This window comes from Benincasa hispida, chromosome 5, assembly GCF_027475165.1.
Source record: "Benincasa hispida cultivar pf3 chromosome 5, pf3_genome.v1.1, whole genome shotgun sequence".
NCBI classification, from domain to species: Eukaryota; Viridiplantae; Streptophyta; class Magnoliopsida; order Cucurbitales; family Cucurbitaceae; genus Benincasa; species Benincasa hispida.
This window is the reverse complement of record NC_143482.1, coordinates 51860889-51932977: the sequence shown is the minus strand read 5'-3', so window position 1 is coordinate 51932977 and position 72089 is coordinate 51860889. Positions and strand designations below refer to the sequence as shown.

The following is a 72089-nucleotide window of genomic DNA, read 5'->3' as shown; positions in this document are numbered from 1 at the left end:
TTTATGTCTTCTGTCCCCTTTTCCTGAAACTTTTAACTTGCTTCCCCCTCCCACAAATCCAAATGATTAATCTCCCTCTGATCCAAAAACTCTCTCTCTCTCGCCATAGAAATCTCCCTCCAATGAACCCAAAGAAAAATCTCCCTGTCGCATCTTTTGGACAAATCTGATGACCCATTCAATTTGGATGTTAGCCTATCCAACCAACACCAAACTGCAGCTTGTGAGGATTTGGACACTTACCGAACCAATCCCCTCACCGTTCCCCCTCTTCGCATCTTCCACCTGCATCATCCATCAACCTTGCTGAATTAAGGGACTTTATTCATATAGAGCTCACTTACCAATTGTTACCTCTTAGATAGTCCATTAATTCTCTGTTGCGAGATGTCTCTATCATCCACTAGTTTCTGACCCTCCAAATCTAACGAAACCATGAGTACTTCAACTTCCTAGTTTCTTATCTTCATGCCCAAACATTCCACCTCATCTTCGCTTCTACAATGAACAAGAACCTATGATCCTCTAGCGTAGACATAAATTTGGGGATGTAAGTTGAAATTTTTTTTTCTATCTTTTTGTTTGTGATTTATTTCGTAGTTCATCGCATTATGTTTCTAATGAAATAAATTCTAAGTTAGGTTGTACTCACTATTTTGCCTGTATCCTTCCTTTATTTGTTATCTTTCATGCCTTATCCTTTTGAAATTCATTTTTATTTTTTTTTATGCAATCTTGTACGTTAACAAGTTAGCAACCATGGTGATACTTATGTAAATTCACTAAGTTCACTCACTAAAAGTTGCATAAATCACTTAGGTTTAGTGGTTTCTTCATAGTTTGACAATTTAACTTTTATTGTGTGCAAACCTTTGCTCAAACCTCTTTTACAAAATTTTTTATTTTGTTTTTAGTTTATAGCAACGAGAACCTTGCCACTCTAAAAAAAATTGGGGGTGGGAGAGGTCTGAGTAGATGCATTTAACTTAAACATTGTGTTTACCATTATCATAAAAAGAAATTACAAGTTTATATTAACAATGAACTCCACAATGAACTCCACTGTTAGCACAAGGGAAAATCCAACCTAATAAGAGTTAACTTGTCAAAGGAACTTACCCATAGTCGGATACTTCGCATGACACCTGTGCAGGTAAGTCAAAATGAAGGTGGGTGATGAAGATCAGCGCATTGTAAGTAGCATAAAATAAAAACAACTCAACTGTCTAACAAAAGTTAAATTTAGCTAAGATAAGAGTTGACTTGAACTTGGCATGCAATCGTAGTTGGATGTTCGCATGACACTTGTGGACGCAAGCCAAAACGAATCTCGTAACCAAGTTCAACACCCTGCTACCAAATTGAATAAGTGACCGCAAGCTTTTAAAATCTTCTTGAACGAATGCATTATAGAAAAATAGGAAACAAAAGTGTTTGAAATGAGAAAAAGGTTTCTGAGTGGAGGCTTATCGGATTTAAACTTAGAAAATATTTCTTAGAAGAAGTGGCTAAGCTTAACTGAGTAGTGTTGCTTGAGAAATGAGTGCAAGTAAGCAACATTCTAATAATCTAGTCAGTGAAACTTAGAGGTGTAGAGTAAGTTTGAATTTCCTTAGTACAAGATATGTTTGAGGACAAATATTATTCTAAATTTGGAGGTGTGATAACTTGTAAGAATTCAAGTTATTGTAGCCTTTTACTTAGAATAATGAGGCTAGATAGGCTAAATATGTGTTGATAATACTAAGAATTCATGCTTAAAATTATACTTGCATTGAAGTACCCTTGAAATCCTTGTTGATCACATATCATGAGTTAACTTGTGTCGAAGTCTTATATTTGCTAGATGATCGTAGAATTTGCAGCTGATCGCAAAATCTGTCCGCATGCATCGATCTCTCACCCGATGAAGAAATATTTAATCGCATGCCTCGGGATCTTAGACTTAGTTCCTATGGGTCTTCTGCCACAACTCATAATGTTGACCATGATAGCAGTGCTGACATTCTCACCAACTACGTCATAGATGATGATTGATTAGAGCGGGAGACCTAAAGTTGTCAGCACACGACTCTATAAATAGATACTTGACGCCCATAAAGAGGAGATTCGAATTTTGTTTAAGTTCGCCCTTAGACAGAATACTTGGACCAAAATCAAGAGCACATTCAAGAATACTTCTGAGAATTTTCCACTTCCAAAATTCCCTCCGACTCACCGCCGAAAAACTCACTGGAGAAAGTGCTTGAAAGAGCCTTCTCCATTTCATACTATCATTAGTCACCGATAGCTTAAACACTTCATCTGTTTCAAGCAAGAGATTGTTGAAAATTGTACTTCCATTACTTACTTCTTGTTGTTATTGTTGTATTACATTTTAACATTATGATATTAAGTCATGTTGTAATCGACATTTCTATTTCTATATTTATATTATCATGACTACCTTCATCACTCTCGCTATCTTTATCATTTCTTCTTTCCTTATCATGAGAAACTAATTTCCATGGGGTAAGGGGAAAGTTTAATACCATGAGCTAAGTTTAGTCTTTTAGGGTTAATCTTGTTTTCCTAGTGTATGATTAAGTGAATGCTTGCCTATGATCACTCATAGAGCCAAGTAGCTATAACCAATTGCCCGAGAAGGTAAGTAGTTGTAGAACTCACCACGTAAAATAAGAAGTGTTTCTAGAGATAGAAATAACCTTATGCTCAATGCAACATCGTTCATGCATCATAGAGATATGACAAATGTGGCTGATCACCAAGAGGTGTGCGATGAACAGATGTAACGAGCCTGGATTACTCGTAACAATAAACTTAGGAACATGGTATTGACTTTCCCCAACCCTGCTTTCTCCATTCAATTTTACTCTAAATTGAACTTGTTTTTCTCTCAAAAGCTATCATGATTAGTCTTAAATTACTCGTCGCTTGTCGAGTTAGTTTCATTGCATAATGTATGATCACATGCTCTTATGTTATTCTTCTCCACTGTGATTTATTTAATTTTTGTCGCAAACACATTAGCTTTACAAACATTTTAGTTATAAGTCCCCGTGTTCGATCTCGGTTCTCACCAAGAAACCTATATTGTGGTTATACTAGACAATATATGGGGAAACTTGTGATCATCGCAAAGCATACATACAGCTTCGCACGTAGTTAGTCCTAGTGCAAAGTCATTCTAACATAAGTTCATGCACAAAAATTATGATAAATTTACCATGCAACAATTCTCTGCAATTACAATAGAGCTCTACACAACGTTCTACCAAACAAAACAAGAATCAAACTCCATGTACTTGTTGCAATATTTTTTATCATACTATTGATAAATGTAACACGCTTCATGGATATCCTCTAGGATATCGTCAGAAAGGTCGTTCGAATAATCAAGTTCATAAGACTCCAACTCTTAATCAGGCTTCTGTTAACAAAACTATTGAAATTGTCCAATGGGCATCTGAATCTGTATCTGAAACTACATTGAACAATGATACTCTTGCTTAATGTCATAGTATCCTCACGATGCTTCAATTTAAACTTGTTGCTATAAAGACTGGTGCTGATTCTATCATACATGTAGTCGGTATTGTTCTACATCTATTTCTAATGATGATTGGATTGTTGACTCGAGGGCCTGCACACACATATGTTTTTCAAAAGCATGTGTTTACTGATTTGAACATGTTGCTAATTCTATTATTCTTCCTAACAACACAAGAATCACTACAAGAAAAACGGGAACTCCCGACGCTGTTTTAAGGCGTCGGGAGAGACGGTCTCTCCCGACGAAGTAAAAGACCGTCGGGAGTTCCAGTTCCTGATGGTCTCCCGGGCGACGTCGGGAGAGGGGTATGGTTTAAACCAGACCCCTTCTTTTTGTCGTGCACATGTAATTATCTTGCAGTAACCCTAACCCTAACCATTTTCCTTCTTCCCTTCACGCCCCTGCCACTCCCCCCAATTGCCGCCCCTCTTCACGCCTGCACTGCCACCTGCTCTTCCCCCTTCGTGTCGCCGTCTTCCCTCTTCATTGCTTGCAAATTTGTTGTTTATTTTCGAGCTTTCATCAAGGTTCATGCACATTCATTTCATTTATTATCTCTTATTTTGTATCTTAATTTAAGCCATTGTTTTTAATTTCTAGCATATTGGTAATGTTGGTAATGTTTAATTTTTAGCATGTTACTAATGTTGGTAATTAATGTTGCTAATGTTAAGACATTTGAAAGCTTGGAGACGTACTAAATAAAACATTTGAAAGTTGTTAAGAGAATTTAGGCGGTCTAAGGACCTATATGTTTATTTTGCCTTAAGAAATGAAAATTATGGAACTCAATGCTTAATAATACTTTGTACTTTGTCCTCTAATCCAAGTTATTGTTTTGGATTACAAGTTGGTCAGAAAATATTTATTTTTAAAGATGAATAAAGAATGAATTAAACTAAGGAATAAGTTATCAGTGGAGTATAGAGAAGGAGTATCAAGTTCTTAGATATGGCAAGGTTTCATGAAATGATTCCGGACAAATAAGATGTCCATGCAAGAATTGTATGAATTCAATTTGGGAAAAGATAAATATCGTGGAACGACGTATATTAACATATAGAATATCTCCCTTATGTTGTCAATGGGTATATCATGGAGAGCCAGTAAACTTATCTAGAAGTCATACAAGTCATTCAATACAGGATGTTGAAGTAGATAGCATAGAGAGTAATGCTGTCGAAGAAAATGAGATGTTGAATCTTATAAACGATTTACAAGTTCCAATTGAAAACGAAAATGCAAATGAAGGAAGGATTGAGAATAATGAAATGTCCTTTAATGGTCAAGAAAGAGATACCACGAACTTATTCTAGGATTTAATGACCAAAGCACGTAATGAATTATACCCTGGGTGTTCACAATTTTCGTCCTTAAACTTTTTAGTGAAGTTGATGCATATCAAAGTTCTAAATGGCTGGAGTAACAAATCGTTTGACATGTTGCTAGAATTGTTAAAAGTAGCGTTTCCAGCTGGCACCTCTATACCTACTTCCTTTTATGAAGCCAAGCGAAAATTGCGTGATTTAGGCCTAGGTTATGAGTCTATTCATGCGTGCAAATATGATTGTGTATTGTATTGAAAAGAGTTTGCAGATTTGCAACAATGCCCTGTTTGTGGTGAGTCTCGATACAATGTTAATGATGGCAAGGGTAGAAAATTACAACATAAGGTATTGCGTCATTTCCATTGATACCGAGATTAAAACGATTGTTTGCATCAAAAGAACACGCTTCTGACATGAGATAGCATAAAGATAGGCGATTTGAAATGGATGATGTATTGTGACATCCAGCTGATGCAGAGGGGTGGAAACATTTTGATCGTGAATTCCCTCATTTTACTTTAGATCCTCGAAATGTTCGTTTGGGATTAGCTTCAGATGGCTTCAATTCGTTTGGAAATATGAACACTTCTTATAGTATGTCGCCTGTGGTGATAATTCCTTATAATTTGCCCCCTTGGAAATGCATGAAGGAAACAAACTTCTTCATGTCTTTGCTCATACCTGGTCCAAAATCTCCTGGAAAGGAAATTGATGTTTACTTGCAACCGTTGATTGAAGAGTTGAAAGAGTTGTGGACAATTGGTGTGCGAACTTATGATTCTATTGCTGGTGAGCTTTTTCAACTATATGTTACCTTATTATGGACGATTAATGACTTCCCTGCGTATGGTGACTTATCTGGGTGGAGTACAAAAGGTTATCAAGCATGTCCAATATGCAAAGAAGATAACTTGTGGGATAAGAGGAAAAATATCATTTATAGGACATCGATGTTATCTTCCAGAGAATCATAGTTGGCGTCGAAGTAGACAACATGATGGAAAAGTTGAATGTAGACCTCCACAAGTCGTAATGAATGGAGAAGAGATATTACGAATAATAAATATGCTAAACTTTTCTGTGCTTAGCAAACATCCATCGAAGCAAGATAAAAAAAGGAGCGAATTCTAAACTGGACTAAAAAAAGTATTTTTTTTTCCAACTTTCATATTGGTCCAAACTATTGTTACAACATAAATTGGATGTAATGCATATTGAAAAAAACATATGCGACAATTTGGTGGGCACATTGTTAAATATTGAAGGAAAAACAAAGGATTCAATGAATGCTCGATTGGACTTACAAGATTTGAAGATAAGAAAGGACCTACACTTGATATAGGTCGAGAACAGATTTGTAAAACCACACGCAGCATACACATTAACAAATGGTGAATGGATTTCGTTTTGTAAGTATTTGAAATCAGTGAAATTCCCTGATGGATTCGTATCTAACATACCATAATGTGTCAATGACAAAGATGGAAAAATATCGGGGCTGAAAACACACGACTATCATATGTTGCTTCACAGACTACTCCCTATTGGTATTCGAGCATACCTACCGAAGAATGTATCCACTTCTATTGTTTAGTTATGTACATTCTTTCGCGCCTTATGTGCAAAGACAATATGTGTAAGTGATTTGAACAAACTACAAGCAGACATCATAGTCATACTTTGTAAATTGAAGAGAATATTCCCATCTGCCTTTTTCGATGTAATGGTACACCTTGCAGTTCATCTACCATATGAAACCAAAGTGGTGGGTCCAGTTATTTACAGTTGGATGTATCCTATTGAAAGAAGTTTACGAACATTAAAACAATTTGTATGGAATAAAGCACGTCCCGAGGGGTCTATAGCGGAAGCATATGCAATGAATGAATCATAGAAGTTCTGCTTGCGATATCTAAGTGAGATTGAAACGAGATTCAATAGAGATGAACGAAATGATGATAAAATTTTCGATCACGAGATATTTGGTGAATTTGAATTATTTAGGCAGAGGGTACGACCATTAGGGGCGTCAACTTTACGGATGCTACTAGCGGAGGAAAAGTGTATTGCACATTGGTACATTCTCAACAATTGTAAAGAAATAACAGACTATCGTAAGTACGTTTCAAACTTTTTCCTTTTCTAAATTCTAAGGTATCTCATTTGATATAACATTTAAATGGTAAATATTATAGGCAGCATTTGAGGTTAATTCGTCGTGAAGCTCAAAGCGCCTCTGACTTATATATAAAACATCAACGCAAATTTCCCGATTGGTTCAGATCTCAGGTATATATAGTCATTTTGTAGGCAACGGTTGAGGGATGATTCATTTTTCGTATTCATTTTTAATGTATACGTAATTATCTGGTTCTACAACGATGCGAGAGAGAAGATATCTCCGATGATTTCTTTTCACTTGCAATAGGACCTTCGTCTAAGGTGCGCTCTTACAATAGATGCATTGTTAATGGGGTACGTTTTCATACTGTAGAGCGTGATAATCGTCGAGCTACACAAAATAGTGGAGTCCTAATGGCTGGGGAGATCAGTGAGAATACAAGTGTGGATAATAATTTCTACGGTATTGTAGATGAAGTATTAGATTTGCAATATGCGAACAGAAGACGCATTTTCTTATTGAAGTGTAGATGGTTTGACACAGATAACAACAAAAGTAATAGGACACATGTGGATTTAGGATACAAATCGATCAATACATCACACTTTTGGTATGTCGACAAGCCTTTCATCTTTGTTATCCAAGCACAACAAGTCTTTTACATCGATGACATAAAAAATGGTAGCAATTGGAAAGTTGTTCAAGAAGTCCAAAATAAACGAATATGGGATGTACCGGAAGTGGATGATGTTGAAAACGCACAACTAGATTTACTAGAAATTGTTGGTGGTGTCGGAGTGGATGAAACCATTGAGGAGGTTACTTTATGCAGAGTTGATGTTGATCATACAGTTGTAGAAAGACCAATTACTATACATGGTGATCATGACTTCATAAACGATGATGATGAAGAACAATTATCTCCCAATAACAGTTCAAGTGCTGATGAATAATTTGAATTAGATTACGATGATCATGAGTAATGATGTATCTACTAAATTCTCTTTTTCTCTAGCTTACACGTATTTATTGTTAATTTAATATTGTTTTCTCTCTTTTGTTTTTGTATAGATACGATGTCAACCCCTAATAATAATTTGGATTAGATTACGATGATGAATAATGATGTATCTACTAAATTCTCTTTTTCTCTAGCTTACACGTATTTATTGTTAATTTAATATTGTTTTCTCTCTTTTGTGTTTATATAGATACGATGTCAACCCCTAATAGGCAACGAGAGGCTGTTGAAGAATTCCAGGAGTTATATCTAGGCAACACGGTATCTTCTGTGGGTGATACTTCAGGTTAGTATATTTTGAAATATATTCTGTTTACTGAAATACATCATAAACTGTTTTAAATTTTTTGTTCTTCAGATAGTGGCTCAGCATCCAATCGGAAGAAGCGAGAGCATTTGCGGAACATCGAGTTGGAAAAATACGTACAAAAACATGGGAGAATCCCAATCTTCATAAATGAGGGGGAGACGAAACCGATATCTCAACATTTGGTTTGTTTTAGTAATGTGATCGGCGTCGCCGTGAGATCCGCATTTCCAGTATTGTGTCGTACTTTTTCTGAGGTTCCAAACGAGTTCATAGAATTAGTTAAAAGTCAATTATTTGTAAGTAATTATAAGTTTATTCTTTTACAGTCATGAACATCATCTATGCTAATTCTTCCCTCCCTCTTTTGTAGGCTCATTTCGATCTTGATCTGTCCAGTCAACGACTTAACCGTTTCATAGAACATCAAATGCAAAACTCGTTCAAAGAATTTAGATCAGACTTGCACAGACATTATAGAAAATGTGGAGATCCTCAGCAAGCACGTGCCAGTTTTCCTAGTTGGCTTAAAAATAGGCCAGAAGAATGGTACTTTTTGTGTGACCGCTTCGAGAGTGAAGCGTTTCAGGTACAATATTTATGGTGTGTATCATTTGCTGCATTTACTAATACATCACACTATTGACATTTTTTTTTCTTCAAATGTAGGAAATGTCTATGACGAATTGGAAGAATAGAGAGAAATTACCATTCAACCATGTTGGTGGATCAAAGTCATTCCTGCAAATTCAGGCAGAGTTGCAGGAAAAGGAGGATCGAGAAATAGGACATGTTGACCTATTTAGGGAAACACACTCTAAAGGTGGGAAGTTTGTGAACGAGGCTGTTGAAAGTGCACATGTAACAATTTTTTCTTTACTATCGTGTTTTTTTTTCACTTTTAACTTTAGTCGCTCGTTCTTACCCATTTAATTATTATGTCTAGCATCAAATGTTGGAATTACAATCCAGCCCCACTGTAGAAGGTTCTCAACCACTAACAGGGGATGAAATCTGTGAGACGATTTTGGATATATGACCCGGATATTCAAAAAGTCTAGGTTGGGGCTCTAAGCCTAAGTCAAGAAGGAGTACCATGTCATTAAGCTCGTCATCTACTCGAGGAACGGATGCGGGAATGGATGAATTGAGAGTCAATTTTCAACAAACTCAGTTGAGGATTAAGGAACTCGAAGACGTTCAGAGAAGAATGCAAGAGGATCATGCGAGACAAATGGAAGAAATAAAAAAGATGATTGAAGACATGGTACGATCACATAGAGGAGACCCATCAAATTAGGTATGATTACTACATTATTTAGTTGTGTAATATGTTGCTATCCTGCAGTTATGGTAGCAAAGTTTAGTTATGTCTTAAGTAGCTTTATGTAGTTATGGTAGCAAAGTTTAGTTATGTCTTTAGTTATGTCATTTAAAGCTTCAACACTCTCATACAAATTAAGCATCCCACCATGCCTTGATGTTTCAAAAGCCCAATCACAGTCCCTGAATGTCGCTCTCTCCATGAGTGTCGCTCTCTCCATGTATCTCGCTCTCTCCATGAGTGTCGCTCTCTCCATGAATGTCCCTCTCTCCATGAATGTCACAGCACATGTATAACTTCATTTGATCAGCTAAAGATTCAAATATTAGGCTTCTGTCTTTGCTCTGATTTGGTTGTAAATATGTGTCATTTAAAGCTTCAACACTCTCATACAAATTAGATAAGCATCCCACCATGCCTTGATGTTTTAAAAGCCCAATCACAGTCCCTGAATGTCGCTCTCACCATGTATCTCGCTCTCTCCATGAATGTTGCTCTCACCATGAGTGTCGCTCTCTCCATGTATCTTGCTTGCAAAGATGCCCTCAGCAGCTTCACACCCTGATTGCCCTCGCTTCACACCCTGATTGACATCCAAAGTAATGACATCCAAAGATACCCTCAACAGATTCAACACTCTCATACAAATTAGATAAGCATCCCACCATGCCATATCACTGAATTTTGTAATGTAAGCAACGAATAAGAAATTCTCAACTGTTATATTCATCCTAAACTCATAAGAAATTCTCAACTGTTATATTTAATTAAGATGTGTAATTGTGTTTTTCCTTTTCTTTTGATCTTATTTTTATTATTCAATTAGAGGGAGCCTTAACTTGTGATAACAAAGGAATTAAAAGGGAGACTTAAGCAAATTAAATAGCAAAGGGGTAGTTAGCCCAATGAGCCCCAACTATGGATTGGGCTAGAATCAAGGCCCATCCCTATCATCAAGAGAAATGAAATGCCTGCAACAATTGTTGTTTCAATATTCCTAAGGCCCAAACTTGCATAAATGGATATGGATTTGAATTGAAAGCTCTCCACTTCGATCCATTAGAATAAAAGAAGAAAGGGTAATTGCAATAAGTGGTACTTTTAGGGGTATTAATCAAGTGAACAACAATATATTTAAAGAATTGCAAAATAACAATATCTATCAGTAATAGGCCAACTTGTTTCCTTTTTGAACATGTTGCTTAGAAAGTCATTAATCAATTAAAAAGGTTGCCATGCCTTGTCATGTCAATAAACTAAAGTTAGGTCACTCAAATCTTATTATGGTTTTTGTTTTTGTTTCTTTCCCCCTTCCAACAATATTTCTTTACTAATATTCTACCCCATTATCCTATGCATGCACCAATATTATTTTGAGATAAACTAGCCCTTCTTACATACTTCTCGTGCAAATTTAATTTTTACTAGAATCCAATCTAAAAGATCATATAGGACTTTCAAAAATTGAAAAATAGAGGAAATTAAATTGTTTATCCATATAACATTTCAATGTTTTTGTTTTTTTGTAGAATGTTGTTCGAAGATGAGCTGGAAAAATTGTTGAAGACGTTGTGTTCGAGAAGTGTTCTAGATGTTGTTCTCATTTTACTTCTTTTATGTATTTCTGAATATAATGGATAAGTGCTTTAGAGTTGGGACAACAGTTGGATATTGTAATTTTTTTACTTGTTATAAAATGGACTTCATTTTCTTTTATGTGAATCTTTATTTGGTATAATACATTTCACAGGATTTTAGATCAAATTTTAAAAAATTACAAACGATATATTAAATTTTAATACTCCCCACGCATATAGGATCCCCCGACGCACTCTAAAACGGCGTCGGGAGTTAGGGGGAACTCTGGACGCCTATGTGGTGTCGGGAGTTAGGGGAACTCCGGACGCCGTTTTAAGGTGTCAGAGGTTAGGGGGAACTACCGACGCAGTGTAGCCCGTTGGGAGTTCCAAAAACTCCCGACACCTATACTAAGTGTCGGGAGTTCCCCCTAACTCCCGACGCCACATAAGCGTCTAGAGTTCCCCCTAACTCCCAACGTCGTTCAAAAGTTCATCGAGAGATCTTCTCCCGACGGATTTCTCCTGACCAAACTCCCGACGACCGTTTATGCGTCGGAAGATCCTCTCCCGACGAATTTTCCACACTTTTCCGATGAAATATGACGTCGGGATAAGCCATAATTCCTGTAGTGAATTTCAATGCATTTTGTTGGAACAATCATTTTTTTTGGGTTACTTCCATTCCATCATGTGCTATTTGTGCCTGAATTTCAGTATGATTTACTCTCCATCATTGTCTTGATTCTGATAATACTCTATATGTGAGTTTTTCTACTGATTACTGTGACATTAAGGCAAAAATCACTTTGAAGATGATCGGTAGAGGTAGACTGTGTGATGGTTTGTATATCCTTGAGCATCCATATGAAGTTGTTGGTTTTATACAGTTCGTTTCAGTTAATGTTGTCTCACACGTTTCATTTACCATTTAGCATTTCAGGCTTGATCATCCTTCCATTCCTCGTTTAACTGCTAGGATGTTTTATTGTTTGATTCTTCATTACTCAACAATGCATATCACTGTGACATATGTCCTATAGATAAACAAAAAAGAATATCTTTTAAATCTCATAACAATAGATCATCTGCTGTTTTTAACCTATTACATGCTGACATTTGATGTTCTTTTTCAACCTGTTCACATGTTGGTCATGACTAGTTTCTCACTATAGTAGATGATCATAGTAGGTAATTTGGGTCTTTATGTTGAAGAACAAATTTGATATACTGCGCATTATACCTCAGTTTTTTAAATACGTTGAGACTCAATACAGTATGAAAATAAAAATTTGTCGTTCTGGTAATGCACCTGAATTTTCATTTAATGATTTTTTTATACAAAAATGGGTTATACATTAATATTCATATGTGGGTAGACCAAAATAAACTTTTTTGTTGAGAGAAAGCATCCAAAACATTTTGAATGTTGTAAAAGCATTATTTTTTCAATCCCGAGTTCCTATTCATTTATGGAATGAGTGTATTTTGACATCCGTTCATCTCATCAACAAAATACCATCCCCTTTTCTTAACTGGAAAATCCTTTATGAATTCATACATGGTCAAATGGTCAACTACTCCATGCTAAGGACTTTTGATTGCTTATGTTTTACACCCACTTTATCCAATGGCCGTTCTAAATTTTCTCCAAGGGCTATACCTGCTATATTCATAGGTTGTCCTCCAGGAATAAAGAATTATAAGTTGTTTAATATTGACAACAATCGGTTTTCATTTCAGAGATGTCATTTTCCATGAAAGTGTTTTTCCATTTCTTAAAGTTACCTTGGAAACAAAACCTTCTAATTTTCTTTCCAATGTTGTACTACCAAAGCCTTTTAATATTGATATTTCAACTCATCCTTCTAGTCCTAACTATTATCCTTTTGATATTTCCCCTTCTTCCTCCACAAAATCTCCACATTTGAATGGTCCCATCAACATTAACAATACACCGATTATTTCCCCTTCTTCCACAAATTCTTATTCTACATACATGCCTCCCAATATCATACCTAATCCTACCAATCTTGATAACTCACATCTTTCTTCTCAAAATAATCCCATTTCTTCTCAACCTTTAGACTTTTTACCTAATCTTCCTACTATTCATGCTCCTTGCAAGTCTTCTCGAATCACCAACCTCCTTCTTACCTACAAAACTATCATTGTAGTCTAACCCTTGGCTCTCCCTTGCCTCCATCCTCAACTAGGTATCCTCTTCACTCTATCATTTCTTATGACTATTTCTCATCTCAATTTCGAGCCCTTTGCTCGATCGTTGGATCACATCATGAACCTCAATTTTATCACCTAGCTATCTCTTATGACTGTGGGAAAGGAGCCATGTGAATTTTGCCTCCAACAAAATATAAAATTAGTTGCAAATGGATTTATAAGATTAAATATCGTGCTGGTGATTCTATTGAGAGATATAAAACTTGATTTGTGGTAAAGGGTATACCAAACAGGAAGGGTTAGATTTCATTGTAATTTTTTCTTCAGTTGCAAAGTTAGTCATTGTTAAAGTACTTCTCATAATGGCAGTTTCCTATAATTGGCCTCTTATTCAACTTGATGTTAACAATATCTTTCTTCAAGGTGATTTTTTTGAAGAGATTTTTATGGATTTACCACATGGGTATAAGCCTTGTATATTTGCTTCTAAGACATGAAAACTTATTTGTACATTAAAGAAATCGATTTATGGCCTCAAGCAAGTTTCTCATCAATAGTTTGTTAAATTTTTTTATGCTTTAATCTCTCTTGGTATTCAACACTCTAAGAAAAATTATTCATTATTTGTTCGAGGATTTGGTAATACGTTTATAGCTTTATTGGCGTATGTTGATGACGTTGTTATCACTGGAGCTAATATGCAACTCATTGATCAACTTAAGCAATTATTAAATGAACGTTTTAAGCTAAAAGATCTTGGCCCTCTGAAATATTTCTTAGGTATGAAACTTGCCAGATCTTCTAAAAGTATTTCTATTTCTCAACAACATTATACTTTGCAACTTTTAGAAGATATTGGTCTTCTTGCTGCTAAGCATGATGCTATTGATGTGATTTCTTATCCAACTTCGTATAGAAGGTTAATTGGAAGATTGCTTTGTTTGACTATCTCAAGACCAAATATTGTATTTTTTTGTTAACAAACTTAGTGTGCATCCTTATAAATCTCACTTAGGAGTAACTCATTTTCTGTTAAGATACCTGAAATCATCTCTTGGTAAAAATATTGTTATTTCACCAACAAAGTTCTTTTAGTTGTGTGCCTTTGTTGATTCTGGTTGGGCATCTGGTCTGGACACAAGGAAATCTACTTCGGGTTTTTGTATTTTCATGGGCGATTCACTCATCTCTGTTGTTCAGCCATCTCTTTTGTATTGTGAGAATCAGGTTGTTATACATCTTGCTACAAATCTAATCTTCCATGAACGTACTAAACATATTGAGCTTGATTATATCTGGGATAAAATTGCTAATGGATCTTGCAAGCTTTTGTTTATTCATTCTCATCACCATTTCGCAAATGTCTTTACCAAGGCTCTTCAGGCTCTTGGTTTTGTTTCAATTCTGTTGAAGTTGGGGTGTTTTAAATTTGTATATTCCAACTTGAGGGGCATATTAGATGAAACATTATACTATTATAATATAATTTTGTTATTTACATTATTTTAGCTGATGTATATTATACTCGAAGAAGATTAATAAAATTACTTCACATTTTTTTAAAAAAAGTATTATAATTAAAGTATGAAGTGGGGGAATCGAACCTCAAACCTCGAGGTCTATAGTATGAATACTATGTTTGTTGAGCTACGCTCTTATTGGCAATTACTTCACATTTTGCTCTCTCGTCTTCTTTTCTAATAAATTTTCCTTTTATCCATTTTATTTGACGGTTATTGGTATCAATTAGGTAATTTAAGTTTTCAACATCTAACAATTTATTAATTTCAAAATTTGATTGAAGATGAAATTAAATAAAGATTTTACAGTGTCTTGAACAAATGTACACGTTTATAAAGAGTATTATGTATTAGTTTTTTATGTTTTATTTTTCTTTTTACGATATAATAAAAATATTGCTACAATTTTTATTATAGCATGTTCAAAAAGTATGGAGGGGGAGATTCGGATTTCAAATTTGAATACATCAAATTTGATTCGGAGTTGTGCCTACAATTTTTTAATTCAAAATATTAACTTGCAAATGGCAAGTTGGCAAGGCATTGGCGAATTTTTTTATTCATCTCGAAAATAAAAACCGAATTTTTAATTCCCATTTTGACTTCCTGAAATTGTGTTTATATCCTTTCGAAATTAACATTTTTTATATCTTCCCCCCGTTTTTTTTTTTTTTTTTAAATTCAAAATTCCCGGTGAAAATTTGTTGTTTCTTTTCCTTCTCGATTTTAAATCTAACTATTTAATTTCCAATATTATTTACTATTAAAACATGGTTTATAACTATAATTTTCTTTGCTTTGCTTTTTCTGTATGAAATAAAGGTATTCGACCACACAGTATAACAATGTCATATGTAATGTGTCTCCAGTTGCAAGAATAATCGAAAAGTAATAAGATAAACTAATATAGACATAACACAAGGTTTGGTAATCCAATTGAGTGAAATACCGCCTACGTCCAAAGGACAATGTGCCCGTGGAAAGACACTTTTACTAATACTAAATCAAACAATTACAACATTGTACTTATATGTAAACCAACGGCAAATACAGTAACACACAAATAACTTGACTCAATGAATGAACACTTAGAATCCCCTAAGTGTGAAACTTTCTCCCAAGAAAACTTAGGTTTCCTCTAAGTGTGAAATTTTCTCACAATCGTAATCTTTCTACCTTCTTGTGAAAACCTCTTCATGTGATGAACTTAGACTCCCCTAAGTTAAAGAATCTCTTCTCAAGAAATGATGAAATCTTAGGCTCGTCCTAAGATCAAGAATGGCCTACTTATGAAGCTCACGTCAATAACAATCACAGGACAACTTCAAAATCAACAATGATGCAAATTTACTATTCTCATATTCAACCCTCATAAAAACAAAATCCCTCAAGACAAAAATTCTCAAAAGCAACAACCCTAACAAGAAGCACCTTGCTCTAAAAGACATAGCAGAATAAGAAATAAGACTTATCCAATCAGCCAAGATGAAGAGAGAAAGAATCCTAAGGCAACTAAAGATCGTAGGGAAAAAAACATACAAGGAAAGAAAATATGCATAGACCCAGGTACCCAAAAGACATTATGTATGACATTTTCTGAGACAACCAACCATCCAGCAACCATCAATCATACTTAAACAAATATATAACCAATTTCGAACTCTAATACTCTGTAAATAGTTTGTTAATGAAGAACAATAAGATAAAACTAAAGCGAACCAAACCAAAAAGTTGAGTTAAAACCATAAATTTGGTAACAATTTGATTTTTTACTTTTTAATTTTGAAAATTTAAATTTGTTTTCTCTCATTCTCTTATGTAAAGGGATCGAATCCCGCACTAAAGCATATAAACACTTTTGTTTTTTATTTTGGGAAGAGGAAATTACAGAAAATAGTAGACCAAACATAAATTTAAGAGGGAAGATGAAAACATTACATATGAAGAAATGTTCTCCAATCTTTTCCAGATCTTTAAGAGTTTCACGAACTCTTTCTTCACGTACTGATCTCCCATGAACAGTATGAAAGGTGGCACCATCGGATCTTCCTCACTATTCTTTTGACAAGGACCAACTTCTGGGAACCGATTTTTGAAAGAAGAGAAATGGATTTTGGTCTTGGAGATCTATTTTGTGAAAATTGAGAGAGAGAGCGATGGATTGAAACGTCGGAGATGAGTCTAAGATCCTCATCTCTCTATTAACCAACCCTCTAAAGAATACGTGGAGTGGATACATAACCACCCACTTCACATCTTCTTTTTATTTAATTAAATCAAACAATTTAATTTAATTACATTTTAAATTAAATTGACTAATCAATTAATCAATTAATATACTAAATTAAATATCTAATATTTAATTAAATATATTTGAATTTTTTTTCAAATATTTATCTATCTTATAACCTATAGTTTTAATATGAATTTCATTCATATTAAATTTCAACATATAGTTTTAATATGAATCTAATTCATATTATTTTAATATTTGAATCATATTCAAATATATTAAATCTCCTTTTTATTATAAAGTGTAATTTTTTAGTCTTATTCACAACTAACTTTATTTTCTAAGGTATCTATATATATCTATATTATGTTAATTTTATCATATACAATTAATATCATTCCCTTATTTAATTTGAACAATTCAAATTCTTTGAAAGCTCTTGGTTCTTATTTACCCGTTGTGAGATAGTAGGAGGCCTAATGGACCTACAAATTAGTAGCTCCAATGATTTGACATTAACTAATTAAACTCTTTAATTATGTTAATGAACATTCATTGACTGTGAGTCAGTCCACTAAAGACCCACAGTTGCACTTGGAGGTGAGCAGCGGTCAGTCGGGGTCGGTTTTCCATAAAAACTGGTTTGAAACCGACCTAATTGTTTTTAAAAAAAATGAAAACTATAGTAAAATAAATGGAAGCCTTAAATCGCACGGTCGCTGGTCTGGCGGGCTGATCGGGTTTTCTGGCATGGCGTGCTGTGGATGGAATGGAAAAAAACGTGCGCGTGCGTGATAGTGGTAAGACTGGTAGTACAACATGCTTAGGAAGGAAGAGCGGATAAGCAATTGTTTCAACTTTTAGGTTTTACTTTATGCCCTAAAATTCGTAGATAGTGAATGTAATTAAATGATTGTCATTAATAAATAGTTATTAATGTTTTATCAATAATTGATTATTTATTTAATTTTGTCTTATTAACCCTAAAATTCGATAAACTAACATCCTAAGTTGTCTTATACATCTTGAATTGTATGTAGAGACATATAGGGATCAATGTTCAAGATACAGCCTAAAAGATCTATAGTATAAGGATAGGGTTGGGTACGTTATCCTAGTAACACTATGGATACGATCCACTTTGTATTTGATATAAATTCAATGATCTAATGTGTTTGTGTAGGAGACACGCGAGTGGGGGTATCCTATGCAATGAGTTTGCACAAGACCGGATCGCGAAATAGTAACCACTAAATGTAACTCCATCGACTAGTTAGGGTTCTATTTCAATAGGATGACCTAGGTAACTTAGTCTTACTTCTGAGTATATTATGAACTTCTGTTCATAAGGGTTTGTCCTTTGATTTGTATGGGTGAGAGTGGTCAGTTCGCCGACTCAACCTACCATTTTGGGAATAAGACCAACTAGGTAGTTGGGAACATAATCATACAATATGGATTTCACTTCTTCTCGACTTCAGGGTAAGTATATGAGTGTTATCTTAAGTGGTGTCTCCGAGACTTGAACAAAGGGCCCTACTCTCTCATTGGCCCGAGAAAAATTTATGTTTAATGGTTGGACCATAAACATGTTGTTCATTAGATAAGCACTGGTATTTAATAATGTAGAGGTAACCTAGGAGTAAAATGGTAATTTGACTCAATTGATGTAATGAACATTCGTGAAGCACTAGCTTGTTGTTATTGGTCTATATCTATGGACACAGAAACATATTTGTAGTGAGAAGAGTGCAGTTATGGGTCCTTAGTGGAGTGTATCCATAGTTAATGAATATTGATTAATTTGGTTAATGAGTTTAGCCAATTAATCTCACATCGTTGGAGCTTCTGATCTGCAAGTCCATTAGACCCCCTTCCTATCTTGTAAAGGGTATAGAAGTAATTTGTCATTAAATTGAGTTTGAAATGTTCAATGCAAAATTTGGAGTTTTTTAATGTATATTGATACATTTTAATATAAAGTTTAATTTTAGACTTTATTATTAATTTTGGATATGATTCAAAATTTATAAATGAGAAAACAAAATATTTGAAAGGAGTTCAAATATTAATTTAATATGAATAAGATTCATATTAAAAACTATAGATTAAAAATAATGTGCATTGGATGCGCATTAAAGCTATATGTTAAATGAGAGAAATATTTTTTAATATGATTCAAACGAGAAATTAAATTAAATATGTGATATTTAATTAGATGATTAATTAATTGAATAATTAATTGTTTATTTTATTTAATTTAATTATGAATTTAATTAAATTGATTAAATCAAAACTATAGATTAAATTTAATGTACATTAGATGCAGAATAAAACTATAGGTTATGTGGGAGAAAATCATTTAAATATGATTTCATTGATCATTTAATTAAATATGATTTAATTAATTAATTTAATTTAATTTAATTTAATTAAAACAAATTAACTTCTCATTTTAGGGAAGTTACGAGAAAACGTGAGATCAATGTCACGTTTTTCTCTCTCTCACCATCTCTCCCTCTCTAACAAAATGGTTTTGTTTTGCAGAGGGAGGATGAGACTCTTAAGCTCTCTGTATGTTTTCTTCTTCAGAAAAAGGAAAGAAAAAATCGTTTTTTGATATTTCCAAATCCCAAAAGAGAGAATCTCACAATTCTCCATAGTCTCAATTCCCTGCAAGAATAGGGAGGTTTCCAAGTGGTGGTACCCAATCCCAACTTAACAGAGAAATTCTACAAATTGTCAAAAGGTTTGCAAGTTAGGGTTCCGCTGTATAATTAGCCTTTTTTGGGAATATCATGCTTAATCGTTATTACATTTTATTCCAATGCAAAAATTGTTTTGATTTTGAATGCCAATTTGGAAAAACAAAAAACAAAATGGTTATGTATTTTGGCTTCCTATGCCTTAGGGTTTTCATCCCTTCATATAGTCGGTTGGAAACCGTCGGAGTCGGTTTATTTCTTAGTCGATGGATGTCAGCTTTTAAGTATTTTAAAAAAAAATCGACTCCGACCATTTTAATGGGAAAATCGATGGATTGCCTTCTCTTCGGTCGGTTTTGGTCATTCGGCTCGGTATTTCGGCTTTTCCTGCTTACCCCTAGCTGCACTTTTTGCACTATAGAATATTTTTGCATTCATGGATTTAACTATTGTAGTAAGTCAATCCTTCACGAGTAGTTCGTAATTACAATTGGGTCAAATTATCGTTTTACTCTTGTAATTACCTCTTGTTTCTTAAATACCACTGGTCCCTCTAATGAACGATCTGTTTATGGTCTTACCATAAACCAAGTCCTTTTCAGGAAAATGAGAGGACATGTATCATTTGTTCAAGACTCAAAATCAACTCTTAAAGGAACTATTCCTCTACTTATTTTAAAGGTAGGAATGAGTGAATTTCATATTGTGTAGTTATGTTCCCAGCTCTCTACTCGAACATGTCTCCAAAATAGTGGGTTTATTATGTCGGTGACATAGGCCACTCTCATCTATACAAATCAAAGGTAGCCTTCATAGACAGAATCAACAACTCACTCAAGATTGAGATCGAGTTACATGGTTATCCTATGAAATATTAATTTTTTCAGTTAATAGTGTTACAAAGAGAGGTTAAATATTTATCAGTTCGGTCTTATACAATTTTATTGTATAGGATACCTCCACTTGTATATCTCCACATGAAAAATTTGAATCACATCATTTATAATACTTACAAAGTAGGTCGTATCCATAGTATTATCTGGATAAGGACCCAACCTTAATTCATATACTATAGACCTTTTAGTATGTTACTTAAAATATGATCTAACTATATGTCCACTATATACCGTTCAAGTATCATGAAATAACCTTGGATTTTTCCTGCAAAGAATAACTAATTATTGCATATTTAAAATGGTCAATTATTATATCAAATAATTAATTAATTACGAGGCTTTAGGGCATAAATACCAACATTACGATGGTCTTCATATATGTTAAGTAAAAAAGTTTAATTCTAAGCTAAATTTCAAACACAAAACAAGTTTTTAAAGATTATTTCTTTAGTTTTCAAAATTTAAATTGGGTTTTGAAAACATTGGTAGGAAGTAAATAGTAAACAAGGAATTTAGAGGTAGAATTGATGTTTATATGCTTAATTTTCAAAAATTAAAAAAGAATAACAAAGTAGTTACCAAATGAGACCTTAATGACTTGCCTTCATGAGATGACCTTTGAACAAACTAATAATGTATTTGGAATAACTTGTGAGTAACTATTATCTTTTTTTTTTTTTTAAGAGGTCAATTTTTCTATAAGTATTTATAGAAAGACAATTATTTTATTCCGTGTTTGAAGTAGTTTTCTCCAGTAGATTTTACACTATGAATAGTAATCCCTTTTAAAATAAATAAATAAATAAATCTTAAGAGTGGCATCAAACTAGAAGTTAGTGAAGTGGGTTATTATAGTTCATTCCATGTATGAACACCGACTATAATAGTGGTGTGTACAACTATTTATAATTGACCTTTTTACTATAGTATTTACTGCTTGCTATAGTACTTACTAATATTCGCTCATCCTTTATTTCTTTGCTATATTATTTACTATTTTCTACCCAAACAAAAATAGTCTGCATCCCAAAAACAAATTATTATAAACCAAATTAAAATAATCTACATTCTAAATACTAACTACAATCACTCACTAACTATTATAATCTACCGACTGTAATAACCAACTCAACGTCTTAAAATGTCCCCTTAATACATCAAAAACATGTAAGAAAGAGCTTGTATTAATTTAAAAGCGCCCTTGAAGAAAGTAGATTATCCAAAAAAGGAAATAAACGACTTTTAAATTAGTCCATGTTTTTCAAATAACCTTTTTCTTGTTATTATTAAGTTCGTTTGAAGAAAAATACATTTGATGACTTGAAATAGTTAAAAACTACATTTCTAATTACTATTTTTTTTACAAAGGTACTTTTATACAAATAGATTTGCTTAAATAATAATTTTTTTACAAAACCATTCTAAACACACCATAAAATAGAATGGGTAATATAAATATTTTATACATTATCATATTTAGTTTTTATAACGCTAGGTATTTAGTTAAAATTACTCTCGAAATTTTCTTTTTGTCATAGGACTTGCTGTAAGGTTATTCATACCTTTGAGACGATGAAGGCTTAGCTTCATCGCAATGTTTTTGATAATGTCTCTTTCCTGAGTGAAAAGTTAAAAGAGTTTTTTGGTTCGAACCTTTCTTGACAATGCGTCTTCCCGATTTGCTAGAGAATGGTTGTATTTAGTTCTCTCTCACGTTTTAATATACTCTCTCTTTAAACAAAAAAAAAAAGAAAAAAGAAAAAAAAAAGAAACTTTGGGATTCGTGGTGGTTAGGTAAATACCAATATATATACATTAACCTTTTCTTTTCTTTTCTTCTTCTTTTTTTTTTTTTTTTTTTTTTAAAAAAAAAAAAAACCTTTAAGAAACGTGAAACCATCGTACAAACTACAAATAAAAAAAAGAAAGAAGAAAGAAGTGATGATTCATCACTCAGTTAAATTATAGGTATCCAAAAACCAATGAACTTTGGGTTGGTTTCCTTTTCTTTTCAATTGTTTCTGACACAATCAGGCTGGTTTCCTTTAAGCTTTAAAAATTATATTTTCAAACAATATTAACCCAAAAATCAAATTGAGACGAACTTTATAAAATTATTTCAAGAAACATGATATAATAAAATTTGCTTTCACTCACAAATTTAAAATTTCGGTCAATTAATAATTTAAAATAGTAGAAATCCTTTTATTGTTACAATTGTCTTGAATTTGTTTGTTAGCGTTTCGAATAACAAAATACGGATTATAATTATCTACCGTTTGATGTAATTCTTTGAAAACATTTTTCCTAATAATACCTGTTTTCTCCTTGTCGTTGGACGTAACTAATACACCATTAATAAATCACGTATATCTATATGTCGATTTTCTTTATCTTTTTTGTATTCTTTAATTGTCGATTTCGAAATACATTTATTAAATTTTGGTTATTTTTGGAGCCTAACACGTGATGGACAATAACCATTGAGGAAAGCCCTCGCAACCAAAACACACTCTCAACACTGCTCGCGTGAGACAACTCGAACAGACGTACGGCCTCCTCCGCCCCCTACAAATACTTGCTCAAAGACGAACGGAGCCGCCCAGGAAAAATCATTTTAAAAAACAAAACCCCTTTTCTGTTTGGGAGAGAGAAAAAAAGAAGACGATGGGATCCGTTTCCGAAGACGATGTTCGTCAAGCGCTGCTGCAGCCAGCGTCGGCGGCATTGTTGTCGTCTCAATCACTCTGTTCGAACCACCACGGTGGCAGCGAGGAGCTGGAGAGGATATTGTCGGACACGGAGATGTCGGCGATGGAGCGTTACAGTCGAGCCACTTGGATCGAGATTAAGCTTCTGTTTTACTTAGCAGCTCCGGCGGTTTTCGTTTACATGATTAATTACGCTATGTCTACTTCTACACAGATATTTTCCGGCCAACTTGGTAACCTTGAGCTTGCTGCTGCTTCTCTTGGTAACAATGGCATTCAAGTCTTCGCTTACGGTCTCATGGTATCATCACATTACTCTTCTCTTTTACTTTTCACTTCTCTCACTTTTGCTTGTTTAGAGCCTTGATTCGTTAGATCTACTCTTTTTGTAGAGTGTTTAGGATTTAGATCATAATTGGCCCCTGGACTACTGGGTTAGAAATTTGTCGAAATGTCCAATGAAAATCCATACTTAAAAGGATGTAGTACAGACATAGAACGATAAGAAAGATTGTTACACCGTTTTAGATTACTTCGAAACACTTTTTCCGATTACATTTGCCGCTTTTGTATAACTTTTTCATGAATCTCTATTAAAGGTATTTGAAGTAAGGAACGAAGTAGTGAAGAATTGAAGTGAAGTGATAAAACACTACATAAAAGATTGAAGGTTAATATTGTGATTTTTTTAAACAAATAAGAAAATCGAGGAATATTGAAGGATTAAACCAGGAAAGATTATTGAATATTTTATTAAGTTTACTAGTGGTCTAATACTTCATTTAAATATCAAGGCTGCTTCTGATTATATTTTGTTTTTTATTTTTTGAGAAAATAAACTTATGAACATTAATTTTATTTATTGAGTTATTTGTTTTTTCTTGTTTTTCTTTTTTACATCAATTATGATAAAGAGAAGGACATTTTTAAATATAAAAAATATTACAAAAAATTCAATAAACACAAAGCATTTTTGGAACTTTTTATATTTTTTTGTTATTTCTAAAAATAAAAAATTAAAATTAAAGTTCCGTTTGGAAACTATTTTGTTCTTTTGTTTGTGGTTTTTGAAAATTAAGCTTATTTTCTTTACCTTTATTTGCATTTTTTTTTAAGTACTATGGTTGAATTTTTAGCCAAATTCAAAAAATAAAAACAAATTTTTAAAAGTTACTTTTTAAAAAAAAAAAATTGGCTTGATTTTTCAAACCATTAATAAAAAGAATAACAAAGGAAGAAATTTGGAGTTGAAAATAGTGTTTATAGGCTTAATTTTCAAAAATAAAAAATAAAAACCAAATAGTTATCAAATGGGATCTAAAAAATAAATATCAAATAGTTATCAAATAGGGCTACGTATATGTTTGAGAGCAATTTTATCATTTTTAAAATCACTTTAAGACATGTATTTAATTACTTAAAATTAATTTAATATTAAAATATATATTTTTAAATGTGATTTTCATATTACCAAAAAGTAATTTATGAAGATTTGAAAACCTTTTATTATGATTTTAACTATTTTAAAATCACTTCCAAATAAGTCACCGATTTTTATCAAATAAAGCTTTAGATATTTGAAAAAAAATGTTATTTTTTAATTGAGATAAAATATTGTAAAAAAAAAAGGTAGGTCACGGACCTCACCGGCGTGGGTATGGATGGTAGATGAGATAGAAAAAGTTAATGAAGTATTTTATTATTTATTGTACACAAAAAACAAGAAGTTATCTTCGAAAGAGTGATAGAGATTGTTATTTATTTGTTTTTTTAAAATCACGAAAAAGACGGGTTTTATGTATTATTTTTTAAAAAGGGATTTCTCTTTCCCACATAGGGCACCCACACTGCTACCTCGTCTTTCCATTAATTTTATTTTTTTTAATTGTTTAATAATATTTTCTATTATAAAATATTTAATTTCACATTTTTGTAATGTTGAAAACATCCAATAAAAAAGGAAAAAGAAAACGACAACTAACAGTCAAACATCTAAAATGAACTAGATTAGCAAATGAAATTATTATTCAAATCTCACATCTCCTGAGTAGTTCTAAGAGTTAACAGGTCCAATTAGTGGGTCCACGTGAAATTATTTATTTTTTTTAAAAAAATGTATTACTAGAATCTTTCATCCCAAAAAAGTCTAATAGATTATAGAATGATGTCATGTTTTGTTATCTATTTTGTAAACAAAATTTCAAAATTCAAGCCAATTTTTTAAAATAAAAAATATATATTATGTAAACTTATTTTTATTATTAGAATTTAGCCAAGAATCTTTCTTAATATATTGTAATAAATGAATCTAACTTTCAGAAACTAAAAACTAAAAATCAAATAATTACAAAAGAGAACTTAACATAATAACATTTCAAACCTTGAACATAGACTTTTTTTATAGGTTAGTACATGTTATGAAATCAACAATTAAAGAAGACAAAAGAATGTTACAGTAGATAAATTGACATATAAATTTACATAATTCACTAACAGTGTATTAGCTATGTTCATGATAGAGGGAGAGATCACATATTATTAGAAACAAAATATTAGTGTACAAATTTAATTCTAGTAGAGTTAGAAAGTTTATATATCGTACATCTTCATAAACTTTACAGCCATAATCGTAAGTAATATAAATAATATAAATATTAATACAAATTAATAGTGCCAGAGAACCTAAGGCATTCTAACATAAAAGTACTAGATAGCAAGCCCATGTGCCCCTTTGATTTGCCAATTCCAGTATTTGTCAAAGAAAAACACTTGAGATTTAAATGGATCAGGATTTTTTAACTTACTGAATACTGATTGTCATATCTCCTCTTAACCATTTTTTCTAATCCTTTGCCTTACCTTGGCACTGAATTGCCATAGTGTTAAATTTTGTTACGAACCGCAATATAATAACTCATTGCGTCATTTCATCAAACAGTTGGGGATGGGAAGTGCGGTGGAAACTCTATGCGGGCAAGCATACGGTGGAGAGAAATTCGATATGCTAGGCGTTTATTTACAAAGATCAGCAATATTACTAACCATAACAGGCGTTTTGTTAACAATTCCTTACATATTCTGCAAACCCATCTTACTTTTTCTTGGCGAATCCAAAGACATTGCTTCCGCAGCTGAAATCTTCGTATATGGTTTAATTCCTCAAATCTTTGCATACTCCATAAACTTCCCAATCCAGAAGTTTCTTCAGGCTCAGAGCATTGTATTTCCGAGCGCTTTTATATCGGCGGGGACGCTGGTGATTCACGTGGTGCTCAGTTGGTTGGCTGCCTACAAAATTGGGTTGGGGTTGCTGGGAGTTTCGTTGGTATTGAGCTTGTCGTGGTGGATAATAGTGGTGGGGCAGTTTGTGTATATTGTTAAGAGTGATAAGTGTAAGAAGACATGGAGAGGGTTCAATGTGCAGGCGTTTTCGGGGTTGTTTGGATTCTTCAAATTATCGGCGGCGTCGGCGGTGATGCTGTGTTTAGAGACATGGTATTTTCAGATTCTGGTTTTGCTTGCTGGATTGCTCGAGAATCCTGAACTCGCTCTTGACTCCCTTTCCATTTGGTATTCTTTTTCCTCCTCTCTTTTCTTCTTTTAAATGGTAAAATTATTAAAAATATTTTGAAGATCTCAATAGACATCCATTAGTAGATGATAGACTGCGATAGACATCTATCAGTGGACGATATATTTTTTATAGATGTCAATCACGGTCTATCTTCGATAGATAATGACATATATTTGTAAATAAGTTGATTCATTTTTTTAATTTAAAAATAGTCCTAAATGATAATTGCTTAAAATAAATGGCTTCAAATCAAATTCTTCAAAGACATCCTAAAGTAATTAGGTTTTGTTCACTTTGTTGACTAGATGTATTGTATTTTTAGATTGAATACTTAGACGGCTGAAAAATATGAACAGTTTTTCTTTCTAGTAAGAGAAATGTGAACCCAATTATTGAAAAGTGCAACATGAATTATTGAATTATAATTTTTTATTATAATTGACTATATATTACCCTTGATTTACTAAAAATAGTTATTATTTTTCCTCTAGCGTTGACGCAGAACATTATCTAACATCCTATCATAAATTATTGAAAAGTGAGAGGTGAATAAATTAATTGTAAATTCTATTATTATTTTCTCCCCGACTAACATCAAACCTTATGAAGTATTGACAATTGTGAACTGCATTTTATTGTTAAATAATTATCATAAATGTGGTAGTAATAGTTTGACCAATTTTAATATTTGTGACAGCATGACCATATTTGGATGCGTTTACATGATTTCGGTCGGTTTTAACGCTGCTGCCAGGTAGCTTTTCCTTTGCCCTCTAATGTAAAAGTTTATTTATTTATTTATGTTTTATTTTAGGGTTAGCTGCGTAAATAGATATAGTAATAGTACATCTTCCAATCATCGTGAACATTATTTCATACTCACTTGTACCTATTTCATTTTTATAAATTATGTTCGATTCTTGATATGATTATTATCTGTATAGACATGAAATTCTAGCCCAATTTCAAAAATACAAACAAAGTAATTATAAAGGACCTTTTTAGTTTTTAGAATTTAGTTTGGATTTTGGAGATACTCCAAAAAAATGCGAATAATAAATGGTTAATTGAAGCAGTATTTATAGATTTAATTTTTAAAAAAATTAATGATTAAACACAAAATAGTGTTATCGAATGGACCTAAATTTTCAATTTATATTTGGTCATTGGAACTCGAATATTTGTCTAAACTTTCTAGGTATAAGAGATTAGAATGGAACAAAACTCAAAGTTTAACCAACTTTAAAATTTGGGTATAATAGAATTCTTGAAGTTTCAACTCTATCTAATAGGTTCTTGATCTATCCAATGTGGTAGTAAAATTAATTTTATTATACTCAATGTTTTATTTATTAGATCAATTAATTTGATTTTGTGTTTTAATATGTCAAGAAATTATCAGAGACAAAATTACAAATTTTAAGTTTCTTAAAGTTCAACATGGAAATTGATTCGAAATTGATAGTTCGGAGACCAAAGTTGTAATTATAGCCTAATTTAGTTATTTTGATACTATATTAAAAAATGGTGGTTGTTTTTCTTGTATTGGCTGCAGTGTGAGAGTGAGCAACGAACTTGGGAGTGGGAATCCAAAATCTGCAGCATTTTCTGTGTTGGTGGTCGTCGCCATTTCTACTATCGTCTCTATAATTTGTGCTTTGCTTGTACTTGCATTTCGTGATGTCATCAGTTATGTTTTCACTGGCGGTGAGGTCGTGGCCGCTGCCGTTTCCGATCTTTGCCCACTCCTTGCACTCACCCTTCTCCTCAACGGAATCCAACCTGTCTTAACTGGTAATTAAAATTTATCTTAAACCATTAGTTTGAGCTTTTAATCGATGGTTGATTTAACACAATTATCTGATTGATTTTGCTTTCGTTATAATTTAATCTTCATAGGCGTGGCGGTTGGGTGCGGGTGGCAAGCATTCGTCGCTTATGTAAACATTGGTTGCTATTACATTATTGGAGTGCCCTTGGGTGCTCTTCTTGGCTTCTATTTCAATTTTGGCGCCAAGGTAACCATTTTTTAAATGTCCAATTTTAGTTTGGTTAATTTCTATCTTCCATTTTTAATGTCATGAGATTTAATCTTATTTTAGCTCAGATAAGTATTGTAAGTCATATTTACTTCTTGAATTGTTAGATTTAATATAAAATTACAATTTACTTGATGAATATTTCTCTCTTTATTTTGAAATTTTAATGACAATTTTAGTACTGTGTAAACCATGTGCAGGGTATATGGGTAGGGTTGATGGGTGGAACTTTCATGCAGACAATAATTTTGGTGTGGGTGACATGGCGAACAGATTGGAATAAAGAGGTAATAATACAATATTTCATTAAGACCATTTATAATTTTTAGGTGCTAATTAAGATTTGATAATCATTTTGTTTTTTTTTTTTTTTTAAAAAAAAGTTAAGTTCATTTTCTATCCGTTTCTTAATATTGATTTGTATCTTTTTGAAGTGGATGAGTTGAATTCTGAGTCTAATTCTAAAAACAATAACAAGTTTTCCAAAACTACTTTTCTTACTTTTTAAAATTGGACATGGTTTTTTAAGAGATAACTAAACAAGAAATTTATGGTTGGAATGAGTGATTATAGGCTTAATTTTTAAAAATTAAAAAAAAATAAAAAAATCTAATAGTTACCAAACGGGACTTTAAAATTTTGATTTTTTCGGAAGAATCAATTTAAATCAAGTTGAATAGGCTACTGTGACACCATTTTTCTTGTATGTAAGTGGTCTGATATTAAGATCACAAGTCTTTTAAAGAAGATAGGACTCTTTCCATTAAAAAAAATGAACTTATAATGGAAAATAATACAATTTAAACTAATATAGCTTAAATTGACATATCTTGAAAAATAACAAAAGGTTTGTAATGAATTGCAGGTGGACGAAGCAATCAAAAGATTGAACAAGTGGGATGACACAAAGCAAATTGTTGAGTAGCAACTAAGACTAACTTTTCAAATCACATAAACAAAAAGGGAGAAACTAGTAAGGATAGAGGAACTGCTACATGAATGGCATGTCAAATTGAGATTTGTTGTAGCTTAACCCTCTACTTGGCCTCACTGGGAAAGAAGAAAAACAAAAAGGGGCATCTTATATAACAATTTGCCATTTCTTTTGTCAATTTTAATGATCATTTAGAGTTTCTATCTTCATGATTTAGCGTTTAGATTATAAAATCGATCGATTTGATTTGGTTCTTGTTTGGCTTCAAAATTATTAAAATAGTATTTTCAATAGATCTCAAGTTGTTCGTCATTCAAAATTAATTTAGATTGAAATTGTTCATAATTTTCACACAACAAAGGAAGTGTCAATATATATTTTACAATTCATAGTTAATTATTTTTTAAAAAAGTAAATAACGATAAACTAACTTAATTGATATATAGTTACCAAATTGGAATGTAGACCAAAATAATATCTTAACGATGACATACTTTTACATAAATGACCTTTCAAAAAAAAGGTTTTTTTTTTTTTTTTTTTTTTAACCATTTGAGTAAGTGAAATTCCTACTTTACCCTAAGTTAAAATAGCATTGGTTTCTTCCCTTTTCCTTCTCCTTCTAGCATTTATTTTTTTCTTCTTAGCTTCTGATAGGGCCCTAGTAACAAAGGTATATGAAATAAGAAGGAAAGCCATAAAAAGGGTAGAGAATGAAATAAAAAAAATGTAACAAAATGTAATGGAAGAGAAGTGGGTCCTAGGAATATTGTTAGTTATGTGAGGAAAGGAAGAAAATAGGCCATGAGAAGGTAGAGAAGATTTTGGTGTAACAATTTCATTATGGGATTGAGAGAAGGGGAAGGGAGCTCTCGAATTCTCCCCCTTTGTTAATAAAATAAGAAAAAGCTTCCAATCATATCACCTGGTATCAGAGCAGATACTGGATATGGTGGGAAAAATGGAAGCCCGAATGATAGCTAGGGAGGAAAAACAGGTGGAGATCGAGGAAAAGATAAGCCTACAATCGAATGAGGTGAAGAAATGGATGGGGAGTATGTCCGCTCAGATGGCCCTAGTCCTATTAAGGTTGGACGCGATGAATAGTTTAGAGAAACACTCTCCATCGTCCGAGATGACTATATCGGAAAAAGGGAAACAAACGGCAGAAGGATCATCATCCCGAACAGAAAATCAAGAAAGTAAAGAAGGGATCCACACACCTGGAAATAAAGAGATACCACTTTTTAATATGAGGTTGAGGAAGTTAAAGGTGTCGATTTTCAAGGGAAAGGACGATGAGAACCTCGACGACTGGTTACACAGAGTCGAGTGGTATTTTGTGGTGAATCGACTATCGGAGAAGGACAAATTGGATGCCACGATACTATACTTAGAGGGAGAGGCGTTGGACTGGTATCAATGGGAGGATGACTGGTCGCGGGTAGGAAGTTGGTCGCATTTTAGGGAGTTGTTCTTGACAAGGTTTTGACCGGCAAGTGAAGCAGACCGGTATGCAAGAGTGATGTGGCTTTAGCAGGAGACGACTATGAAGGAGTATCGGTGGAAGTTCGAACATTATTCTACCGGGTTGAAGGAGTTGGGCGATAAGGCCTTGGAGAGCAAGTTCGTGTGTGGGCTTAAGGAAGAAATCCAAAGTGAGATGAGGAAATTAAAGCCCGAAGGCCTGAAGTCCAAGATGTAGATGGCCCAACTAATCGAAGAGGACCAATTACTCCAACTATGATTTAGCAAGGGAGTCGGGTTGGACAGTAACAATAACCCGAATACGAAAGGCGGGTCAAGTGTGAGCAGGGCGAGCAATCGCGAGTAGTCGAACGATCACGATCAACCCGAATCGAGGAAGCTCAACGGGCTCGTCGATGACGATCATTCCCCAGGAGGAAACGGGAGCAAAAGGAAACACCGGCGGCACGTTTCGGAGGCTGTCAGACGTAGAAATGAAGGAGAAGAGAGACAAGCGACTATGTTTTAGATGTGACGAGAAATTCAGCTTCAGCCATCGCTGCAAGAAAAAGGAGCTGCAGTTTATGTTTGTACAAGAAGGGGAAGATCTGGCCGAGGAAGGAGAAGAACCCGACATAGTAGAATACAAACCTGAAGAGACATCGCAGGAGGACGTGAAGGAGATCGCGAACTTATCATTGAATTCATTGGCTGGATTGAGTTCACCTAAAACAATTAAAGTGCGGAGAGTTATCAGAGGCCGAGGGGGGGGGGGGGGGGGGGGCGACTCACAATGTTATTAACTTAGAGTTGGTCATTGAGCTACAACTGCCAATATCACCTTCGGAAGAATACGATGTGGTGCTGGGCTCGGGAGGTTCGATCCAAGCTGCTGGAGTTTGTAAAGGTGTGTTCACAACTATCTCTGACTTATCTATAATACAAGACTTTCTTCCCATACCGTTGGGCAGCGCGGATGTCATTTTGGAGGTGGTGTGGTCGGAAACATTGGGACAGACCACATTTGACTACAAACTGTCAACAATGGAGTTCACGATTGGGGAGTGGATAGTCCAGCTACAAGGAGACCAAGGTTTGGTTAAATCGCAAATATCTCTAAAATCCATGGCAAAGCCAGTGAAAGGAGGAGACCAAGGCGTTTTGATTGAATTGAACGCCTTGGATTTGAATCGGGACATCACCGTAGAAGAGGAAGACAAGGCTGTTGGAGAACAATATGATATACCTCATGAGATTCAGCAGCTGCTTCGAGAGTTTGAGGCAGTATTTCAAATGCCGGCAAAGCTACTCCCAACTCGAAGCCATGACCATACCATTGAATTACTACCAGGGGCTGGGCCAATTAATGTGAGGCCATACCGTTACCCTCAATTCCAAAAAGATGAGATCGAAAGGATGGTCAAAAAAATGCTGATGGCAAGGATAATCCAGCCTAGTCGAAGTGCATTCTCCAGCCTGGTGTTGTTTGTCAAAAAGAAGGATGGAAGTTGGCGCTTCTGTGTAGATTACCGAGCCTTGAACAATGCCACGATTCCAGATAAGTATCCTATCCCTATTGTTGATGAATTGTTAAATGAATTGTATGGTGCTACAATTTTTTTGAAAATTGACTTGAAATCAAGATACCATCAGATTCAGGTACAACCAAGCGACATCCATAAAACAGGATTTAGAACGCACGAAGGCCATTACGAGTTTCTAGTGGTGCCCTTTGGACTGAGGAATGCTCCATCCACTTTCCAGGCAATCATGAATGATATCCTCAAGCCATACCTTCGTCACTTTGCATTGGTATTCTTTGACGATATCTTGGGGTATGTAAGACATTAGAACATGTAGACCACCTATCAACTATCCTTGAGGTTTTGATAAAAAATCAGTTGGTAGCAAACCGAAGAAGTGCCAATTCAGTGCCACAAGTGAGGAGTATTTGTAAGGCCATTGAGAAGGTAGAAAGGATTTTGATGTAACAATCTCATTATGGAATTGAGAGGAGGGGAGGGGAGCTCTCGAATCCTCCTCTTTGTTAATAAAATAAGGAAAAGCTTCCAAGCTTATCAGCTTTCTTTTACAACACTCTTCTTCTCCCCCACAAAAAGATTTATTGATTATTGAAGATTGGACTTTGTAGAGGTTTTTACTGTGTCAATTTTAGCAATTTTTCACAATCCAATGAAGATGGACAAAGAAAAAGAATACAAATAGTTATGTGCCAATAATCCTTTCTGATATTAGAAAGACATGCAGATATTTCAAAAGGAGAGGGAAAAAAAACAACAATGAATTACAAGCCATTACTTCTTCTTCCCTGCTTTTCCTTCCTTTCTTCTTACAATTTCATCAGCATATTTCACTCCTTTACCCTTGTATGGTTCTGGGGGTCTCCATTGTCTAATAGAGGCAGCAAACTGACCAATGGCACATTTATCATATCCACTCACTGTAATTCTGGTGTTTTCTTCCACTTTTACTTGGATCCCATCAGGTATGGCCATTTTAACTGGATGAGAGAACCCAAGATTTAATACCAAGTCTTTTCCTTCTAACATCGCTCGATAACCGACACCGACCAATTGAAGTTTCTTTTCGAACCCCTTCGATACTCCTACCACCATGTTGTCCGTAAGCGTCCTGAAGAAATCAATTCAAATGGTCATATATAACACCATGCCTACATTTACTACAGAATTCATCTGAATTTCAAAAGAAGGAACAAGGGCGGGTGGGTTGTTGCATTCATAACATGAAGTCATCTTGGCCCTTGGGATTTTCAGTATTTGAAGAGATATGTAAAAAGCAAGTGACCCATGTAAACTAGAACTTAAAGAGGAAGAAAAACAAAATCCATGATGAGATTTTACCTGAAAAGGCCATGCATTTGATTTGCTCTTCTTGTCTCTAGTGCTTTCTTGACCCTTATGATCCCAGAATCTTCCCTCTCAATCTTTATTTCTCGTGGATAAAGAATTGAAAGTTCTCCTAAAGGACCCTTAACTTTCAAATCCTGACCCTGCAATGAGATGGTTACATTGGATGGCACTGGAATTGGTTGCTTCCCTATTCGTGATTCCTTGCATTCTATAGTCTTCCTCAAGACACCAATATGACATACAGGCATTGCAGAAACATAGAATCCATTTCTTTCTCCCAAAAATGTAGACCGAAAATTGCTGAGGCACAATGTGGAAAATGGTCTCAAAGTTTAGAATGTTTGTTATTACAAAAAGAACTTTAAGGTTTAATAAAAAGACAACAACTAACATTGAACAACTCTAGGCTGGTCAAGTTTCTGTATCTTACCATTCCCTATATACACAGAAAAAAGAAGAAAATAATTGAAACAAAAGTATAGACGAAGAAAATTGATTTTTTTTTCTCTTCATTTCAAACGGACAACTTAAGTCTTCAATCATTTTTGGCCCTTAAATATTAAACACCCTTGTCCTGGGAAAAATCAAACCTACTATGATGTTTTTTTTGGAACAAAAAATGTGCATAGGGGGATTTGAACCTACTCATGTTGGCAACCCACTAACATGTTTATGAAATAGTTTCTTATTCTTTATTTCCTAGTAATAAGTCTCCTATTCCAAGAAGCTCAACCTATATTATCCATTATCTAAGACCCAGCATTACACACTCCCTAAGCTTACTTCCTTGAGCCCATCAATTCAAGGGCACTCCTTGTTCAAGAAATGTCCATCATTCTATTTTCTTTGCAACTCTCTAACTGGAAGGTACCCAGTCACATGAAAGAGAGGATAATGTGTAGATGGCCATTGTTAGTGATGGCTAAAGCACAAAAATTAACCTGAAAGCCAGGTAACAGAAGTCAGAAGCTTTAAACATATTCAAACAGCAGAGGATTTAAACCTCCTAACTGGAAGTGGTCAGATAAAAGAATATTCTTTACCATAAAACTACAATATTACTATGTTAGGACAACATAAAAACAAAACTAGATTTAAGGAACATGGTAAGACACTTCCTCTAGTTTCTATCCACCGTATTTACACCTTCTTGACATTGTGACCAGCAGAAAAAAATTCACCTTTTTTGAATAGTTTCTCTCCAAATTGCCATCCATAGTTCTCTTAGGATGCTTGTGGTCTTTGCTAGTATTCTATATAGGGAGCTTACCTAGATTAGGTCCAATAGCCGTATCTTCAAAACCCTTCTATCTTCACTACCATGGGGGCTAAAACATTTGAAAAGCAGGAAACTCCCTGAACTCAACCAACTCACTCTCTGTTATTGCTCTTAGCTTACTGAACTCAACCAACTGCACTCTCTGGAAACTCCCTGAACTCAACCAACCCTAAGAATTGGTGTTGATTAGTGGTTTCTTAAGGCCTTGGTTGATAACGTTTTCATTTTTAGTTTTCCGTTTTTTAAACTTGTCCTTGTTTCCTCCTAGTTTCTCTATTATGATTTTCACCTATCTTAAAGAAACACTCGAGTTCCTAGCCTGCTAAAAACAAAAAACAAGTTTTCGAAAACTACTTAGATTTTAGTTTTCAAAACTTGACTTGGTTTTTGAAAACATGAGTAGAAAGTGAATTACAAAACATAGAAACTTATGGATGGAAGTAGTGTATAAGCTTATTTTTAAAAACCAAATGGTTATCAAACAGAACATTAATAATTAAAAAGCAATTCATTCTATATTGAATCTTTCAACTTATCATTAAGATCAGCCCCCATCGCACTTGGATGCTTGTTCTCTAAAGGAGAAGCCAAACAATTAATCAATATGGAGATGTTATTCTTCCCCTATTTCACATTGACCAAGATCATCTCCATAGATGATTAACTCTTCACTTAACTAACATTTTTTAAGGTAGGCGACATGACTAGATATATTTCATCTGCAAGTAAACTCAATAAAACAAATCATATGCAGATGCATATCAAATCTGCATTACTACTACTACTGTGTAATTCTAGAAAAAACATAAACACCAAAAAGATATTCAAAAGCGTGCAATAGAATTATTGAAATTTCAAGGTTTGTTCCCGAAGTCTTGGTGGCTACATACTTGAAATAATTCATCAAAGACATTATAGATACAAACAACTAATTCATAATTATACCAAAATGGAAGACACACAACCTAGAAATCAACCGATGGGTTTCAAGAAACCCTCTGAATATGAAAGTAGAAACAATTAAAAAATTTCCAAGTACTTGTAGATAATCTAGATACACAGAAAATGGGTCTCCCAAAAAGTTCCTTAAGGTCTAGAAAGATATCCTGAAAGTACGCTAGCTGAAGAGCCAGAAATGTTGGCACCAATAATGTGAAAAAACGCTGCGAAAACCAAAAACTTACTTAGCTGTGTGCATCAAACTTGGAGGTTGAAGAGAAGGAGTAGAAGAGACTGCCATTTTTTAGTCTGAGTATGAAAGAGCGAGAGAGACCCCTTTTGGGTCCGATTCGGAAGAAGATGACACAGTGATTTGCAGGCAGGGGATGCCGAGTAACTTAGAAGGATAAGGTGGAGAAGACACAATTCTGAAGTGGGCCTTTTGGGCCATATATGATTCGTGGACTTCAATGAGGCCCATATTCAGAGGTTTTATTTGAGAAGATAAATAGCAAATTTTAAATTTTTATTTGAAAAAATAGCAAAAGAATTTTAAATTCGTAAAAATAGCAAATCCATTGTTTGAATAAAAAAAAAAAAATACTAATTAGCAAATATCTAAAATACCTATTTCATAAAAATAAATTTAAAAACCTAAAACAAATCGAGAGCTAAATCAACCCAAATAATCCATATCAAAGAAAGTCAAAACTTTAACAAAATACTTATGTACGTTGTATTTAGTCTTTTTTTAAACTCATAAAATACTTATGTACATAAATATATAGGGAAGTTAGAGTATATAGCAAGATTTAAGGTTTGTTTTGGAGAATTGGCAAATTTTGAATTCAATCTGAATTTTGGCAAACACATGCGCCTTGCACATGCCTCGTTTAATCCATATTCCTAGTTTGCCTTTGGTGGACTTTAGTAATTAACTAATATATATTTACACCAACCGGGCTTTCAAATAAAATGGACTAAAATGTCATTTTTGTCCCTCTATATTGGGATTTCATTTTTTATATTTTCAATAATTTTAGATTTAGTCCTTCTAAATTAATTTATTTTTAAAATTTATATAGAGAATGTTAACAGAGACTAGTTTATTATTTAAAAAAAAATAGATATTTTAAAGATTTGTTAAAGATACAAAAACTAAAAATTAGACATTTGAAAGTATAAAGATTAAATGGAATGAAACTCAAAGTACAATTGATGTATTAATAGTACTCCAACATTAATTCAAATTCCATATCAAGTACAACACTAGTGTAATATCAACATATCAACATTCCTTACATACATTTGTTCAAGTATATTAATAGTTTATCAACATTCATTCAAAATTCAATTGTCATATTGGTACATTAATAACTTTTCAACATTCATTTAGAATTATTATCAACAAGATGAATTGAATCGTTATAAGTTGAAGATAATGTACTTGACAAACAATACTCTTGTACAAATGAATAAAAATTAAGTCTACAAACAATAACATACGCGCGAATACTTATTAATTGATAAATTTGGTAAATGAATTTATAATCGACTAATATATCAGTTAGCTAATATATCAAATATAAAATACATCAATTGATTGATATATTAAACATAAATTTATATCTGATACATTACTAATATAATGTTGATACACCAATAACAGTAAAATTAGTATAATAAGAAAGGGAAAGGAATAAAGATTTCATGTTTTTTTTTGTCTTTTTATATTTTCAAGTTTAAAAAACAATCGTTGCTAGATTCACAAATTTAAGATTTTTTTGTTATTCGTGCAACTGTCCTATATATATATATATATATATATATATATATATATATATATATATATATATAATTAACTAGTTTATAAAATTCTTTAAAGAACAATGATTAGATGCATCTACCACACAAATAAACAAAATAAATTAATCATTTTTTAAAAAAAATAAAATTACCATGTGGCAATATTTTACTTGTGAACTTAGGATACCGATGCATTAAAAGGACATCTGGGGCAAGAAGTTGGTTATAATAGTTTGTGTTTAAGTGGTAGATCATGTTAGTTTGAGTTATAATTGTTGCACTGATGGGCTTAGAAATGAAAACAAAGTAATTGATTTTGGCTTTTGCAAAATAATCAAGTCTGGCCCGAAGAGACAAATACCACTTACTGCTTTCTTCAAATGGAAATTGATACTATGTGCTAAAAGCACAATCCACGTGAAGAATAATCTTAACCATACACGCTGACGACCACAATTAATCTTTAGCATTCACAGAAATTGGAAGAATTTCGAAGACTAACAAAATTATTCATTTCTTACATAATCACACCGAGAGAGAAAAGAAGAACAATGGAGGTTCTGATGAAATGCTACAAGAATGTCGATAGAGCTGAAGATTTTGAGTAAGAAGATAAAGAAGATGAAGATGAGAAGCAAGAATACCGAAGATTTACGTGGTTCGGCCCAAAAGTAGCCTACATCCACGGAGAGAAGTTGATAATTAAGAGATGGGGAGCTACTATGTTTACAAAGATGAGCTTCTATCTATTTTTCTTCTGTTGTAATTTTTTCTCTTAAGTATACAAGTAAAAAATTACAAGTGTATTTATAAACAGTTCTGTGTATAACTGAATCAACAACCTTTGAAGTCGATTTCACTACTTTTGATAACAATCTCCACCTTGAAAGAAAACTTCAAGTAATTTCTTCAGCTTCTCTTTACTAACCTTTTTCTTCTTCAACCTTTGTCTCTCAGCTCAAACCCTATAATATCGAGGCATTTTTTAAGTTTGAGTTGAGTGACAGTCTTGGTTAACATATCGAAGCATTCTCTGAGGTATGTACTTTTAACACTTCAATCTGCTTATTTTCAATCTGCTTTTGTATGAAATGATATTTCACATCTATGTGCTTTGTTTTGTTGTGATATTTAGGATGTTTAGACAAATGTATAGTACTTTGGCTATCACAAAATATCTTTACTGTATCTTGTTTGATCCCAAAATCACGTAGGAGTCCCTTTAGCCATAATCCCTTTTTTACTACTTCTGAAAGGGCAATGAATTCAGCTTTAGTAGTGGAGAGAGCTACTACTGACTGTAATGTAGCCTTCCAACTTAGAACACACCTTCCATATAGGAAGATATAACCTAATAAGAATCGCCTCTTGTCTATGTCTCCAGCATAGTCAGAGTCAACATACCCTACTAATTCTGATTCTCTGTCTAATAATTGTTGATACAGTAGTCTGGCACTTGTAGTGCCTTTAAGATACCTCATTATCCATTTAGTTGCTTCCCAATGCCTCTTTCTCGGATTAGTCATGTACCTACTTACCAGACTTATAGCATAAGCAATATCCAACCTTGTAGATACCATTAAGTACATTAAACTTCCTATAACTTGGGAATAGGGAATAGTTGACATTACCTTCAAATGTTCAATGTCTGATTCTTTAGGTAAGTTTTCTGCTGAGAGTTTGAAATGATTAGTAATAGGAGTACAAACTGATTTAGCCTCTGTCATATGATATTTCTTGAGTAACTTTTGATAATATTGAGACTGATCAATGCTAAGTATGCATGATTTTCTGTTTCTAATTATATCAATGCCTAATATTCTCTTTGCATTACCTATGTCTTTCATTTCAAATTCTAATTTGAGTAGATCTTTAACTTTATTCAAGTTTTGCATAGTAGTTCCTGATAGCAACATATCATCCACATGGAGTAGCAGATAGATATGATGAGAGTAGGTGTGAATGTTTATATACACACAGCTATCATAAGAACTCTTGATAAAACCATTCTTCTGCACAAAGTCACTAAATCTTCTATTCCAACACCTAGGAGACTGTTTAAGGCCATAGATTGACCTTTTAAGTAAGCAGAAATAATCTTTTTTCCCTCTAACTTCATACCCTTTAGGTTGACTCATGTAAATGACTTCATCTAGGAAACCATGTAGGAAAGTTGTTTTGACATCAAGTTGCTCCAGCTTTAGATCATTCTGAGCCACAATAGACAGTAAGAGTTCGATAGAAGTTTGCTTGACCACAGGAGATAATATCTCATTGAAATCAACACCTGGTCTTTGAGTAAATCCATTAGCTACCAACCTAGCCTTATATCTAGGTCCTTGACCATTAGGGAATCATTCCTTGTACTTATACACCCATTTGGATGCAATTGGTTTGCACCATTTGGGCAAAAGTATTAACTGCCAAGTGTTATTTTTGACAAGTGAATCAACTTCTTCATTCATTGCTTCTATCCACAATTTAGCTTTAGGACAACTTAATGCTTCTTCAAAAGTTGAGGGTTATGCTTCATTATTTAGGTCTGAAGCATTTAGTGCTAAATTGATATAGTCATCATATCTTGAAGGTGGCACAATAGTTCTTCTTTGCCTATCTCTTGATAGGCTATACCTTCTTAGATGGTTCCTCTTGCTCTGGATCAGAAATAGCATCTTCTACACCTTCTTCATGATAAGGTAGTTGATCAAAATGTGATTATGAACTCGAAGGAACAGTGATAGGGTTAAGAACTTGCTCCACCTCAATTGTATCATTCTCCCTTTGAGGTGCTGTAACACTTGGAGTAGATCTTTACATGAGCATCTCAATCTCCCTGAAAATAACATCTCTACTAGTAATATACCTTTTTTCTATAGGATGCCACATTCTGAAACCCGTCACTCTTTTTGTGAAACCCAAGAACGTACATTTCACAGCTCGGGCAACCAACTTTCCCTTATTCTGATGAACATCCTGTGCAACCAAACACCCTTAGATTATTTAGGTTAGGAGGTTGTTTGGTCCACCTTTCTTTAGGAGTTAGAAAATCAAGAGAGGCATGAGGGCATCTATTAAGAGTATAGACAGTGTAAGATGTTGCCTCAGCCCAAAACTTCTCTGGAAGAATAACATCTGACAGGAGACTTTTCACTCTTTCCATGATTGTTCTATTCAATCTCTCTGCCACCCCATTTTGCTGAGGTGTATACCTAACAGTCTTATGTCCAATAATCCCCTGCTGTCTACAAAAAACATTAAATTCTTCTACACAAAACTCAAGCCCATTATCGATTCTAAGACATTTTATTTGGTTGTTAGACAATTTTTCAACCATAGTCTTCCATTCTTTGAATTTATCAAACACCAAGTCCTTAGATTTAAGGAAAAATATCCAACATTTTCTAGAATAATCATCTATAAAGGTTAAAAAAAAATACATGGCTCCACTCAAAGATTGGAAAGGTGAAGGACCCCATAGGTCCAAATGCACATAATCAATGATGGCCTTGGTTCTATGCTGAGCCTTTACAAAACCCTGCCTTGTAGCTTTGCCTATCATACAATGCTCACAGAAGGATAGGCTTTGATGAATTCCCTTAGGTAGAATTCCTTGATTGGCAAGAGCTTGTAGACCTTTGGCACTAAGATGAGAGAGTCTTTTGTGCCAAAGATCTCCTCCAGTAGGCTGTTTCGAAGTCACAACTAAGGCTAAATGTAGTTTCTGAACTCCTTGAACAACATAGACCCCATTTATCTTGATCCCTCTAAAAATAAACTTACTATTCTTTAAAACTTCACAGTAGCCTTTCTTTCCTCTATATTCAAAGTCGATTGAGTCAAGCATGCCTAGTGAAATCAAATTTCTCTTCAACTTATGCACATGTCTAACATTTCTTAGTAATTTGACTTATTCATCTTCAAGCTTGAGTGATACTGAACCAATACCAACCACTGAACATGAGTTATTATTATCCATGTATACTAAGCCTCCATCCAAATCTCCGTCTGTGCTGAACCAGTCCTTATGAAGTGTCATATGAAAAGAACACCTTAAGTCTAGAACCCAATCTAGGTTCTTATTTGATCCTTCATCTACCTTTAAATTTGATGTAGCTAGGGCATCTGAATAGAAATAGAAATCCTCACAGACTGAGGCTTCTCCTGACTGACTTTGCTGGTTTTTCTGTTGAGGTTGTGATTGTGATTGCTTATTCTTTTGTTCATTTTTCCATTTCAAGGTTCTACAATCCTTGATTAGATGTCCCAACTTCTTGCAATATTTACATTTAACCTTGGTTTTTCCGTACCTTCTTCTGTTAAGTTTTGCTTCCCCTTTGCCTTGTTGCTCTGTTTAGACTTCCCTTTAACAAATAAACCCTCGGCACTGGGTTTATCTTCTTTGCTGGTTAAGAGCTCCATTGCTTTGATTTTAAGCACTTAAATTATTATATTAGTTGTTAAAGAGTCTCTACCATATTTTAGGGCAGTATTGACATCCTTATAGGAATCTGGTAGTGAGTTAAGAAGCGCAAAAGCTTCATTATCAACTTCAATCTCTTCACCTTGAGTCTTAAATTCGGTTGTATTCCTTTTGAAATCATCCAGATTTTCTGTTAAGGATTTTGAAGAACTCATTTTGAAGGTGAAAAACCTTTCCCTTAGGAAAAGCTTGTTAGGCAGGTTCTTTGTCTCATACAACTCATTCAACTTAGTCCACATCTTGAATGCTATTTCTTGGTTGATTACTTGTCTTAATACACTGTCTGAAAGATTAAGAACAAGTGTGCCATGAGCAATTAACTCCATATTCTCCCTTTCTTCTTCTATTGCTGTGGTAGGTAGCTTGGTTGGATCTTCAAGGGCATTATGAGCCATTTGTTGCCCCAAGATTGCTTTGATCTTGGCTTTCCATAAGCCAAAGTCTCCTTTCCCATCAAAATTTTCAATATCATAGCTTGCTACTGTCATTTCTTTTCCTTTTAATTTCGAAAAGTTCCAAGATTCACTTTCTTTTATGATTCTTTGAATAATCTTGAAGTTTTCTTGCAGGCTCTGATACCACTTGTTGCACTGATGGGCTTAGAAATGAAAACAAAGTAATTGATTTGGGCTTTTGCAAAATAATCAAGTCTAGCTCGAAGGGACAAATACCATTTACTGCTTTCTTCAGCTAGAAATTGATATTATGTGCTAAAAGCACAATCCACTTGAAGAGGAATCTTAACCATACACGTTGACGACCACAATTAATCTTTAGCATTCACAGAAATTGGAAGAATTTTGAAGACTAACAAAATTATTCATTTCTTACATAATCACACCGAGAGAGAAAAGAAGAACAATGGAGGTTCTACTGAAATGCTGCAAGAATGTCGATGGAGCTGAAGATTTTGAGCAAGAAGATAAAAAAGATGAAGATGAGAAGCAAGAACACCGAAGATTTACGTGGTTCGGCCCAAAATTAGTATACATCCACAGAGAGAAGCTGATCATTAAGAGATGGGGAGCTACTATTGTTTACAGAGATGAGTTTCTATCTACTTTTCTTCTGTTGTAATTTTTTCTCTTAAGTATACAAGTAAAAAATTACAAGTGTATTTATAGACAGTTCTGTGTTTAACTGAATCAACAACCTTTGAAGTTGATTTCACTACTTTTGATAACAATAATAGTATGTATTTGAGGTGTAAACTATTTTAGTTTGAGAAGGAAATAGTAAATACTATAGTAAAGAATAAAAAAAATGATGAATGTAAAATAGTAAAAATTGTAGCTACCGTGGGTTGTGAAATAGTTATGATAGTTTTTGCCCCGACGCCTCCTAAGTTTTTTCTTTCTTCAAATATTTGGTACATGAATTCTTTAAAAAAAAAAAAAAACAGAAAAAACCCTTACAAAATGGATTCATAATAGTTAGACATGTTCTTTGTGATTGACAGTCATACATGATCATAGACCATACTGTTTTTTAAACCATATGCTTGAAATGAGTCCGTTTATTTTTTGGGATGTTATATTGAAGCTTTTGGCGTCAAAGATGCCAATCAGACCTCTCATCTAATCCGTTGTTGTTAAGGGTATTCAAATGATTTGATAATTCGAATAATTTAGACTATCCAATCCAAATTATAAGAATTGGGTTAGGTTAGTTTTGTTTTTTAGTTGGATTGTATTGAGTTCTTTCTATTTTTATCAGGTTGGTTGTATCTTGGGTTGAATTTTTTTTTCCAGGTTAACTCAATCCAACCCAAATTACATATACATTAATTAAAAAAAATGTATATTTCTTTTAGAGTGGATGAATTTGTGAATTTTTAATGTTTTTCTTTTAGGAATGTTTTCTTTGTTTAAAGTTTATAATAGATATCATGCATATTTGGTACTAAACATTTAAATTTGATGAGATTTTAGTTATCAGACATTTGTTGTAGATAAATTTAAATATTTTAAATCAATAAGGAAAGAAACAATAACCCAACAACCCAGCCTAAATTTCGAGGGTTGGATTAGAGATCACGGGTTTTTTTAGATTGTCAATCCGATCAATCGAATTTTTACAAAAAAAAAAAAAAAAAAAAAAAAAAAAAAAAAAAACTCTACAATCTAATTCAATCCATGTACATCCCAAGTGGTTGTTCTAAAACTTCATGGTGAAGCCCAAGTTAATGTAATGTTCCAAATTCATAAATTTGTGTCAATATGATATAATCAGAGAATTTCTTTCCTTTTTCCAGAATAAGACGAATCAGTCCTATGACTTTTTCTTTTTTCATAACAAAGATGTCATGTGATGGTGTTAAAGTAAAACTAGTAACATGCTTTTGCTTATTTTAACTTTTATTAATTCAATGAAATGACATCCATATGCATCATGTATGCTTTTTTAAAAAAAATAAAAAAATAAAAAACTTTTTTTTTTTAATTTTTTTTAAAAAGAGATAAATTACAATGTAGTCCTAAACTTCAAATTTGGTATATAATTGATTCTTAAAGCAATAAGCCTAAATACTATTTTATAAGTAATATGGTTTTAGCGGTTCTAGAAACATCAATGATTAATTTTTACAAGTGTCTACTATATTTCTAAACTTTCAAAAATTTGTGTATAATAAGCTATTAAGTATACATGAAGAATGACATATATGCTTTAATATAAATTTTTGAAAAATTCAAATATTTTACAAATTAATTGAACTATTAGATATAAATTCAAATTTTTGTATTCATTAATCTACCATTTGTATCATTTGTGAATTTTAAAAATTAGAATATTCGAAAACTAAATTTATAATTTTGAAAGTTTGGGCACTAAATAAACACAAATTTTAAAGTTGAGGTACTTTATCCGTAATTTAACCTTCTTTAAACTCCTTTTTTTAATTAAAATATTATATTTGATCCGTGTACTTTGAAGTTTGTTTAATTTTAGTTTATATACTTTCAATAAATTTTAAATTTATTCCCTATTAGTAATCTATAATTGATTTTTGTAAATTTTTTATATCTATTAACATTTTCACTATAAATTTTAAAAATATATTCATGCATGAAAATTATTATTATTATTTAGTTAATTTTGATAAAAACTAATTTTGAAGAACAAAATTTAAGATTCATTAAAAGTACACATACTAAAATCAAGGAAAATTGTTAGAAATAACCATTTTTAAGTTTCACTTTTCAAAACTAGCACACTTTTTAAAAAGTCGTTAAACTAATTTTTCTCTGTCCTTCCTAGCCGAACTCAACTATCGAGATTTAGTTTTAAAAAATTAACTTTTTCCTCTAATCGATGGTTTTGTGAAATCTAGCACGATATTAAATCGAAATTCTACTAATTTTCTCAAATATTATTTAATATTTCCAAATCTTATTATTTAATCATGCTTGAGATTTCACCGAGAAAGCCCAAGGATGAACACTGAGATCCACATAATTTTTTCAAATATTATGGAGTCTCCAAATCTTATACCAACTCTTACCTCTTCATAATTTTTCTTATATTATCTTGCAAACCTTAGATTCAATTTATGTTTCCACGAATTTTCAAATTGATTTACCAATATCTAAATGAATTTATCAATTATCTTTTGAAAAGATTAGATAAGATTTGGAAAAATGATGTGGATCTCAATTCTCATCCTAGTCGAGATTTCACTCAGAAAGCCTAAAAGAATCTATAATTTAAAAAAAAAAGTTAATTTTTTAATTAAATGCCTCTGATCGATATTGACCGAAATAGACTGAAAAAATTAGTTTAAAAATTAAAAAGAAAAAAAAAATGTGAAACTCAAAAATGGTTATATCTAACTAATAACCCTAAAATTAGACCCTCGAAATTAAAGAGACTAAGAAAATAATTTAGTCTTGATTTCTTTTTCAATTTAAATAGGAATTTGTCAGTAGATTAATGGCATTTCTGCCATTGACTTCATTTGACTAACAATGCATCAAAGTTCCGACGATAAAAATTTTCTAATGAACCACGTGTAACTTTTCATTTCTGTTTGCCATTTTTTTAAATAATGTCTTTTCCTTTTCCATGTCGTGCAAGTTGCGTATTCACTGTGACATGGGCAACCTTTATTCAATGCTCTCATTTCTTTAACAATTGGTTCCTGAATTCCACGCTTATTATCCCATTCTCAATCTAGGAAGTGGGCACCCAGTTCCCCTTAGATTGAAACACAACTAAGCTAATTATCCTGTACCAAATTTTTGGTCTTTTTTATTCAATATCATTCATTCACAAGAAACCCTTTATAGTTGAGGGCATCTTTGTGAATTATAGAGCTTGAATGGTTAATTTTGCCGCTCTGCCGCTGCTTTTGCATACTTTGATATGGCTGTTTCAGCTCACTGGTCCGATCTGCTGCCAAAAACCTACTGTGGTAAACGTTGGTGCGGTTTTCACTTTCAATTCCGTCATCGGCAGAGCAGCAAAGCCGGCGATGAAAGCAGCAATTTCCGACATAAACGCTGACCCCAACATCTTGAATGGCACAAAGCTTAACTTCTTCATGGAAGACTCTAATTGTAGTGGCTTCTTGGGCTCCGTTGAAGGTATATCCGCTTCTTTCTTCTTCTTTTGCTTCACTTTTCCTATTCAAACTCCCTTCAATGATTCTATGTCCTGTTCATTAGTACTACCTACCTCTAAATAGTTTCTTTTGCGATTTGGGTTGATCTAGTCTAACCCAAGCACGATGTTAAAATATTGATATCGTTAAATTTACTGTAACTCTATCTATTTACGTAAGCTTTTTGGTTGATCGGTGACTCAACATATCATCTTTCACATTTTCTTGGAGTTTCTGTAATCAGTACTCTTCAGAGTGGAGTCAAGGATAAAAAGTGGTCAACCTTCCATTTAGAAGCTTTTCCACTCAACTGTCCTCCTTTCATTTTTTATTTTTATAAGATTATATATATACAAAAAGTTAAAAACATAAAATTCTGCTTTCTCTCCATCCTGCTATTGTTTATTCAAAGTTTAGAAGTTATTGTTTGAGTTCGTCCTTGTTTCTTGTTAGAAATGTGATCAAAATTTCACGTTAGCTGGATAAGGAGAACAACGTAGGTATATAAACAAGGAACAATTTCAAAAGCAAAGTCAAGTAGGATTCTACCTAAAGTGAAAAATATCTTATATGTTTGTTTGTTGTCTCTAACAAGTGATATCGGATCTATGCCATTGACTTCATCCATGATAAGAAATTAACAAATAAAGAAAGCGAGAAAATGTAAATAATAAAGATCGACACATAGACTTACGTAATTTACTAATAGTGTGTTAGCTATGTTCACAAATAGAGAGAGATAAATTTATTATTAGAAAGAAATGTCAGATAATACAATACAGATTGAAGAGGTACTTCTAGGATTAGAGGGTTTATATATAACGCACCCTTCTATATCCACTTGTAAATCACACATAACAATCCACAACTCAAGCTGATCTACATATTGAAAATTTAGATGAAGACATATTTACACATTGGGATGTAAAGCATTTTAGTTAAAATTCTGCCTAAATCTTCATTTCATGATTGTCTCTCCTTGGGTGGTAGCTTTGCAGGTACTTGAGAAAGAAATTGTAGCCATGATTGGCCCACAATCCTCAGTAGTGGCTCATGTGATTTCTCAAATTGTTAATGGTTTACAAATTCCTCAAGTATCCTATGCTGCCACTGATCCAACATTATCCACTCTGCAACTCCCTTTTTTCCTCCGAACAACTGTAAGTGACTCTTACCAAATGGCTGCCATGGCTGACTTGATTGATTATTATGGCTGGAAAGAAGTCATTGCTATATTTTTGGATGATGATTATGGTAGAAATGGGATATCTTTTCTGGGTGATGAACTTCAGAAAAAAATGTGTCGTATTTCTCATGAATACCCTTTGCCTTCTCTGGCTAATCTTACTAAGATCACACAAATACTTAACAATTCTAAATTACTTGGTCCTCGTGTTTATGTAGTTCATGTAGGCCCTGATCCCCAATTGAGAATCTTCACCATTGCCCATAAACTTGGTATGCTTACAAGTAATTACATTTGGTTCGCAACCGATTGGCTTTCTACAACTCTTGATTCTTCTTCACCAATAACCAATGGTGCTTCGCTTGATATACTTAACGGAGTCGTGGGGCTGCGCCCTCATACTCCAGAGTCTAAAAGAAAGAGAGATTTGTGGGATCGGTTGAGAAAAACGCAGCCAAAAGGTTTAACAAATTCTGTGTTGAATGTTTATGGACTGTATGCTTATGATTCAGTATGGATTGTTGCAAAGGCAGTGGATAAGTTTATCAAAGAAAATGGGAATATTATCACATTTTCATCCACAGGGAAAGTTTTTGGCTCTAATGAAAGTGGAATTCAACTGGGTAAGCTTAAAGTGTTTGATGGAGGAAGTGATTTACTTAGAATTCTTATGCAAACAGATTACAATGGTTTAAGTGGGAGAATTCAGTTTGGTGAAGACAGAAATGTTGTTAATGGTAGCTACGATGTGATTAATATTGATCAAAGGAAAATTCGTTTGGTGGGTTATTGGTCTAATAACTCAAGATTTAAGCTTGAGAATGTTGTTTGGCCTGGTGGGAAGTCAGAAATACCAAGGGGTTGGGTGATTGCAGATGCTGGAAAACCTCTGAGAATTGCATTCCCAAAAAGAGCAAGCTTTGTTGATTTTGTTACTCAATTGAACAACACTAATATTGTTCGAGGATATGTTATTGATATATTCAAAGAAGCACTCAAGTTTGTTCCATATGAAGTTCCTTACAAACTTGTGCCTTTTGGGGATGGTCGAGTCAATCCCAGTTATGATGAACTTGTTCAATCGGTTGCAAATAATGTGAGTAGAACAATGTTGTTCATTTCAACTTATTGTATTTCTTTGTTAATTTTCAGGTAAATGGTAAAAACCACTCTTAAATGATGGTGGTAGTTACAATTACACCATCTAACTTTCGATTGTAAAAATTGGGCCTTTAAACTTCTAATTTAACTCTCAAACTTACAATAGTTGTAGAAATTAGACCCTCCAAATGATAAAATTTGAACCCTCAAACTTGTACAATTGTTACAATTCCTACACTTATCTAAGTTCAAAGGTCCAATTTCAATATTGTATAAGTATGAGAGCTCAATTTTGACAATTGAAAATTTAAAGGTCTAATTGTAACTACCACCATATTTTCGAGATAACTTTTGCAATTTGTCCTTAATTTTCTACGTGAGCAATACTTATCTGGACCCATTTTTTACAACTCAGTCCAGAATGCCAAAATATTAATTTAAAAAAAAAAAAAAAGAAAGAAAAGAGAAAAAGTTGTCGCATGGCAAGCTGTGGTTGGGTTACTAAGCTTAGCTCAACCCAGCTAGTTATAAAATATAAAGTATTTTTCATTCTATACTTTATGGCTACGAGAACATACATAGAACTTTCTCATTTGTTTAAAAAATGCTTATATTCATTCAGAAGTTTTCAGTATTTCTCTTTAACCTTTCATAAAGGTTTCAAGACTACCCTTGGAGTAAAAGTCTCAAACAAAAAATTGGATTCTAAAAAGGGCATGGTGTTGACCTAGAATGAAAATAAATATTCTAGATCTTTGCCACACCATTTTAGGGGACAATCATCTAACGTTTGAATGGATTTATACAGCAAGGATAGATTTGAAACATTCATGAAGACGATAAAGACGATATTGCAGGGTCTTTGTTTAAACAAAGTGATATATTTGATTAGTCTAACCTAGATTTATAATTCTGGAAAATGTTGGGTGGTGTGGTAGGTGTTTGATGCAGCAGTTGGGGACATTGCTATCGTCACGAACCGAACAAAGATAGTCGATTTTTCTCAACCATATACCACAACAGGGCTGATCATGGTTGCACCAGTTAAAGATTCAAAATCAAGTGCTTGGGTGTTTCTTAAACCATTTACAGTGGAGATGTGGTGTGCAACAGCAGGTTCATTTGTGGTAATTGGGATTGTTATTTGGATGTTGGAGCACAGAATCAACGACCATTTTCGAGGCCCTCCCAAAAGGCAGATTATCACAATGTGTTTGTAAGTAAGCCTTTTTATCATCATAATCCTGATTCCTTCCTTCCACTATTTCGCAACATTTACAACGTAATAAACCTTGTGTTTCTTTCTGTGTTGCAGGTTCAGCTTTTCAACTCTATTCAAGGCTAATCGTAAGTCCTTTACTTTACAGAGCTCCTTATATTTCTCTTTTCCTTTTTGTCAAAGAGTCATTCATGTGTTTCAAATCAAGTGCTTGAAACTCCCACCAAATTGTATTGAACATAAAATTCTCTTAACAGCATGTTATCAGCTGCATCATATCCAGCTTTTTTAATATACAAACTTTCTATCTACATCTGTTATACCCTAGAATAGTATGTGCACATTTGAGAGATTTTTAAAGCTACTCAGAAACACACATTCCATCACCCAAAATCAATTCAATATGGAATTTTACACGTTTAATCATATTTTTCATAGTACTAAAATTGATTTGAAAAGGATTAAGAGTCTTTTTCGAGTGATTTTGAAAATAAAAAAAAAAATGATTTTGACAATTTCAAAATCATTTCCAAACATGTCATAACACATTAATAAAGTAACGAGTACAAATTTTCTGGTTACATTATAAAACAACACTTCCAAACTTTCCCCATTGATTAAAAAATACTCTCTCATACATAAGTTGTAATATTATTCTTCATCTTCCATAAATGTTTCAAAACTATTAGGGTATATATCCTTCAGAATTTTAGACAACAATTGAGATATAGAATGGTGTATCGGTAGCCTAAAACAAAAGTCTTGATCGTCTCATCATTCTAGATCATTGTCATATTGTTCTGAGTCTCAATTTCCATATGAAATTTTAAAGGATTTTTATTTCAATGGTGGCCTTGAAACGTTTGTGGAATTTTTGAAACAAGTAGCAAAGTTAAGTATCTAATCAAAACGGACTTCAAAATGCCTCTATATTAGTTTGATTTTTCATATTCCAAAAACTTCATGGTGTTTTTTCAAATCTTTGGTCAAAGAAAGTGAAGAATGGAGTATATTATCCTTTTTTCTTTCTTCTTTGTTCAAGCATGGCAGCTGAAATTCCATTAAAATTGAACTGTTGTACCTTTTGATTGAACATAAACAGAAGAAGCAACAATTAGCCCACTTTCTCGACTGGTGATGTTGGTGTGGCTGTTCTTGTTATTGGTAATAACCTCAAGCTACACAGCAAGTTTGACATCAATCCTTACGCTTCAGCAACTTTGGTCTCCAATACGAGGAATTGATGACTTGGTTGCAAGTAACTTGCCAATTGGGTATCAGGTAGGATCCTTTGCTTATGACTATCTTACACAATCCCTTTTCATACCAAGTTCCAGATTGAAAAAGCTGGACTCCCCTGAAGACTACGAGAAAGCACTGCGCCTTGGCCCAAGAGGAGGTGGTGTGGCAGCCATCATTGATGAACTTCCATATTTGGAGTTGTTTCTGTCTAAGACTAAAGAATTTGGAATGATTGGTCAACCTTTTACAAGGAGCGGATGGGGATTTGTGAGTACATTTCTATCTTCTTCGAAAAAAAATACCATTTTGATCATTGAATTTTGCATACAGTTTTCATTTGGTGTGTAGGTCTCAAGATGTCAATATTTTACTTTTGAGTTGAGTTTAATATTCATCTGCTATCTAAATTTCAAAACATTACATTTTTACCTTTGAGTTTGGAGTTAGTTTCAATTTGATTTTAGGTTTCAAGATTTGTGTTAATATTAAAATTAGTTTTAAAACAATCCACTAGATGATTAATTTGAACTAGTGAATTTGAAATCTAGAGACTAAATGAAAACAATACTCAAAACGTAGAGAAAAATGTATTTTTTTCCCCTGATCTTTTATATACATAAATGCCTTTGTTTACTTATTCATAAATGTCACACCTTTCAATAACTGAATATGAATATAAACGACGGCTCATATGCAAGGTGCCATATTGTTTGAAATGTGATCTCCCATCTAACCTACTTATCCTTGTTATGAGTCCAGGCTTTTCAAAGAGGATCTCGACTTGCAGTTGATATGTCAACTGCAATTTTGAGACTCTCGGAGAGTGGAAAGCTCCAAGAAATACACAACTCGTGGTTCTGTAAGCTAGGTTGTCCGGGAAATCGGGGAGGAAAGTCAGAGCTAGACCAACTTCACTTGATCAGTTTCTGGGGTTTGTATTTGCTTTGTGGAATCATTTCCCTTGCTGCACTCTTCCTGTTTCTTTTAAAACTAATATGCCAGTATATCCGCTATAAACGGCACCATCGGCGTCGTCATTCAGAGGAAGTTACACCATTCCCTGTTCCATCCAACACTAGCTGTACTCAGACCATACAAAACTTTATAGGCTTTATTGACGAGAGGGAAGAAGCCATCAAGAGCTTCTTCCGAACATCACATGGTGCTCAAAATGGGAACCAACTCCCCATTCGTTCCCAAAAGGCCAAGGAGAAGGCTGATTCCGAGATAGAGGTAGGGACCTCGGGTATGAATCGGGGATAGACTTTTGCCTGCCATTTGGTTCTTCATAATTTCTTAGGTGGATTTCTTGGTGAAGCATGTACATTAAATCCCATAATATCGAACTAAAATTGTAGCATAGTAAATATCTTACCTTGTATCTAAATTGGTCAAAGCATCTCAGAAATTTAGATTCTATTAGATAACTATTTTTGAGCCATTACAATTTATAACCCTCCTTTTTATTCTCTTTCTAAGAACTACATATCTTTCTATATGTATACATACAAGAAGGGGGGGAGGAGAGAGATTTTTCCATCATTTAAAAAAAAAATCATCACAAAACTTTAGACACATAAAATGATATTTTGAAAATTATGACATCATTTGATAACCAAATTAATCTTTTATATCCTGTTTGATAGTGGATTCCATATTTAAAAAAAAAAAAAAAAAAAAAATACTGGACTTTTTTTCTCTCAAACTTCTTTTACTATGACCTTCACCTCTAAAAAAAAACCAATTGAATTCTTAGCCAAATTTCAAAAACAACATTTTAAGAACTATGTTTTCTAATTTTGGCTTGGATTTTCAAATCAGGTAGAAGATAGATAAGAAAATAAAGAAACTCATGAATGAAAGTTGTATTGATATGCCTAATTTTCAAAATCATGCATGATTGGTAATATTTTTTGGTTTTAAACATTTTTAATAATTGTGTTTTCTTTTAGAAAGTTTAGGGGAAAAAACACAAAAGTGATGGAGATGGCTAGAAGATAAAGCCGGGAGGGAAGATGAAGTAAGAAATGGAGAGAGAGGGCGAGAGAGATTCAGGGTGAAGTAAGCTGGGGGAGAAATGTCAAAAAGTAAATGTCGATTAAAAAATATATATATATATATATATTAATTTTGATCTTTAAAATCAACTTACAATTTCAAGGTTTTTCAAACTTAACTTCACTCATCCTACTATCTATAAAGCTTTAGAAAAACCTTAATTAACTCATCCTACCATCTATAAAGCATTTCTCCCAACTTTTCTTTATCCATCACAAACTTATTGTCTATATAATTTGCTCTCCGTTTCTCTATCCCATATCACTCTCAAATATTTTTGTCCAATAAAGTTTGAAATCCATACTCATAAAATATGATTTTATTAGAAGATCTTCAAAAATAGAAAATATGAAAAACTATTTACACAAATAGCAAAATGTAATCTTATTTGATAAAGATAAATAGAAGTCTATTAGTATCTATCAATAATAAAAACCGAATTTCTATCAGTATGTGATAAACACTTATAGGAGTCTATTAGTGTCTATCAATATTTTTTTTTATTTCTATTTCTATAAAAATTTGACGTTCTATTTGTAAAAATTTTCCATTTTATTATTATTACAAAAGGCTAAATCACAATATATGATAATTATTGTACATTTGATGGTAAAAACATTATTAAACAAACTTTGGTTTCCTTAAAAAAAACAATATTAAATATGTTTTGCTTTATCCATCTTTAAAAAAAGAAAAAGAAAAGAATCTATCATCATTAGTTTTGTAAGAAAAAAAAAACTAAAACTAAGGTCCTTCGATTAACCATTTGAATTTTAAGAATCACTTATAAACACTACTTCTACCTAATAATTTCTTTGTTTGTATCAACTTTTTAGAAGTGCTTTAAAAACCAAGCCAATTTTTTAAAATCAAATGAAGTAGTTTTAGAAGTTTTTTTTTCCTTTTTTTTTTTTTGGAATTTGACTGTTAATTCAATTGTTTAATTGGGAAAGATAGGACTATTGTAAAAAAAATGGTAAAGAAACCAGCATAATTTTTAAAAACCAGATGGTTATTAAACATTGATTATCAAATGAGATATAAAAGAAAAAAAACGAAATTAAAAAAAGGGCTTTAATTTAAAGTTCTTAGGTCAAAAGCATATATGACTCGCAATTCGAGCATCACATCAAACATTTGCAAGCATGTTATTCAGAATTCAGAAAGTGGGTCTTTTCTTTATCTCTCTTTTTTTGGGAGGAGTTTCTTATTAATGTTACTGACTATTTACCATGCAAGCTGTAAAAGGCATCCGACATGAGAAGAAAATATACTGCAGCAACCACTAACCAATTCTATTCAATAAGGTCAAAAAGCATACAAGCTATTTCATTGTACTAATTATTACTGCTATCCTATCGACAATTTAACTGACCTATCAACCAAGTGCTCATTGAGAACTCGCAAGAGACAGTATCAAAGCGGAAATTTTAACACTTATGGATAGTATGCGTTCTAACATGGATTTTGAATTCTTACTCGAGTTTCACCTCTCTCTTTGGAGGATCCAAGTCCAAGTATGTAAATGGCTCCGTTGGTTCCTCCCTGCAAAACCAAAAAATCCCATGGTCCATAACTTACAAAAATACCATTTTGTTAATATTATTATCAGTGCCAAGGGATTTTTCTCCAACTTCCTTTGTTTATCAGGGTTAAAACAAAGGATCACTAGAAAATAGTCCTAACGATGGGAAAAGAAAACTATCATTTCTCGATAATATACAAGTGTCTTATCAGTCTATCACCATCATGCTTAAAGTGTTGTTTCTGTTTTCAATTTTATTAAACAAAATGGTTTCAGAAACTATTCTACAAATGTGATGAGTTCAAGACGGTTTTTAGACTTTTAAAGCTAACGTCAGAAAAGAGATGTTTGAATCAACAGCAATCCAGCAGCTGAAATATTTGATTCAGCTAAAACGACTAAGCGACTATAAGGAACCATCATTCTGCCAATTCCATTAGCGATATCTCTTGTAAAGTAAAGCTAACTCCACATACTGATGAATTAATGAATCTATCTTGCGCCTAAACAAAATAGAACTACAATAATTACAATCATACCCAGGTTTAGAACGCATGCATTGCCAGAACAGCTTGAATGGTCCTGGAACAGTCTTAAACGGGTTCCCTTCAAAACAAGCCTACACAAAAACAAAACCATATTCAGTTGTCACTCATGAAATTCAACCACCTTCACGCACTCTTCACCACCCAAAAAGAGTAATATTCTTTCTTGAAGAGGATACATTTTATTGGGATATAATCTATGGTTTGGGTCATTCTTGTACATACGCGATAATTTCACTGCACTTATTTACATCATATGTGCCTAGTTTGGCAGCCATTGGCCAAGCATCACATATGTGCAGTAGTGGGTACCAAAGGAAGATATGATTTGCCTTCAGAAATGCAAGCGGAAATAAACTATTCTTATTTCCATAATCTATTTAACAGGAGGAACCTTATTTTTCAAATTATCACCTTCGATGGATCTAATCTAGCCTTGTGATGAAGAGTGGAATTATCTATGAGGTTATCTCATTTGTGGGAGGCTACTCTCCTGTAAACAGGGTTCAGATTCATACCTGTTCGTTTAGCCCAGGGTTAGCTTAGCCATTATAGCGGCAGTCGAGCTCTCGCTTTGACAGACATTGATTAATATTACCTTCCTTTGAAGAGTAAGCTAGTGCTGCAGTTTCTTCTCTGGGTTCAAGCCTGTTGGTTTTTCAACTGAAGTCTGTAAAATGGGTGGAAGTGGAACATCTTCAAGCCTGAATTTGCGGAGTTCTTCCAAATGTTTGTTGTTGAGTGAGGGAATTGTTGATGTACACTTAACTCTATGAAACTTTTCCAATGAATTGTCGACAGAAGAGTAAATGGCATCCATATTACTATTGGCAACCTAATAAACCAACTTAACCATTTGAGTCGATGAATGTTGTTAAAGTTTTAAAAGAGAGATTGAAAGAAATCGCCACTTCCGTCAAGTAAATTACGCAATCAGCTTTTATAGGTGGGAAACAAATTGTCGACCACTATTCTTATAACTAACGAGGCTGTTGGCAAGAAAAGGTGACAAGAGAAAGGACTAGTAGTTTCCAATAATAAGCTGATTTCTATTTCGATTGAACCATTTTTGATAAATTTCTTAGGCTGAAATGTTCTGGCCCAAGGTGGAGACACGTTTCTTTCTAGTGCTAATTTCTACTTACTAATTTAATGGCAGATCTAAAGGTAAGATCAGCAAGATGATTTATTATATCCTTTAGAAGATAGATGGATAAAGGGGTCCAGCACAGGTTTATTGAAGGCTTCTTGGTCGAGAAAATGAAGTTATATTATTCCATCAACAATTTCTGATGCCATCCTCTTAAAATAATGCTAAAAGTGGAGAATCTTCTAAACCTACAGTCAAGCCTTTGGAACTCCCATCTGGTTTTCCAATCAGTCTTCCAATCAGAGTGGTCGTTGGGATCAACTCGTCTCCTAATGGAGCTGAAGATTGTGAATCTTTGGGGACGCAAAAGTGGTGTCTCACCTTTACAATATTTGTTCTCTCCTTAAGAGGTAAACTTATGAGCATCAAATTTTTAAAGCCTTTAACTGAAAAGGTGATGAGTTGTCAGAGGTAATGGAAGAAACAAATACCTTTTCTAGAGGTATTAAGTAGACTCTGGTCTTGCCAAAACATCCCAACCAGTTGGACTCCTAGGCCCTTATTTTCCCACTATTCCTCAAGAATGACTACAAACAGTGCGTTATGGAAACAACAAAAATTACCAACAGGAAAGAAAGGAAATTGAGGAAATACAACAATTAACGAACTTGCAATACAATTTTCCTCTTGAGAGTCTTTTTTTCTTTCTTTCTTTTGTTTCCTTCCAGCCCCTCTAATAAATAATTTAAGACAGACTTATTTACAGCCTATTCAAAACTAAAACGTATGAAATAATAATTTGCTTGGCAATATGATAGCCTATTGTAGCGACAATGATTAAATGCTAACGAAATTCCAGAGAACATTACAGTATTGGAGACCTTTCCTACCTAATATCTTTGTATGTATTGATGTTGGAGGAGAAAGCGCATTGATGAGGTGAACACGATTTCTATTTTCTCCGTTTCATCCAGAATATTGTTAATTGCAGGAAAATCTAATAGCAATAGTTCACTGAAAGCTTTACTTTGAAGAGTAAAATTCACTGAATGCTCAAATGATAAAGGAACCTCCAACAGAAAACTATTTCCAGTCAGTGCACAAGCTCCGATCTCCTTGGCCATTCAATTCGGTCAGAATTTCAACTAATTAACCTCACTGCTACTTAAAATACTGCAATTACCTTTCTAGTGATTTTTCTGTTAACTTAAACGAGATGTTAATAAGATCCGTAATAACTAGCGCCTAGCGGCCATAATTTGTAAGATTAAAATCAGAAAAATTCCATCCAGCTCGCTTCCAACTTCTCAAATTCACTCCTAAAGTTCTCAGCGATATGATGCACAACCAAAATCCACAGAAAAAGCACATAATAATCCAATTCCTTCAGGAAACTGAACACTGAAGAGAATGCTTAATGTCGACTCAAGAGATCATTGAAATAAATCTCATCCTACCTAGCGACGACAAACTCCGGAATCATTTCGACATCAATTTTTCAAATCAGTTCATTAGAAACAAATTGAAGTCAGAATAAACAGGAAGAAGAGTAGATGCAATAAGGTGGAGAAGGACGCGAACGATGCTGATAAACAGAGAAAAATTGAAGAAGTGAAAAGTTTACTTGGATGACATCCTCAGCTCTGTCATTGCATCTGTGAGGTTTAGGTTGGCGATCCTCTCCCTCCGGCATCCCCCATGGACTTTCTCTCCTTCTCACAGGACTTGCCTCGCTCATCTTCTCTCCCGAATTCGGCTAAATTATGAACAATGCAAACAGGCGGAGGTAAGGGAAATATAGCTTTTGCCTTGCGGGCATTGGCAATGGCAATGCTGTTTCATAAGCGTCAAGGTCAAGTTCCATTTCGTTGCGGACCTAAGCAAACGACGTCGTTTGGTCTTTTTAAATTGATTTGAAATTACGTCTCTCTATAACATTTGCTCATATCATTCTTTTTTGGGGAAATTTGGACCAATGATCTAAAATTTGGGTCCATAATGTCAGATGATCCATTTTTTTTTAAAGAAAATGGCAAAGGACCCTCCACTGAGGTCGTCACCATATCAAATTACAAAAATGTCTTCCTTTTTGTCTCTCATCTACAAAATATCATTTTCTTCAAACGTAATAGTATTCCCAGAAGGTGTTGCTCGATATTCTTGTGTGGAAGTGTCGCTCAATCTCGTTTTGTAAAATCATCGTCCATCTGTTGTAGCATTTGAAGCTCTTGGATAAGTAAATTTAATCTTCGTCGTGCATGTTGTGTCTGTTTAGGTTTCATTGGGTTGGAATCGATCAACATGTTTTGTGGGTTTTGGGGTTTAATAATCGATCATGTCTGTTTTTATTTTGGGTTTCAATGTGTTCTGTATGGGTTGAGGGTAAAGATGATATAGTTAAGGCCAAATAAGATGAGAGCGAGATTTGCGAGAGTGAGATGGGCGAGAGCATAATAGGCGAGAGCGAGATTGACGAGAGAATAATAGGCGAGAGCAAGACAAACTAGAGTGAGTATAGATAGACTTTAACAGTATGTATTGTTACTGATTCTTTTTAAGAACCTGTTAATTGATAGATTGAGTGTTCATTTCATGCAGGAGTAATTTAAGATGTCAAAAGCTTTGAAATACGTGAAGTTGATCAATTTCTCGAGCAAGTAACAAGTCTGGCCCGCATTGCGAATGCCAACAAGATTGTGAAAGAGAAGCTTACCTAAGGATAGTTAGAGATATTCAAGAGAACAATTTTTTGGTAATTTTTAGACATTGACCTCATATTCAACAACCCACTTATCCACCATATGTTGTTGAGTGAAAGACAGCGAATCTGAGGATGATATAAATATCCACCAGTCCACTTACACCCCAGTGAGGATATGTTTTGTGATGTACTAGTGGACCACATATATCCTGAGCCTAAGGAGGAACGTCCTGAGCCTGAGATTTCAGGCGTAGGGAGGGAGCCAATGTTGATCCTTCTGTATATTCATACTTGCAGAGTATTGTTATAGGATATACTAGCATGCAACGGAAGTAAACAAAATCAATAAGCACTCTAATTACTTTTAATTTAAGTCCTAAAGCATGCTTTTACAGAAAGTCACAAGTGGGTTTCAAGTTCAACATACCTTTGATGAATTCTCTCTAATCCAAGCTGCTCTTCACATCAATTCAGCTCCAAATTGTTAGTGAACCCCCAAGAGATCTTTTCTACTATTCTCAGTCTTGAATTTGAGTGGTGAAACTCGAATTTAAGTGAATTTATGAAGTTAGAAATGTGGGTTTTTGTGAGGAAGAGGATGAACTTAAAAAAACTATCTTCTTCAGCTTCAAAACTTTCTCTTTCTTCACAATTTAGGAGGTTTTAGTTACCATCGGCATGCAAGCACTTATGAAGCATCTGAATGTCAGCTTCCATTGCTAATTTAAGTGGGATTTGTATGTTCATATGGGAGGAACACCTCCTCCTTGGAGAAAATGTGGAAAAACCCCACTTTCTCCATTTTTCCAAATTTTCAATTTTCAATTTCAATTAATTCCAAATTAATTAAAACCTAATTTAATCAATTCATAATTTAATTAAATCAAAATTCAAATTTTCAAATTGAATTAAAATTGGAATTAATTTTGAATTTATAATTAATTAAACATATTTAATTAATTAATTAATTAATATCAAATATTAAATTAATCACACATCTAATTTTCAACATGAATCTTATTCATGTAATTAATATTTAAATCATTATTTAAATATTATAAACTCTCCAATTTCGTTTAATTTCAACAAATTAAATGTTTAATTATATCAAATATATAATTTATACATACTCTAATTCGAATTTGAACTTATTCAAATTCAAACCCTAATTTCAACTTGAACATTTTCAAATTGAAATTCAATTTGAACAATTCAAATTGATATCATTCCAAATTCACTCAATTTAGTAATGCAAGGTGTTCATATTTTACGAGCTAGTAGATGGACCTTATAAACCTATAGATCATGAGCTCTAACGATATAAAATTAATTGGTTAATACTCTTTAAACCAAATTAATCAGTATTCGTTAACTATCACGTCAGACCACTATAGCTTGATATATTTGTGTCCACATGATTTAACCATAACCAGTAAGTTGACCCTTCACAAGTTGTTCGTAATAACGGTTGAGTCAATATGCTGTTTTACCCTTGATATTATGTCTTGTTCCTTAAGTTCCCGTTGATCCTCTAATGAACAATTGGTTTATGATCCAATCACTAAACCAGATCCCTCTCGGGCCAATGAGAGGGTATGGCCCCTTGTTCAAGACTTGGATTTAGTACTTAAGAGAACAACCTTTCTCCTATCTCTAAATCGAGTAGGCATGAATTCTGTTTTGTATCCTATGTTTTCAGCTATTTACCCAGTCTTACCCCTGAAATGAGAGGCTTATTGAGTCGGTGTTGTTGAGCCAACCATCACCTATGCAAATCTAAGGATAATCTCAAATAAACAGAAGTACATAGTTAGCTCAGGATTAAGATCGAGTTACATAGGTCATCTAAGCGAAATAGTCAGTCTTAAACAGTAAACAACGTTATAAAGTAAGAGTGAATTATTTCTTGGTTCGATCTTGTGCAAACTCATTGCATAGAACGCCCTCACTCCTCATGTCAATACATAAATAAATCAGGATCACTTCGTTTGTAGCACATTTACAACAACTTGTAACCGTTACAAAGTAGGCTGCATCCAATAGTATTATCAGAATCAGGCACCCAACCTTATTCGCATACTATAGACCATTTTGACTATTTACTCGAACTTGATCCATTTTTATGTCTCTACATAAAGTTCAAGTATTCATGTAATAGCCATGGATCTTAGTTTATTGGATTTAGACTGTATGAATGCAATTTGAAGATTTAATAACAACTTTATTGAAGAAATATTGAATAACATCTTTATTGATAATATAATGTGTTTAATTTTACAAATTACGAGTTTTAGGACATACAACCCAACATATTGGCAGCTCAATATCGAGTTTAGATGGTCATGAATCGAATCTCAAGGGAGACGTGAGGGACATCAAAAAACAATTGTCAGTCATTATGTCTCTATTACAGCCTATGAAGGGTTCCGTGGTGTTTGAGACGACGAGGTCATCCACTCCACAAACAAACCACGATGCCACTAGGTCACCATCCCTCATCTTTCTCGGTCACCCACCTCACCTCTACCTAGGTCACCCACTTAACCTCTACCTAGGTCACCTATCTCACCCCTACCTTGGTCAGCCATCCAGCCTCTACCTAGGTCACCCACCCCACCTTTACCTCGGATTAGTGCCGACATTGTCTATTGATAATGTTGATGGCTGAGTGTTCATAGACAATGGATATCATCCTCTTCTCGATTAAGCTTCTATGATTCCTCTTATTGTCTGTCTGTTGGGGTTGATGCCATAAATCTTATAGGGTCTTATAGTTTATAAACATTATTGGACAAACTCATGATGTTTTAATAAAATATTTGATATTTTATTCATTGTCTATAAAATATATGATATTTTAGTTGCATTTACCACAAACCAACAAACTAACTGAAGGAAATCGAATACGAGGATTTCCATGAGCAGTGGAATGATCTTTTCAAATTTCATTCGTATATGAACATTACAATTACAATCACAAATAGAAACATTATACGAAATACAGAAATTACAAAATATTATACAACAAATCAAGGACAAGAGCAACATACTTTTGTAGACTCGTCTTTAAGCTCCTTGATCACGAATGCTCGATCATAGCAACACACAAACGTTTGCCCAACACGACCGCTACACTGCACGAACACCGCGCACTTGAACTAAGCGATCGTCAAGGTCATAAACACCACGAACAACCTCCACAGAACCTCGACAATGTCAAGATGAGTATGACACCACCAAGAAGGTTACCTTGGTATTCTCAGTGTGAGAATCTAGAGGGTGGGCTCTGTGTGAACTTGGTTTGAGGCAGAAATTTGGAGAAGAAAGAACCTATCGTATAGGTCGATGCCCAATCATTTAGGAAAAGCTAAGCGTCTAGCAGAAGTTATGCGATCGTTTAGCTCATCGCTTAGCTGAGTGTCTATCGCCTAAGAACACTCCACGATCATTTAGCTAACTTCAAGCTGTCACTTAGTAAATCTAATTTACTTGACAACTTCCCTGAGAATTTTCCCAAGATTGGAAATCTCAAAAACAACATTGTTACAAATCTTACTAAAATTAAGAAAACATTTTTCCTTTTATCTCACGGTTATCATGAAACCACCAATAACCTCCCACTCAATTGGTTATTGGAGAAAAAGAGATAATTATCTAATAATTAATATTATTATAAATATAAATGATAACTAACTTACCATAATATATTTATAACCTATAGTTTTAATATTTCATCTCATGAAACACATAAACCATAGCTCTTTTTCTATTCCATGGTACTAAATGTAAATCTCATTTACATTAATCCTCTATTAAATGTATCTCATACACCATACCGATCATAGCATATATAATCGAATTACCTTTTGTCAATTTGAACATTTCAAATCAGCACCAAGAACTGATCCTCAACTTGAATCTATTGAGCTACCAAGAGGACCTTATGAACCCGTAGTTCGAAGCTCTATCGACACGTGAATAACTGACTAAACTCTTTAGTCACGAGATCCACATCCATTAACTGTCAGGCACTCCACTAAAGACCGACAATTGAACTCTCCTTACCACAGATATATTATGTGTCCATCTTAACCAATCAACAGTTTGACAACCCTTCACAAATCGCTCGTAAGTATAGCTCGGTCAATAACCATTATGCCCTTGTAGTTACATCATGTAGTTACATCTAACTCCTTAAGTACCACTGATCCCTCTAATGAACATAATTCATAGTCTTACTATGACTGAGTCCTCTCTTCCAAAGAAGATGTGGCCACTATGTTCAAGCCACGGAATCAACCCTTAAGGGAGCAATCTCTTTACTTACCCCTACTTCGTGGAAGGAGTGAATTCCATCTTGTGTATTAAGTTCCCAACTTCCAAATTAAACAAGTCCTTAAAAAGGTAGGCATGTTGAGTTGGCAATCTGGCCACTCTCACGCATACTAATAAAAGAACCGCCTTTAAAGGCAGGAATTCCCAAAACACTCAGGATTGAGGTTGTGTCACCTATGGTCGTTTAGGTGAGATGCAAGTCTCTAATATCAACAGCATTATATACAGAGTCTAGTCATCTCGTGGTCCGGTCTTATAAAAATTCTTTGTATAGGACACCCCCGCTCGCATGTCTCCACATGAACGGTCAGGATCTACCATCTGTAGTAGTTTACAACACTTGCAAACCTCTACAAAGCAGGTCGTATTCGTAGTGTCACAAGGATCAGGTATCCCACCTTGATCCTTATACTACAAACCTATTTAGGTTATTACTTAAGGTATGATCCACTTGTATATGACATATACATGCTTAAGTTTACATAAGATAACCATGGAGCTTTGTTTATTGGATATAAGTAAATGCCAGAATGAAATAACAGTTATTTTATTCATAAAAAAATGTGTATAATTACAAATATTAAGTAAATGCCAGAATGAAATAGCAGTTATTTTATTCATAATTACAAACAACGAGACTCCGGGAGAATTAGGACACCAATCTCAACAATCTCCCACTTGTCCTAATGCCTCGGGAGACTAATGTACAATACAATATAACACATGTACAATATACAATAAACTAAGGCATACCCCAGTATCGTCTCCGACTTGCCCTAGACAAGATGTTGCATGTCCCGTAGACCTAGACTCTCTAGGTGACCTTCGAACAGTTTAGCCATGAGAGTCTTTGTAAAGGGATGAGCAACGTTGTACTCCGACGTGATCTTCGTGACTATCACATCACCGTGATGCATAATCTCCCTGATTAAGTGGTATTTTCGCTCTATATGCTTACCCCGATGATGACTCCAAGGCTCCTTTGAATTTGCCATAGCCCCACTGTTATCACAATACAGAGTGATAGACAAATCCATATTTGGAACAACTTCCAAATCGGAAAGGAATTTTCTTAGCCAAACAGCTTTCTTAGTTGCTTCACAAGCGGCTACATAGTCGACTTCCATAGTGGAGTTCGCGATGTATCCTTTCTTGATGCTTCGCCACACTACAACTCCTCCATTCAGAGTGAAAATTGACCTCGATGTTGATTTGCGAGAATATTTATTGGTTTGAAAGTCAGAGTCTGTGTATTCTATAAAGATCAGATCTTTATCTCCATACACGAGCATGTAGTCCCTCGTTCTCCGAAGATACTTGAGGATCGTCTTGACTGCCGTCTAGTGATTAAATCCTGGATTGGACTGACACCGACTGACAATCCTTACTACATAGCAACTGTCAGGTCTGATACACAATATTGCATACATCAAGCTTCCTACAACTGAAGCATAGGGAATCCATCTCATTTTCTCAACTTCTTCGTAGAACATTGATCCTTAGACAAAACTATTCCATGCCTGAAGGGTAACAAACCCCTCTTGGAATCCTGCATCCTGTACCTGATCAACATTTGATCGATATATGATGCCTGAGATAGGGCTAACCATTTTTTCTTACGATCTCGAATAATCTGGATCCCTAAAACATACTGTGCCTCACCCAAATCTTTCATTTGGAACTAGCTAGCTAGCTATTTCTTAATGTCAGTCAAATACCCTACATCATTCTCAATGAGTAGGATATCATCCATATATAGTACCAGGAAAGCTATTGAGCTGTTGATGATTTTCTTGTAGCCATAAGGCTCATCAACGTCTTGATCAAAGCCAAACGACTTGACTACAGTGTCAAATTTGATGTTCCAAGATCTAGATGCTTGTTTCAGCCCATAAATGGACTTATTAAGCTTGCAAACTTTTTTCTCTTGATCTGGAACTATGAACCCCTCTGGTTGAGTCATATAGATGGTCTTCTCAACATTACCATTAAAAAAGGCAGTCTTGACGTCCATTTGCCATATTTCATAGTTATAAAATGTGGTTATGGACAGGAGAATCTGCATATACTTGAGCATGACAACAGGTGAGAAAGTTTCCTCATAGTCAACTCCCTCAACCTGGGTATAACCTTTTGCTATGAGTCGAACCTTAAAGGTTTGCACCTTTTCATCTACATCTCTCTTTCGCTTATAGATCCACTTACACCCAATAGGTCTTACCCCATCAGATAGATCAACAAGCTCCTAGACGTTATTGAAGTACATAGACTTCATTTCCTGGTTCATGGCTTTAATCCATTCATCCTTGTCAACATCCTCCATTGCTTTCTTAAAAGAAAACGTATCCTCGACCCCATCATTTGAAATGACGTTCTAGGCTTCAGTCAAACTCATGTAGCGATCCAATGGGTTCATAACTCTCCCACTACGTCGAGGCAGTCTCAACTCTTGAGCTGGTTGACTAGATGTTCCAACCTCAACAACTCTTATTAATCTGTCGGCTTGTTCAACAACTCTTGTTGAACCCTAAGAAGTCTCAGTCTCATTAGAAATCTCACGCAAAACGAGCTTACTTTGTGACTTATGATCCCAGATGTGGTCTTCTTCCAAGAAGATAGCATTTGTAGAAACAAATACTTTATTCTCACTCGAATCATAGAAGTACCCACCTCTCGTTTCCTTGGGGTAGCCTACAAAGAGGCAAACCTTCGAACGCGGTTCCAATTTCTTTGTGTTAGTCACAAGCACATGTGTCGGACAGCCCTAAATTCTGAAGTGGCGTAAACTACCTTTACCGCCTCTCAACAACTTAAAAGGTGTTTCAGAAACACTTTTTGAGGGAACATTGTTTAGGATATAGCATGCAGTCTCCACTGCAAAACCCCAAAATGAGTCTGGAAGATGAGCATAACTCATCATAGATCGAACCATGTCCAACAAGGTTCTGTTTCTCCTTTCTGATACACCATTCTGCTGAGGTGTACCAGGGGCTGAGAGTTGAGACGCAATCCTATGTTCTATCATATAGTTTTGGAATTGGAGGTCCATATACTCTCCACCATGATAAGATCGTAGTGTTTTTATCTTCTTACCTAACAAGTTTTCAACTTCAGCTTTATACTTCTTGAACTTATCAAGGGCTTCAGACTTACATTGCATTAGGTAGAGATACCCGTACCTTGAATAAACATCTATGAAAGAGATGAAATATTCATACCCACCTTGAGCTGTAATACTCATCGAATCATAGAGGTCTGAATATACAAGCTTCAAGGCTTCCTTAGCTCTGTAACCTTTTCTAGTAAAAGGTCGTTTGGTCATCTTGCCTTTAAGGCATGATTCACATACCGACAAGGAATTTTCCTCTAAACTCTTTAGAAGTCCACTTTTCACCAACTTTTCAATCCTATTGAGGTTGATGTGACCTAACCTTAGATGCCATAGATGGGCCTTTTTTTTAGGAAAAACCTTTGGTCTTGTAGCTGTTGTTGCCGTACTGAACATTTCAGTGTTAAATAAGGCTTTTATGACTAACGGCCTTAGTACATATAAGTTACTTTCCATTGAACCATAACCAATCTCCATTCCATTCTTGAAAATAAATACTTTATTCTCATAAAAAGAAACGGTATACCATTGTTCAATGAGACAAGAAATGGAGATTAAGTTCCTCTTAATATGAGGAACTATGAAAACATTATCTAGTAACAGATAACGTTTCTTGTCAACAAATTACTTCAGCCTGCCTACAACAACAGCTGAAAACCTCACCAGTACTGACTCATAGAGTCATCTTTCCTTGTGGCAATGTTTGCCAGGAACTGAATCCTCAGTAAGAGTAATTGACATGGTTGGTAGCACCCGAATCTAAGATCTAGGCTGAATCATCATTCTCTACCAAATACTTCTCCAAGACCAATAAATCAGATTTACTGTCTTGTCTCCTCTTTTGGAGAGTAGTGGGATCAGTGTCAGAATAACTGACACTACTGGTTTCGTCATCCATCCCTTTGTACTTGACAAGTAAGAACTGACGTTCAAACATGTCTTGCAACGAGTCCATGATCTCACGTGCAATGACCATGTTCTCAACCCTTTTGGCCAAAACATCAGGTATGTTAGCCAAAATGTGAAGTCTGGCCAATGAATTAGCCTTCATCCACACCTCATATGCATTGCGAGCACTTCGCGGTGTATCAAGAGTCGGGACTTGAGGACACTCCTCAACCATGACAAAATTGAGGTCGTTTGCCATGAAATACTTTTCACATGATTTTTTCCACTATATGTAATCGGTCATATTAAAAGCACTAAATGGAAATACTAATGAGTTGCTGAAAAGAAAAACACATTGACCTACATTAGGTTTTAAGAAAATACCCATTGTAAAACAAACAACATCCAATAAGGTTTTAGCAAAACTAATATGAACCCTGCGTGACATTTAGTTTCGCAATGATGCTTCAAAGGTTTAGGACAAAAGCCACCGAAGGGAGGTCAATTATCCCTCCTCTGAATTGAGAAGTTCTCAACCAGTCATTAATACCAGAACAACTCTTGCTCCTATAACGACTAGTCATCATTGATTTGGCCAAGAGATCATTAACTTACTTAATAATCTCTCGTAAGTGTGACCCGCCATTTTAGGCCCTAGAGATCCGCCCCAAGCAGCCAATTCGAAGGGAAAAAAACCGATTAGGGCAAAACCTAAAGCGACCCTATCCATTTCTAGAGTTCACCTTAATCTTGACCAACTGCATAAAATCCATCCGAAGAGGGACACTCCCAAGGCACCAGAGGGAGTACAAATTGATCTTACGGTGTGAACCAATGACAGAGACCATAGGACGTGTTGATACACACCCGTCACCCACTTACTATAAACACTCTCTTCGTCCATCTTGATATTGACTCATGCAAACACCATCCGAAGAGGGATGCTCCCAAGGCACCACGAGGCCCAACATGAATCTCACAGTGTGAATATATAGGGAGAAACGTGAGTGAAATCATAGACATATAAGATACATCTCTTCCTCCCACTGAGTATTTTATAACTTAGGGTTTAGTTTACTTAGAAAATCACAGCTAAGGATTTTAACTAAGTGATTTTTAGGTTTGCCCAAGAGTAACTTTTACTTTGGATAGTTAAACAACTTTTGATCATCATCCATTAAACTCTTTAATGGAGTCTTTAATCAATTGTCGCATACTTGTTGAAAATCTATCTAATTCACCTTTCTAGGTAGGTTATCAGGTAGGGGTGTTCTGTTTCCGTCAGTTAAAGAACCTCAGCCTAGTCAGAACCCGCCTTAGACAAAAGGTCCTAATAGAAAGATTTAAAACAAATTCAATCTTTTATGCAAATCAACTTAATCCTATTAAATCGATTTTAAAAGATTTATCTAGGTTACTAAACTCTTTAGAACCATTTGAACTTAGGTCTATCTCAATCCAATTTTAAAACCCTTTTAAAAAAAAATTTGAGTTCACCTTAAGTCCGCATGCAACTCTTTCTTATTGATTTTAGTTATAATTTCATTTATAACACTTATAAACGGAAACAACCAAAACTACAATGCAAAGCTAAGACATGCAAGACATTCATAACAATTATATACAGCCCATGTGTCATGTTCAATGCATTGTTCATTCATTGCAACTTCTTTTATATAACGCTTAAACAAAACAACAATGAAACAAGCACAACATGCTTCCATTCACCCTTAGACTATAACACTTATAATAAAAGGATGATGTATGACAATGCTCACTGCATGCAAAATATAATTCTTATATTTCATGATGCATGCACATGCTTTCATGTAATTTCTTCATGCTAGATTATAACATTTATAATACATGATGCATGAATGATTGCACAACCTAATGTGGGTTTTAAACTATATGTCAAATACTTTGGCATATAAACACCATACATCACATGTATAATTAACAAATGTTGATGAACCGGGTAGAATTACCTCAAATCCACAAAATTAAAGCTAACTATTACAAAGACAAGGAGTCTCTGGTTCAAATAGGCGAACCAGGTCTTGAACCGTCCAGGCGAAGCAACGTGTCTCCAACTATCATGTACCAAACTTCCCGCGATCGGCTACACGAAAAAACAAACAATTTGCTCTATCATTTACCAACGCTCTCAGAGCTAAACGATTGTTTAGCAACGATCTTGTACCCTTTTACTAAGTGATGAAGCCTGAGATATGCGATCGCTTAGTGTGCTCCGCACAATGCAAACCTTACACGATTGTCTAAACGACTATGATGTGGTAAAGCACCATTGCCTAAACGATCGCTTAGCGAATGCCTTAGTATCATATACCACTCGATTGTGTAGGTAAGAAGTAAGCGATGAAGCTAGCTAATTACACAATCATTTAGCGCGTCCTTTTACTAAATGATGAGCATCAAATGCTACCACTACGATCATCTACTTCCAGCACTACGCGATCCGGCAACCAACACTACACAATAGAGTAAACGATTTACCTCATCGTTTAGCATTAGCTAAATGTTCGTTTAGTAAATACTACACGATTGTATAGAAAAATCTACATGATCGTTTAAATAAATCCCAACGATCGTTTACCTTATGCTACACGATACGACCAACTCTTGGTCTTCTTCCTTGTTGAGAACTGCATCTCCATGCTTCAAAACTTCATCACGAACGACTCAACAAACTCAAACTCTTTGAACTACAGACTCGATAGCATGTTAATTATGACGAAAAACACACGGGCCCTTACAAATTAACACTTTGTAATTAAAGAAAGCTTTAAACAAAGGCAATTAAACCCATAAACATTCATCAACTCCATCCACAAATGCACTTAACAATTAAACACAAATACAGAAAACCCACCAAGCTGTAAAAGAAGTTCAAAACCGAATTGAGATTTGGAATATCAGAATAACCTGTCTCTGATACCAATTGAAGGAAATTGAATACGAGGATTTCCATGAGCAGCGAAATGATCTTTCCAAATTTCAATCGTATATGAACATTACAATTACAATCACAAATAGAAACATATGGTTATGCAAAATACAAAAATTACATGTTATACAACAGATCAAGGACAAGAGCAAACACTTTTGTAGACTCGTCTTCAAGCTCCTTGATCACGAACGCTCTATCATAACAACATAACAACACACGAACGTTTGTCCAACACGACTGCTACACTGCATGAACACCATGCACTCAAACTAAGTGATTTCCAAGGTCATGAACACCCCGAACAACCTCTACAGAACCTCGACAGTGTCGAGTTGAGTATGACACTACCAAGAAGGTTACCTTGGTATTCTCGGTGTGAGAATCTAGAGAGTGGGCTCTGTGTGAACTTGGTTTAAGGCAGAAAACTGGAGAAATCACAATCATGTAAACGATTAAGCAAGTGGGAGAAGGAAGAACCTATCATATAGGTCGATGCTCAATCGTTTAGGAAAATCTAAGCGATCGTCTAGAAAAAGCTAAGCGATCGTTTAGTTCATCGCTTAGCTAAGTGTCTGTCGCCTAAGAACACTCCACAATCATTTAGCTAACTCCAATCTGTCGCTTAGTAAATC

General features: G+C 34.1%; 4 protein-coding genes and 2 pseudogenes across 5 annotated transcripts; 4 read left to right on the top strand and 2 right to left on the bottom strand.

The window, feature by feature from the left end:
- The first annotated feature begins 6088 nt into the window (after nt 1-6088).
- Nucleotides 6089-7956, top strand: LOC150036224 (uncharacterized; annotated as a pseudogene).
- A 263-nt stretch (nt 7957-8219) lies between these two features.
- Nucleotides 8220-9631, top strand: LOC150036223 (uncharacterized; annotated as a pseudogene).
- A 13692-nt stretch (nt 9632-23323) lies between these two features.
- Nucleotides 23324-30234, top strand: LOC120078565 (protein DETOXIFICATION 40-like). Its single transcript, XM_039032843.2, has 7 exons — nt 23324-23779; nt 26417-27048; nt 27750-27806; nt 28608-28846; nt 28952-29070; nt 29292-29378; nt 29957-30234. The coding sequence occupies exons 1-7, from the start codon at nt 23435-23437 to the stop codon at nt 30014-30016; spliced, it is 1539 nt and encodes a 512-aa protein (XP_038888771.2). The 5' UTR covers nt 23324-23434; the 3' UTR covers nt 30017-30234.
- Nucleotides 30235-33647: 3413 nt separating this feature from the next.
- EMB2394 (Ribosomal protein L6 family) lies at nt 33648-37021 on the bottom strand. The gene is made up of 3 exons (XM_039032776.2): nt 36847-37021; nt 34375-34683; nt 33648-34144 (listed from the first exon to the last, which is right to left on the bottom strand). The coding sequence occupies exons 1-3, from the start codon at nt 36900-36902 to the stop codon at nt 33808-33810; spliced, it is 702 nt and encodes a 233-aa protein (XP_038888704.1). The 5' UTR covers nt 36903-37021; the 3' UTR covers nt 33648-33807.
- Nucleotides 37022-46887: 9866 nt separating this feature from the next.
- LOC120077063 (glutamate receptor 3.7-like) lies at nt 46888-53676 on the top strand. 2 transcript variants are annotated; one of them, XM_039030914.2, is made up of 6 exons: nt 46888-47470; nt 48478-49769; nt 50713-50990; nt 51090-51121; nt 52096-52502; nt 52995-53676. In XM_039030914.2, exons 1-6 carry the CDS (start codon nt 47206-47208, stop codon nt 53496-53498), a joined length of 2778 nt encoding a protein of 925 aa, XP_038886842.1. In that variant the 5' UTR covers nt 46888-47205; the 3' UTR covers nt 53499-53676. The 2 variants fall into 2 exon arrangements, with proteins under 2 accessions (XP_038886842.1, XP_038886843.1); XM_039030915.2 differs by having other exon boundaries at nt 46957-47470; nt 48486-49769.
- A 1888-nt stretch (nt 53677-55564) lies between these two features.
- LOC120077064 (hexokinase-1 protein) lies at nt 55565-59285 on the bottom strand. Its single transcript, XM_039030916.2, has 3 exons — nt 59078-59285; nt 56358-56437; nt 55565-55838 (listed from the first exon to the last, which is right to left on the bottom strand). Exons 1-3 carry the CDS (start codon nt 59189-59191, stop codon nt 55769-55771), a joined length of 264 nt encoding a protein of 87 aa, XP_038886844.1. The 5' UTR covers nt 59192-59285; the 3' UTR covers nt 55565-55768.
- Nucleotides 59286-72089: the final 12804 nt, after the last annotated feature.

Bases quoted from the DNA above. Each gene is read 5' to 3' on its own strand.
- LOC120078565 (XM_039032843.2), top strand. From the start codon at position 23,435: ATGGGATCCGTTTCCGAAGACGATGTTCGTCAAGCGCTGCTGCAGCCA. The intron at 23,780-26,416 runs GTATCATCACAT...TTCATCAAACAG, and splicing joins TCTTCGCTTACGGTCTCATG to TTGGGGATGGGAAGTGCGGT. The intron at 29,071-29,291 runs GTAACCATTTTT...AACCATGTGCAG, and splicing joins ATTTCAATTTTGGCGCCAAG to GGTATATGGGTAGGGTTGAT.
- EMB2394 (XM_039032776.2), bottom strand. From the start codon at position 36,902: ATGGCAGTCTCTTCTACTCCTTCTCTTCAACCTCCAAGTTTGATGCAC. The intron at 34,684-36,846 runs GTAAGTTTTTGG...ATTGTGCCTCAG, and splicing joins AGTTTGATGCACACAGCTAA to CAATTTTCGGTCTACATTTT. The intron at 34,145-34,374 runs GTAAAATCTCAT...TGATTTCTTCAG, and splicing joins CAAATGCATGGCCTTTTCAG to GACGCTTACGGACAACATGG.
- LOC120077063 (XM_039030914.2), top strand. From the start codon at position 47,206: ATGGTTAATTTTGCCGCTCTGCCGCTGCTTTTGCATACTTTGATATGG. The intron at 47,471-48,477 runs GTATATCCGCTT...CTTGGGTGGTAG, and splicing joins CTTCTTGGGCTCCGTTGAAG to CTTTGCAGGTACTTGAGAAA. The intron at 50,991-51,089 runs GTAAGTAAGCCT...TCTGTGTTGCAG, and splicing joins CAGATTATCACAATGTGTTT to GTTCAGCTTTTCAACTCTAT.
- LOC120077064 (XM_039030916.2), bottom strand. From the start codon at position 59,191: ATGAGCGAGGCAAGTCCTGTGAGAAGGAGAGAAAGTCCATGGGGGATG. The intron at 56,438-59,077 runs GTAAACTTTTCA...GTTTTTGTGTAG, and splicing joins GAGCTGAGGATGTCATCCAA to GCTTGTTTTGAAGGGAACCC. The intron at 55,839-56,357 runs GTATGATTGTAA...TTGGTTTTGCAG, and splicing joins TGCATGCGTTCTAAACCTGG to GGAGGAACCAACGGAGCCAT.